Genomic DNA, 72,089 nt, shown 5'->3' on the forward strand with positions numbered 1-72,089 from the left:
TTTGAAGTGGGTAAGTTAGTATTCAGACGTATCCTTCCACATCAGGCTGAGGCCAAAGGCAAGTTTGCTCCAAACTGTCAGGGGCCATTCATCGTAACTAGAGTGTTGTCAAATGGCACTTTGTATTTAACAGATATAGAAGGCAAGTGTGTAGAAATGACCATCAATTCCGATGCGGTCAAAAGATACTATGTATGATTTTCTCTGGCTAATTTATATTTGTTTGTACTTGGCATATTTATGAAGATTTGGAATGACAAAGGCATTTTGTTCTGTTATCTAAATACTTTATCCTTTGTTACCCCTTTTGAGTCTTATTTATTTTCTTTCATACCCCTTTTTTGGAACCAGTAGCAAATATCATAAACACAAGCGTGAAAAATAAGTAAAGGAAGAAGAAAAAAATAGAAAGAAGAAAGAAAAGAGAAAGAAAAGAATGAAAAAAGAAAGAAAAGAATGGAAAGAGAAAGAAAAAGAAGAAGAAAAACAACAAAAAGAGAAAAGAAAGCAAAAAAAGAGAAAGAAAAGAAAGAGAAAAGAGAAAATCACAACAACAAAGTAATTTTTATGACATGAACTACGTTCGACCTGATTCCTTTTAAGGATACGTAGGCAGCCTCACGGTTCGGTCCCATCAAAATAAAAATCCAAAATTCCCCAAACAAGAAACTAGGGCAGAAGTTGTGGTTGTTGTCAAAAATCTGATTCCGAAAGTTGTAATTTTGAACCCATTCGAATTGTTTTGAGGCCTTGATATCCTTTATTTCTAAACCTATCCAAAAGCCCACGTTACGGTCCAAATAAAGATCTTCCGAAGAGTCTTCGAGAGGTGCCAAGTCAAGCAAGTGGAGATGATTCATATCAAAGTCAACACTCTGGTCCAAGCAAAAAATATTGAAAATGAGAGAGTCTTATTGGTGGGAACCCTCACGGGCACCATAAGGCGACGGGAGCTAAGAGAAATCAAAAATGAGAGAGTCTTATTGGTGAAAACTCTTCAGGGCACCGCAGGTCGAACAAGGTCAAGGTTTTGGTGAAGAAATCAGGTTATGGAAACTCCGGGGCAACAAAGTATGGCAACTGAAAGTTGATTGGTTAGACAGATTGGGTCGATTAATCCTAAATGCATGTCATGATCATCGGTGCCAGCTGCTCCACTCAGATGAGTCTCTTTTCTTTTCTCCCTTCAGATAGTTTTCCCGTTTTGGATTTTTGCTTATCCTTTACCCTGAAAGTCATTGCATTTCAGTTTTTGGGGGTTTATTTCTCTAAGATATTCCCAATGTCAGTTCTGTTTAAGCAAATAAGAAGGAATTTCAAAGCCTACTACTAGCTTCCAAAGTTGCACAAGGCGTAGGGCAGCCAAGGCATTGCTAGAGGTAGTATGATGTGAAATAAGACATAAGGTGCCAGTGAAAGTTCCATCGGCGGAATGATTCAGTAATTTCATGGGAGATGCAGAAGTTTAGTTAAAGGGGTCAGAGGTGAAACAACGGTTCGGGTATAGAACATTCGGGTCATCCGAGGTCACGTGGATAAAAATTAGTAAGAAATCCAAGCGGTTCAAGGCTAGTTCAGGGAGGCCAGTCAAAACAAAACAATGCGGCAGAAAGACTTTTAGCAAAGAATTCCATCAACTAACCACCACATTTTAAACTAACAAGATTTTTCTTTGATTGAAACAGGGGCAGAAAGTTTCGTTTGTTTCGGGGAAACCCTCCATAAAGAAAGGCAAGCACCAGACAGGTTTGACCTTAAACTTTCAGGACCCTCCTGGATAATGGGATTTCATTTGAAGTTTGCAGGACCTGGCTGGATATGGGATTACATTTGAAGTTTCAGGACCCTCCTATATAATGGGATCTAGTTTTAAAATTTTTAGGACCCTCCTGGATAATGGGATTTAGTTTTAAAATTTCAGGACCCGCCCGGATAATGGGATTTAGTTTTAAGTTTTCAAGGCCCTTCTGGATAATGGGATTTAATTTTAAAATTTCAGGGCCCTCCTGGATAATGGGGTTTAATCTTAAAAATTCTCAGGACCCTTTTGGACAATGGGACTTAGTTAAAATTCAAAATGTTCATGAGTAACAAGATCTAGCTAGGCTCTACCTTGAGGAAATATAAGTTTGGATTTGAAGTTTTCATGCTTAGGATAAGATTCAATTTGAAATTTTAAGGACACTCCTGAATGATGCGACTTAGTTTAATATCTCTCTTAGATGCTAAGATTTAGCATAAGTTTCACCATTAGGAAGTTGTATTTAGCTCTGAAATTTTCACCCTTAAGATGAGATTTGATTTTAAATTTCAGGACCCTCCTGGATAATGGGATTTAGTTTTAGGTGTGCAGGACCCGCCTGGATAATGGGATTTAGTTTTAGGTGTTCAGGAACTACCTGGATAATGGGATTTAGTTTTAAGTTTTCAGGACCCTCCTGGATAATAGAATTTAATTTTTTGTTGTCAGGACCCTCCTGGATAATGGGATGTAGTTTAAGACTTTCTTAGATAACAAGATGTAGCAGGAGTAACACCTTTAGAAGATATGATTTAGATTTTTAAAGCTGTCATTTAACTAGGAGTTTTCAGGACCCTCCTGGATAATGGGATTTAGCTTTCAAATTTATAGAAATATTTGGTAACATGATTCAATTAACACTCACAGATGCGCCCAGCACCAAACTGGGGCAGAAGTTTTCTTTGTTTATCTTTGTCTATTTTGTCGAAATCAGGCGCCCACCTGGAGAATAAGGGAATACATTTTTCAAGTTCAGCAATCAGGCGCCCACCTGAAGAACAAGGGATTACATTTTAAATTCAGTAATCAGGCGCCCACCTGAAGAACAAGGGAATACATTTCAAGATTTGGTAATCAGGCGCCCACCTGGAGAACAAGGGAATACATTTCAAATTCAGTAATCAGGCGCCCACATGAAGAACAAGGGAATACATTTTCAAGTTTCAGCAATCAGGCGCCCACCTGAAGAACAAGGGAATATATTTCAAGTTCAGCAATCAGGCGCCCACCTGGAGAATAAGGGAATACATTTCAAGTTTCAGCAATCAGGCGCCCACCTGGAGAACAAGGAAATATATTCAAGTTTCAGCAATCGAGCGTCCACCTGGAGAAAGGGAAACATCTCATATTACAATTCAAGGCGGCAACAAGGGGATTCCACCAGGAGAATACCAGTCAACAAGGCAACAAGAACCACAAGAGCAAGTTTGAAGATATAGACAGGATTTCGTAATGCATAGATCATAGTCTAGTCTAACTTCTTTTCATTTTATCATGGTGTAATAAGGGGGTTCAGTAAGCAGTAGCAACAGCAACAATAATAGTGAAATCACATCTTCATGGTAATCCCAGCTACCAAAACTTCCTAAACTACACTGACATGATTTCTTTTTAGCCAAGGATATGTAGGCAACTTCGGAAGCAGGGTGCGGTCAAGTTTTTCAAAAATACTTCCCATGGATTATTCAAACGGGCAAAAATCGCTCGTATCCGCTCAATTTATCTTTACACGAAAACTCTTCAGGTTTCCGGGCAAAGACGGGCAGCTGTGAGCACGTGATTTTTTCCCTATATGAATTACTCCCACAAATTCAAAACAAAATAATTTTTTCCATTGTTTGCAATTTTGTGGATTTTCGTAGCATTTTGTTATTTGCATTTGTCTGCGCATGTTCAATTTTGTTTAAATTATGAAAAATACAAAATATGTTGCATTTGCATTTAGAATTTAATTTTGCATTTTTAAATCAATTAGTAATTTAGTTGCTTTACAAAAATGGAAAAATCAAAAAAAATGGTTTATCTTGCATTGTTCAATTTTTAGATTTGAATTTAGGTATTTAATCAGTTGTAATAATTATTAGGGTAATTAATTTAATTTTCTAGGATAATTTGGTTTAGGAATTAAGTTGGGTTTTGTTTTATTTTCATTTTTTTTAAAAAAAAAAGAATTGTTGAAAAATTGGAAAGAAATGAAACAAAAGAAGAAGGGAGCTGAAGTTTTGGGCCGAAATTGTGTAATCTTACCCCAGCCCAGTTGAAATTCCCTCAAAACCAGCCCAAGAACCCGTCCCTGACCCGGTCCGTCTTCACCCTAACCCCAAACAACCCGGTTCAGTTAAATAATATTCTCAGTCGTCGAGATTGGTTTGATCCAATAGTGGGGAAGTGGGGGTGGGCTTATTATATAAGTGTCCGAATTAGCCCCCCCCCCTCTTCTCATCATCTCTCCTAAACCCACCCCTCTTCAGAGACCGCCCAAAACCCTAGCCGCCACCATTCCCACCGCCTAGAAACCTGGCGGCGCAACCTCCAATCCTTCCCAAAATCACACCCTATAACCACCTCATTCCCCTCATCTCAAATCCTCATCTAGTTCTTTTGAATTCCCCCCAAAGCCTCTCGAATCGTAAATCTAGGGTTTGAAGTTCTAGAGGTTGAAGTCGGGTTCCCTCATGCAAGGTCACCCCTCCAAGTTCCCCGTTTGTTCCAAGCCTGGTTCGTCTCGAAGTGATGTTCTTTGTCTGTTCTTGACAAAGAACAGACTATTTATACCATTTCAAGAATAAATCAGAATTACCCGTTGATTTCAAGTCTAAACTGGTAATTTCATTTTCTTTCTTCGCATTTTTTGTTCATCTTTCTGCTTCGTCTCTTCTTGGTTATTTTTTTTTTCTGTCTCCGTATTTTGAATTCAGTTTCCCCCTCTAAGGCAGTTTGTTTGATATGTGTTTGTGCATTTGGTTCTTTTTCATCTCTTCAATTCTCTTTCTTTTAGTCGATATCCTCTGGTCTTTATTGATTTTTATTCTAGGCTATGAAGTTTTCTGATAATTAGTTTAGGTAGATTGTTGTCGAATTAGTAGTTTAGTTTTAATGTCAATCTAGCATGTTGGCTTAAGGAAAAATAAGAAAGGAAAATCATCACTCGTAACTTAGATTACATGTTTTGAAATTACTCGACTGTCATTAATTGGGTTGGTTTGCAACCCCTGTTGGCTTAAATTTTGGGGTAGGTTTATTGTGCATTGCTGAATTGGGTTGGGTTTCTGTTAATTTGAAAGCCCAAAGGAAAGGAAAGTCAGTCCGGGTCATAAGCCTAGGCTTGGGGCTGAACCTTGAGTCAACTTGACCCATGTGGTATGCTGCAGTAGAAAAACAGGGCTCTAAGGGGGTAATTTGGGGAAATGGGGGTAGGGAATCTGTTGGTAACTGCCTAGGAAGCTTTCTAGAAGCTGAAAAAGAGCCTTACTTGGCAGACAAGTTAGTAATTGAGGGACTAAGTAGCAAAAAGGAAAACTAAGAAAGGTCAAAAATGCAAAACATAGCTGATATTTGCTGCCCTAGTAACTTGCCTATAAAGGCATTGTTACTTGAGCCTCAAGAGGAAGAGACTTGAAGAGAAAAATCAGAAAAATCAAAACGGCTGAAGAATTTTAGGAAAATAACACTGTTACGTTGAATTCTCTTGGTGTTTTTCTGAAGTTTTCCTATTGTTGAAGCATTTTCTGGTTAGCTGATACTAAAATGGGTTAAGGCCAAGTCTGATTTGAGGTCTTCTAGTTCATTAAGTGACTTAAATTAGTGTCTGGATTATTGTATCTCATCTGCTGGGTTCAAAACTGGTCTGCTGGCTCATTTTCTGGGTGCTGAGTGTTACTGAAGTTGCTGTTTACTGCATTCACCCCTTTTTCCTTTTGCAATCTCCAGGTACTCCTTTAAACTATGGTGGAAATGAACCCTGATTGAGATTTGTATAAATGTCTGTGGCCAAGCTGGAGTTAAACGAAAACATTAGTCCCTATTGTGATTACTGTTCGATTCTGCCGTGTTATTAACCATGTTTTAGCCTAGCTTATTGTGAATACTCCATTCCATGATATGCATTTGGTTCTAAAAACTAGATTCGGACTCTGTTTGAATATAAGTGATTCGAGAATGCTTTAGGCTTGGTAGAACATGTATTAATTAAGGATTGTGATTTGTAGTTTAATTAGCTGAAATTGTCTGGTTTTGGATTGTGTTTTTCATAACCATGGTTTAAGCGCCTGTCGATTCAGACCATTGGTCTAATAAATTTGGTTTAGGCTTGTTTCTAGTAATCGTGCTCAAATTTGCTCATGTATAGCTTGAAACATGGTTCAATGATTTCATAATCTGTCACGTGATTCTGTTTTTGTGCATGTATTGAGCTCTTTGAATTTTAAAAGGGGATTTTTAAATGAATTTGAGTCTGATTTTAGACCCGAAAACTCCTAGACTTAGATCAATTCACTGTGTTTGGGTTTTCATTTTCTTCGAAAGTTTCGAGTCAGTATGGTTTAGTCAAACACGTCAGTCTGAATCAGATGTTGCATGAGTTTATAATAGTTGAGTTTTGATTTCAAATGATGGGCAATTTGTGCCAGGGCTTATTATCATAACTGGGAATTCACTTCACTATAGAATGCATGTACTGATCTCCAAATGCGATTTATATGTGTTTAACGTGTGTCAATATATTTGGTTCAGAGCCGAAACTGTATGGGTGATGTAATATTACCTCAAGTGCGGTAGCATCGAGTTGGCTATCAGCATGGATCCTTATGCGCCAAGTTTCCCTTTCTGCATTAAACTCTTAATTTGGGCTTCATGGCAAGCCCAATCATGTCTCCGTGTTTGTCATGGCAATTAGCTATCGGGCCTCAGGTCAGGCCCAGGCTCCGAAATGGAAATAGATTAGGCCTCATCTAGTACTGGCCCTTAAATCAACGATTTGAATTTAACTGTAGTTTAGAAGCAGCTGTAATTCTCTTAATCCTTATTCAATTAGTAGATCATTGTAGTTAATTTGGCGCGTGCCACACTAGCCAGACGTACGATTTATGGCCGTCACTAGATTAATATTAATCATTCGAAATCGAGGCGTGCCATTTAGTTTAACTTCCATGGCCCTCGCAAAGCTGCAAATACATTAGTTGCTTTAGGTGCGTATTTTAATAATATTACTTTCCTAAATTCGGGTGCACATTTATGTGACCCAAATCCAAATCACAATGATGTTAAAATATGTCAAAGATCACAGGTGCATTTATGTGACGTGGTTTGAGACATGTTTTAATGACGTTGCAATTTTCTCTAAAAAATGAATAAAAGCGGATAAAAAGTTAAATTTGCATAGGTTCATAATTGTTTAAAATCAGATAATTAAGCTGAATATAACAATTGAGCGACCGTGCTAGAACTACGGAACTCGGGAATGCCTAACACCTTCTCCTGGGTTAACAAAATTCCTTTCCTGGATTTCTGTGTTCGCGGACTGTATTACAGAGTCAACCTTTCCTCGACTCAGGATTTTAAACCGGTGACTTGGGACACCTTAAACTATCCCAAGTGGCGACTCTGAATTTTTAATAAAAATAATCCTGTTTCGATTGTCACTTTAAGTTGGAAAAAACTCCCTTATACACCCTTACGGGGTATAGGAAAAAGGAGGTATGACAATGTTGACCGGTTTCTGATACCAAAACTGCTCCAATGCCCACTTCTCTGAAATTTTTAGCTCCATCAAAGAACATCCTCCAACCGTCGTATGCTTCGGTAATGTATTCTCCTACAAATGATACTTTTTCATCAGGAAAATATGTTTTCAAGGGTTCGTATTCTCCTCCCATTGGGTTTTCAGCAAGATGATTTGCCAATGCCTATCATTTGACCGCCTTTCGAGTTACATAGATGATGTCAAACTCACTCAACAGTATCTGCCACTTGGCTAACTTCCAAGTCGGCATGGGCTTCTGGAATATATATTTCAGAGGATCCACCCTGGATATAAGGTATATGGTATAGACACAGAAGTAATGCCTCAACTTCTGGGCCGTCCAGGTCAAAGCACAACAAGTGCATTCTAGCAGAGTGTACCATGCTTCGTAAGGTGTGAACTTCTTACTCAAGTAACAGATGGCTTGCTCCTTTATTCCCGTCTTGTCATGTTGTCCCAGAACACATCCGAAGGCTCCATCCAAAACAGATAGATAGAGTAGCAAAGGTCGTCTTGGTTTCGGTGGGACCAGGACTGGTGGTATGGATAGGTACTCCTTGATTTTGTCGAAAGCTTTCTGACAATCCTCGGTCCAACTTGTCTCGACATCTTTCCTCACCATCTTGCAGATAGGTTCACATATGACTGTGGACTATGCTATAAAGCGACTGATATAGTTGAGATGTCCAAGGAAGCTCATCACGTCCTTTTTGCTCCTAGGCGGTGGTAACTCCTGAATTGCCTTAACTTTAGACAGGTCCAGCTCGATCCCTCAACGACTGACAATGAATCCCAGTAACTTTCCTGCGGGAACCCCGAATGCACACTTTATGGGGTTCAGTTTCAAGTTATACCTCCTTAGCCTGTCAAAGAACTTTCTCAAGTTCTCTATTTGATCTGCGACTCTCTTGGATTTGATAATGACATTGTCCACATATACTTCTATCTCCTTGTGTATTATATCATGGAAGATGGTTGTCATGGCTCTCATGTAGGTAGCCCCAGCATTATTTAGACCAAATGGCATCATTTTGTAGCAGTATACTCCCCAAGGTGTGATAAAACTTGTTTTCTCCGCGTCTTCTTCATCCATCCAGATCTGGTGATAACCCACGAAGCAATCTACAAAGGATTGGAGTTCAGGCTTGGTGCAGTTATCGATCAAAATGTGTATGTTTGGCAGTGTAAGGTCGTACTTGGGACTTGCTCTGTTTAAATCCCAATAGTTAACACATACCCTGACTTTCCCATCCTTCTTCGGAACTAGCACAATGTTAGCTAACCAGGTTGGGTACTCGACCACCGTGAGAACTTTGGTTTTGATCTGCTTGGTAGCTTCCTCCTTGATTTTCAGGCTCATGTCGAGTTTGAATTTTTGAGTTTCTGCTTTACTGGCGGACACATGGGATTAATAGGCAACTTGTGAGCCATTATGGACGGGCTCAAAACGGTCATGTCATCATATGACCATGCGAAAATGTCCTTATAGTCTTTTAGGAAACGGATGTACTATTCCTTCTGTGTTGGTGACAAGTGAATGTGATGCAAGTCTCCTTAATAGTCTCGACGTCTCCCAAATTTACTGCTTTGGTTTCGTCCAGGTTGGACTTAGGCTTGTTCTCAAAGTTTTCAACCTCCGTGACAACTTCCTCAGGTATCTCATCTTCTGCGTTTGAATCGCTATCCTCATGTTGCGTTGCCTCATTACATGTCACAGTCACCAGTTCATTAGGAAAAGTAACAATAACGTTGTAGAAAGGAATTGTGTAGAAAATAGTAGTGAATAATAAAGAGAAAATGTATTTGATTAAAATTAAACAACATCCATACAAGTGCAGCTTGATGAATCGAGCATTTATTTGAAACAAGTAAGTCTTTAAATCAAAATTACTGAAAATCTTAAATGCCTAGAATGGCTATAGAAAGAAAATTTGCCAAGCTACCCAGGGACTCGATGGGTCCGGGACGGTGTGGCGGTTCAGTTCCTGAGAATAGCTCCCTTCTTTACTATCTGAATAGTGAGGCCTTCTTCCTCCTTCTCCTCAATTATGGCACTGCAGTCCATGTCTTCATCCTCCAAGAACAGATTCTTCAACCCAGCTAATGCTTCATCTTCTGTAGTCCCCCATATTGTATCAGCATGGTGAAAAGTTTGATCTAGATGCGACACTGGTTGCTCGAGGAGGTAATATGGTCCATTCTATGGAGGCGACCAATCATTGTATTCTTACCATGTGTACTGATGTCCGAGCCCAAAGGTAGTACCATGACCCTCCAGCCGTATCGGTTTAGTGATACCCTAGAGATTCTTCCCTAGCCCTTTGCCAGGCTCATATCCAGACCATGCTAATATGTTTTCTATTTTGCTACTTCACCGTTTGTCCTTCTCAACGGCGTTGACATGCTCAATATGATGATAGGTTTCCCCTCCTAGACTTCTTCTATGTCCAATAGCTGGGATGGTTTGATTAGTGTAAATGGGGTTACTCCCATCTCCATGAATGATCACCTCCTGACTATTCCATTCGAACTTAATGGATGATGTAGTGTGGAAGGCACGATTCCAGTGACATGGATCCATGGTCGGCCAAACAGAAGATTATATGAGGCTGGTATATCAAGCACCTGAAACTCGACGTCAAACCAAGTTTGCCCCATCTGCAAACAAAGGTTGATTTCCCCGATCGTGGCCCTTTGAGACCCGTCGAAAGCTTTAACATTCATGGTTCCTACCCGTATTTCATGAAAACTTTTGTCCAACCTTTTCAAAGTGTCTAACAGACAAATATTGATGCTTGAGCCTCCGTCAACCAAGACCTTGACAATGAATTTGTCTTCAAATTGCACTGTGATATGCAATGCTCTATTGAGATTTAACCCCTCAAGCGGTAGCTCATCTTCGTGGAAGATGATCTTATGACTTCCAGTATCTGCCCTACCATATTGGCCATTTCTTTGCCAGTGATGTTATTGGATACATAAGCCTCTCTCAACACCTTCATTAAAGCATTCTTATATGCCTTTAAATTTTGCAATAGTGACAGGATAAATATCTGAGCTGGGTTTTTTTTCAGATGGTCAATGACGGAATACTCCTTTGCTCGTACTTTCCTCCACAGGTCATCTGGCCCTATCTCAATGACAGGCTACCCGGTAGTGGCATCCTTGCTTGGTCCTCCCAAGTGTTCAGGTGTGTAGACTCTTCCAGTCCTAGTCATTCCTTGTGTAGTATCGGATTCCTCCATTTTTGCCTTTCCCTTTCGCCGAGATTCGGCAACGTAATCCCAGGGTATTGCTTTTGAGTTGAAAGGCGGTGTGGCTGACATTGTCACTATAAAATGTGTGACCACTTCTACTTCAAATGGAGTGGGGGTGGCTTCAGGTGGAGCTACCTCTAGCTCAAATGGAACCAGTGCAGCTACCTCAACCTCTATTGGTGACTGAGTCTGTACCACAATAGGAGTAAGCATGACTGCAACTTTAAAGTAATCGCCTTCTCGAATAAGCCCAATCAACCCCTCAGGGTCCCATTCTTCGTTCGTCTATATCACTTGTACCCCACCACCTCTATGATTAGGGAGGGGGTTGTTGCAGACATTGGGTTTAGCTTCTTTTACCTGTATGACCTTGTTGTCAATTAGTGTCTGGATTTTATCTTTCAATGTTCGGCACTCATCAATGGTGTTCCCCTTCATACCGGAGTGGTACGCACAAGTTTTATTCGGATTGACCCATTGGGATGGATTCTCTAATGCCACGATAGGAATAGGGGTGACATAACCAGTGGCTTTCAACCTTTCATACAGTTGGTCGATGGGTTCAGCAATGGTGGTGTGTTGTTTGGGTGGCTTGTAGTCGAAATTAGGTCTTGGTCTTGGAAAGTTTTTGGTGAGTTGGAGGTTATTGGAAATGGGATGGTTGGGAGTTATAGGTGTGATGAACAGTGGTTGGTTGGGAATATCTGGGAGATAAATGCTGATATGTAGGTGGTGATGCTTGGTATGTGGGCGGAGGTGTTTGATATGTGGGCGTAAGTGTTTGATATGTGGGTGGAGGTGTTTGATAGGTAAGTGGAGATTTTGCGCCCTGAGCCACCATTACTGCCCCAACATCTTTCTTCTTTGATATGCCACCTGATTGTAATGCCTTATTTGTGGCCTATACTACCTAAATATTCGTTACCATCCCGTTTTTGATGCCTTCCTCAATTCTTTCCCCAAGCTTGATGATATCGGAGAACTTATGATATTCAATAACCATCAACCTTTCATAATACTGCGGATCCTGCGCTCTGATAAAGAACTTGTTCATGTGTTCCTCGTCCTAAGATGGCCTGACTTTGGCCGCTTCCGACCTCCAACGAGTAGCATACTCACGGAAAGTCTCAGTGGGTTTCTTCTTAAGATTCTGGATGTAGAAAACATCATGTGCATTCTTTGTATTGAACCTGAACTGGTCTATGAAATCCGATTCCATATTCACCCAATTTGTCCATTTCTTGGGATCCTAGCTGATGTACTAGGACAAAGCATCTCCAGTAAGACTCCTCATAAAGAGTTTCATCCGGATCTTTTCATCATTTCCGACCCTGACAAGCTTGTCACAATAGGTCCTCAAATGAACCCTGGGATCACCTGTACCATCAAACACCTCGAACTTGGGAGGTTTATACCCTTCTGGCAGTTCTACATCAGGTTGTATGCATGGGTCTTCATAGTTCAACCCTTCTATTCCTTTGCCGCCTTCGACACCTTGAACTCAACTCGTCAACTTCTTGAGTTCTTCAGCCATGTTTTTAATGAGCAGGTCTTTCATGGAGGATTCCGATGTATAGGAGATTGGTTGGATAGAGTGAGGTACGGTTTCTACGTATATAGGGTTGCTTTGATGGGTGCTAGGGACTTGGGTGTAATGATGGTCATTGGTTGAGTTTTGAGGATTGGAAATGGGATGTGGTGTGTTTTGGGGAGTGTGATAAGTGGCGGTTAGTGGGTAATGAATTGGTTGATGGTGGTGTTGTGGCGGAGTTGGTATTGGTAGGGGATTGAGATTTTGGGGTGAGGTTGCATATTGATTTGGTGCGGGAGAATTTTGTGTGTTTTGGGGAGGTGTCGGGTTCTTTGTGTTCTGTTAAATGATGTCAGGGACATTCAGGATGAGTGACAAGTTTGCTAAGTTGCGAACCTGCTCAAGTTCTTCTTGCAGTTCCAGTATCTTTTGTTCAAATCTCAAGACTAGATCATTTGGTGCCAGAGTACTTCGTCCATCTGAAGTTTCTGTATTCTCAACATTCTCGTTTCGAATACCACTTAAGTCGTCCATTTTTGTTTTTCCTTTGCCTTTTGTATTTCTTGGAGGAGGAGGAGGTAGAGGTCCTCTAGATCTGATATGATACACTGATGATACCAGTATGAGTAAACCAACCTAAGGGGATGGGAATAATCAAAATAAGGAAAAATAAAAAGGTAACAAGTCACTGAGGATTCTAAAATGTTTGCAGTATTTAAACACATATTGTGGAAATGTAAATTCGTGTCCTAATTTGGAAGCCTCATTGTGCCCGAGGTAGGATTTGGAGAACTTTGGATGCCAATAAATACTTTATTTCATAATGTAAAAATAGACGAATCCAAAAATGGTACTAAGATAATAGAAAAGTAAGTCACTACTGGCACTTGGCCTTATTATATTTAGGAAAGAAATAAATCTAGCCTACTTGGTCCTAGAAGGACCTTCCCCATATTGGATCTTCCTAATTCCATCATACAGGTCCCCCAGCTTGTGCAGAAACAGCAGCAAGTAGGCTCTGGCCAGATGTCTTCCTTCAGTTCCTTCAGCGTTTTGGCAATCCTCGATCCTCTTTATGACTTTACCTTCCAGCTCCACTATTCCTCGCTCCAAATATTCCAACTTCTTGTTGGAAGTGACTGCCATTTCTTTCCATTCTTCGATCAATCTCACATTCCTCTCATGTATTTCCCGGTGCGCATTCTCAGAGTCGTGGACCCTCTTGCATAGCCTGTTATATTTGACTTGAGCTTCAGCTTCTTCGTCTATGATTTTATTCCCTCGACCGGATCCTAGCATCACCATTCCATTTAGATTGTCCTCTAACCATGCTGGGTAGAGAGGTTCACACCCCGCATGATACCTGTCTGGCTCAATTGTGTTCTTTTCCACAATGATCTTGCAATGCCACATGTGTTGAGCTTGGCACTTGTAAGGGACGTTGTCGTCTTGAAAGTCTGCATTGAAATGACTCATCTTGGAAACCCTTGGTACAACCTATTTTCTGCCTACTTGCCTCATAACTCGGATAGGGACATAAGGGTATATCACTCTCAACCTAATCAGCACCAGGTGTGGAGCGTCCCTGGATCTAATGTTGAATTTGTCTGTTGGGAACCATTCAAACATCCATTGCACTTGTTCCTCTGTCAGATTGTCGAAGAACTCTACCCATTCTTTGGCACTTTCCGGCTGAGCAAACCTGTCTAGAATGTAAGTCATCCGCTTGGGGTGATGGAAGGCAATATGGTCGTTCCAAGCCCTTCGCGGAAATTCTTGGTGATAATGACCTTTTTGAAAATGTTCTAATAATCACAACTACAACAACAAGTTACAACCCTCAAAATGCTTGGCCCCTCTTTGACAGCGCTCCAGAGCCTTGTAGATGTCGGCTATGATCATGAGGAATATAGTGTATGTCTGTCCATTGATCCCTTCCATCAAAGTCTTGGCGACCATGGACAACCAAGTGTGGATTCTTTCCCATTTCATTGGGAATACTATCAGGCCTAAGAAGCATACAATGAACACGAACACTTTGTGGTGGATATGGCCCAGAGAAGTGAGAGAGAGCTCATCATGGTAGGTACGGTAGGACTTGCTATGGCCATACCTCTCATACAGATATTCGAAGGGTATGTAAGATTCCTTCAGGCATACCAGGTCAGCATTTTTCTTCAGCCCCATCATCTTTAAAAACCCTTTACTAGTATGGTTCTCCGGCACCAATAACCCGGGACTATCCCAAGTCAATCCCGCAAGCCTTCCAATTTCTTCTAGAAGTGGTGTCATTTCTATGTCACCGAAATGGAACAAAGACCTTCCACTATCCCAGAACAAAGTAGCAGCCTCGATTAACTTATTGTTTGGCTCAATGTCTAGCAGGGAAGGCAAGTTACCCAAGTAATTTCTTATATGTTTCTTGTCACTTGGGGAAAGTTCCTCCCACCAATCTAGTAGAAATGGTGGAATATTGCTAACCATACCGAATCTGGGGACCTCGTGCTTCATTTTCTGCAAAACAAAAGGGTTAGGCCCTTTTCCCCCACCAGACTCGACTATTTATACATTCATGATTAGCATATTGGCATTTAGTTCTCCAAATTAATGCACAGAATGTGGTTGTGTCCGTTGGAATTATGGAAACCCCGGTGGACTTTTGGATAAGGCTTGTCTTAAAGGATTATTATGTGGACAACATATTAATTCGACTAGGTTTGGCCATGATGCATGCACAATTATAATCAGAGTAAGGTTACTATGGGGGTCTAGACTGGTACCCTCAAGCGGACAACTTGAGGGGGAAAGGCACAAAACCGTCGACTGCACCGTTGATCGACTAGTTTTATAGCAAATAAGCCTTTTCGAATTTAAGGGTAATAAATAGGAAGAGCACAACCACTCATCAAGCGTTGCTAGAGGATTTAATACGCACGAGTGGAATATGATGTGAAGCATGATTTATGCAGCAATAAATAGCGTGTAGTCAAGTATTTGCACGTAAAATAATAAATGCAATATTTCAATAATTGAAAGACAGTTACAGACAAAGAAAATAAGGAGACAAGTCAGTTTTAGGAATAAAGAAATCATAAATACTTGAAAATAGACATGTAAATTCAAATAAGGGGAAAGGGTACGTGGGATGGAGCATGCTTGGAATAATTCACAAAAGATAAGTTCGTTATGGAAAAAGAGCCTAAAGGTATCCCCAGTAGAGTCGTCATGTTGTCGCGCCCCCCTTTTTCCCTACGCGGAGAGAGAAGTCCAACATTCATCGGGGTAATAACTCATTTCCTTTTTGGGAATTGGGTATTGAAGAGTCGCCACCTAACGGATTATGGTGCGTTAGGGCACCTAGAGCGATTAACTCTTAGACTAGTTTGCTTTACCATAGATTTAGTGTAAGGGCTCGAAATAACCTTGAGGGGAAGGTGTTAGGCACCCCTCTTAGTCCATAACAGTATGTCCCAACCGAACTTATACTGTGTGAATTAGTCATTTTAGCAAATAAACAATTTTAACATATACTTACAAATAAAGGCATGTTTTGGACATTGTATAAGACAAGGAAAAGATTTTAACAAGTTGCATATACAGAAAAAAGTAAAGTTTAAACATCAAGAATTGGGAAAGAGGGGTCCTAGATTAGTTAGCCTACAGGATCACCCCACACAATACCTGGTAAACACTCCTCAATGAGGGGCTACACGTGACATTAGCGCGTAGTCATCATATCCTTACTACCCAATTTCCTCCCCTTGGTCATAGCCTAAAGCGTTCTAATAGCCTTGATAAATGTCCTATGTGTGCACTATCTGTCCCTTCCTTGTGGCCCTGTAGGTATTAGGATCTCTAATTTAGGTAGTTCTAGAACTTTATAAGGCTTTAAAGGATAAAGGTCTAGGCGTCAATCAAAACAGTTAGGACTGCATTTAAAGAGAACAAATTAGAGCCTCACATTAACCTCCACAAATATAACAAGTAAGTGCACGTCTTCAAACAATAGTCAAGTATTTAAGAAAATCCTAGAACATGATATCTAAGTGAGCAGAACGTGTACAACATCGAATTAGGACTGAAGTGTCAAAGACTTACTGATTTTAGACCGATGAATACGAGCAGTTTTATAGTTGCGGGACTTTAATCGCCCTATAGGCTTGTCTAGGCGTAATAGTGATATCCTATGAGCATGATATCTATATTGATTATGAATGCAGTAAAACGGCAAAAATGATTTTTTAAACGATAACTTGAGATCCTATAGACATGCTTTCTAGCGGTTTTAACTTAAGGCAGTATTTGAAAACTTATTAAGAAACGGACAGATTAGTTAACCAATTCAGAATTAACAAACATGAATTAAACTGATTTATTTAACTAAACTGGTTTTGAGTTCTATTGGCATAATTTCTATTAGAGCTGATTTCTGAACTTATAGGCATAATTTCAAAGGAGACGAATGTGAACACATGTTGTAACGAAAGTTGACCTTCAATTATTCTATAGGCATGATATCTAATTATAAAGTTGATTTTACCCCTATAGGCATGATCTCTATTATTAAAGCCATTTAGATCCTATAGGCATGGTTTCTAATATTGTGGAAGTAAAGCAAACATAGTAAATACATTTGACTACCCACCTTTTTTCACAAATCACCCCAATGTTGTATACAATAATTATTACAGACCAATGTATAAAATACATAAATAAATAGGAGTTAATCTATAGGGAGCCTGCAGTAGGCTCAAATGACTTCCCAAGCCTCCAATAGCCTCAAATGCTAAAGTTCTATAGAAAATTTTGTGTCTAGGTGTGTCAGAGTTCCCTAAGGATCTCAAAGATCCCGGGCAGTGCTCACACCTAGACCTTTTCTCAAATAATAACTGACTTAGGTGCAGTATGGAAAGGCCAGCTCTGACATGCCAGAGTTCAAAGAGATCTCAAGGATCTCAAGGCAGTAAACATGTCAGAGGGGCAGAACCTAGTATTCTAAGAGTAAAGTGAGAGTGCATAACAGTTGAAGGAGTTTAATAGAAAGGTATTAATACTGAAAAGAATTTTGGAAATCATTAGTACTGAAACAGTTTGAAGAGAGTACCAAAACAGAAGACAATCAATTGGTCATAAGAGACATCCAGATTCAGAAGAGAACACTTAACAAACAGATTTCATATGGGGATAAAAGGATTGGGGCACATAAGAGTCACATTGGGGTACATGGATAGGGTATAGAGGAAACATCTGCATACAACACTTAGGATCTTAGAGACTCAGTAGTTAAGACATAGATAATAGTTGGTATGTCTTGAATAGGATTGAACATACAGTTTGGAAATGCTAGGTGAAGAAGTAAGCAGGAAAGAGTGCAAAATATAAAACATGCATTGATCAAGACAGAATTTAGACATGCCGAGCAAATAAGTAAACAGGAATACAAGTTGAATTCATAACTGATGAACTAGTGCAGGAATGAAACACATAGGGTTTGGATTTCAAAACTTAACTAGAGACATACCAGCTGAAGGAAAGGGTGCAGAATATAAAAGCAAATAAAGTTCCAATATCTAGCCTTGGCTTTCAGCTGGCTAGATCAGTGAGTATCACAAGTAGCAGAAGAGAAAGAGAACTTTAAAGTGTAAAGAGTAGTGTTTTTTGAACTATGTCATTGTCCAAAACTAAAAATAAGAGGGGGTTTATATAATAATCAAAGCTTAATAAATAAGGTAAGAGATCAATTAAGTAGCAATCAGGGAAGTCACATATAAATCAGCAAGTCCTTCCCTTACTCAAGGGACAATCAAATCAACGATAAAGCATGCTAGGTATTTAAGGAAAAGAATCAAGTTAGGTTTGGGTATAGAGTAGGTAATTAGGGATAAATGAACAGAAGTTTGAGTTAAGGAAAAAATCAGTAAGAATCAGCAAAATACAAACAAGGCAAGGGAAAATTAATTAAGGCAAGTAATTCAATCAAATAGAGTAGAGAGGTAAGAATCAGAAGTTTAAGGGAAAGTGTTCAAATCAACCAGAAAATAAGGAATTCAGAATAATCAAAGGTTCAATAAAAGAGAAAGTCATGAAAGAGTCAGCAAGTTTAGCATATAAAATAAGGCAAGACATGAATAGTGAGGAATCGACACACAACTTTAACAAAACAAAAGTTAAACGACACTGATTCAGGTCTTGACATGAATAGTCAGGATAAAAACAAGCATCAGTGAAAGGGTTGAACTAAGAAATTCAGTAGAAGCTTATTAGGACAAGAAAATCACGAGAAATCATAAGAACCCAAAGCAAGAACACAATCAGATGTACCAGTGCTCAGAAATCAAACGAAGAACCAAAAAATTAGGGCTTTCGGTACAAGCGAGCTAAGGTTGTAGCAGACTTATAAAATCAGTCAAAACATGTGAGAAGCAGAAGATTAAACACAAAAAGTCATCAAACATTTTGTAAAAGAAATTCTGGAAACCCTAGTTTAGAGAAAAGGTGAAAATCACTTGAAAATCATATGATTCTTGTAAAGAACCTCAAGGTTGTTGTAAAAACTCACATGAAACAAGCCCAAATCATCTCGGATCTGTACAGATCTAAGAGGTTTAGAAAAAGAAATTAGGGTTTAAAAGAGAACAACACAGAGGTGAAGAAACATACTAAGAAACCCATAGATTGTAGTCAATATAGGACGATCTTACTCGGAATCATACTGGAATGGCCTGAAACAGGCGAGAAAGTGACCATAGATGCAAGCCAACTAGCCATGGTCCCTTGAGGACCCTGGAGATGGCAAGACTAACGTGAGGGAGGCCATTGGAGGCTTCGGGGTGGTGAGAGATCATCGGAGATAGCCATAGATGAGTGTTAGTGAGGTTTGATTAGGGTTAGGTTTGAGAGAGTTTGAGAGTAGATAGGGGTTACAGGGCGGCGGGTAACGTAAAATGATTGGGTTTAGGGGGTCTTTTGGGTTTATTTTAGGAAGGATCGTTTATGGCCGTTGATCTTTATGATCAACGGTCGAGATTAAAGGGTATTGGGGCCGGATCGGGTCTTCTGGGTTTGGGCTGGGTAATTTAATTGGGGATTGGGATGGTAATTGGGTTAAATTGGGGGCTGAAATTGAAATAAAATAGGCTAGATTTTAAATAGCCACTTTTAATAGTTATATAATTAATAAAAATAATAAATAATTTTCAAAAAATATTTCCGTGTACTAAAATGATTTAGAATAGTTGTTTAACATTTTAAAAATATAAAATATCACTTTATGCATCAATAATGTAATTATGCATTAGTAGGGCTATTATTGCAAAGATATGCAATTTAGCCTAAAGATGTAAATGTAACTATAAAAAATACACTAAAAATGTTTAAACACTATTTTGGCATAAATAAAGAATTTATATGACTAAATCACCACAAATGTAATTTGAAAGATAATTATTTAAAATTTTATAAATGAAAAGAGAAGAAATAAATCAATTTGAAGCTTTTAAAATTATAGAAAAAATTATAAAAATGCTTATGCATGCTTATAACTACATATGTGTTATTTTGAAAGTATATATATGTATTAAAAGATATATGAGGAAAAATTGGGTATCAACAAGTACCTTCATTCAGAACTCAACAAAGAGTAGGGTACTTCTCCGATTAAATTCTCGAATCAACTTTTCAGCTTCAAATTTTTTATTTAAAAAAAAAGGCAGTTCAATGTACAATGCATTCCTTCTTCACGCAATGTCAGGGGAAGGATCACACCCTCAAAAGTGTGATATAGACAGTGTAACCTAATGCAAGCATATATTCTTTATTTTAAGTTGAAATTAAAACAAAATTGTAGATAAACATTGATTTGCTAATGATATTTCACTATTTGCCACAAAAATAAATATGTATGTTATAAGTAGTTCAAGTTGATCTTGACCAGTAAAAAGGCATTTTCCCACGTATGTATATTTATGATTGACATGTTCGAGAAAATAGATGTCTTTCCACGGGATGGCTCAAACCGCCGTGGCCTAGTAAAGCCTACTTGCATTATTTCCATGCAAGGCAAGAATAACTTAACTGAAACAAGAACGAGTCTAAATTAAAATAAAAGATGTAATTTGACTTATTCCATGACATATATGGTTATGCTTTGCGTACTCGTTAACTAGTTTACAATTCATGCCAGCAGTAGTCTTTTGAATGACTGAGACTTCAATTGTGTGTATGGGAAAAGTTACATTTATTAATTTTTATTTTCCAATCTCAAACTGCATTAACTTAATTGCTTGTAAAAGGTAGGGTAAGTGAATTTGATTCCCCTTTAGCCCCAACCATCAAAGCATCCATCCAGGTAAAACTCCAGTAGCATTTTGTGTTGATGATTCTATGTTATCCCATGGCGCTTGATTGTACCTGAATCCGTCACTTTTAGCTCGACTTATAAATTCATAAATAAATATATAGATACACACACAACGAAATTAATCAGAATGTAGATATATACGATCACACACATTTTGATTCCACTTACGTTAGAATTGCGCTATAACTTAAAATGTTGCAAAAAAAGTGTGGTATTGCAACAAGGGCAACATTACCGTACCTGTTTGGCATTGTACTATTGCACTGTAGAGGCTGAAAGAACTCCTGAGGCTGAGCAGGTCGATGTCTAAATTGTATATTTTGTTCTCCAGTATCCCAATGAGTTTGGTAGGCTACATAGTTTTCATCCAACTGCCAGAAGCATTTCATAGAGAAACAACTGTTAACTGGTTGGAGAAAAGAATACCAAATTCCCCTATACATCATTATTACACGACGCCCCAAATAAAAAGTTCTTAGAAAAGAAGGAAAACTTTAGGTCTGAAGTTTTCTTGTAAAATCGAGGGTAATTGTACTTTTGGTAAGTCAACTTTCAATTCGTATTAGTCCTGTGTTTTACATTTAGATATGTAGGTTTACTCTATGTTGCTCGGAGTACTCTTCAAAAATGTTGTTGGTTGTGTGTCGGATCCTCCAAATTTAATGTATATTTGGAGGATCCGACACGGGCGCGGCATCACTTTTGGAGAATCCGAACAACATAGGTTTACTTGTATTCATTAGCTGCATTATTGCTAGAAAGATTAAACAACTCATTTCAAACGAAATCGAGAACAAATGAGCCAGTTAAAATAGTACAAGGATTAAATGTAACATTATCCCATAAATTAAATGAGTTGTAGGAGGAAAAAATACATGAAAGTACTACTTTGAAAAAGTAATAATTCTGACATTTTATCCCAATAGATCACATGAAATTACGTAGATGAAGGTTTACTATTAGTAGCTTTTCTGGATTTGTCCATATTTTTCTAGTTGAAACCTTATTTAAGAGAGTTGTACCTTTATCTTCAAGGATCTGTTGATTTCAAGAAGAGATTGTTCCTGTTGAAACAGCAGAAGAAGGCATACAATGTCACATGAAAAGTTGAGCAATGTTCTCTTGCTTACTTTGGGGAATATAAAATACATACCTTTTGTTGAAGATCAGAAAGTTGATCAAGGATGTTTTGCGTCTGAAACATGTTCAAGAACTTGTTAACAAAACACTCTGAAATCTTGCAAACTATTTAGCATCTTTTATTAGGGTATAAGCTCATTTTAGGAAAATTACCAATTACCCATAAGCAAATTAGTATAAAAATTAATCAACTCATAAAATATTACTAATATTAGTCAATTATCTATTTGTAGCCAAAAAAAATTTATTTTTTTGCTTTCTTTTGAGTGGTTGTTATTGGAATAGATTGGATACATCTTAAACAGTTCGAATCTCAGTTTTGGGATGATTTGATGGAGTTTTGAGGTGGTTTGAATTGAAAATTCGAAATAGAAGATGAAAATCGAAAAAAATAATATGTACCACACTATGTATCACATATATATCAAATGTATATTCATGTACACTTATGTGTGAGATATATACGTTTGATACATGTATCGTAAAAAAAAAAATTAACTTGATTTTAACTACGGATTTTGATGCCAAACTAGTTCAAATCACCTCCAATCTTGCTCAAAATTTGTATATTGCCTCATTTACATGTTTTCAACGAATTCAAACCATACCCATTGAAAAAAATTCTTTTTTGCATTTTTTTTTTAATTTTGTATATCATTAGTAATGAATCTTGACTCCAAACTAATCTGATTCACCTTCAAACTTACTCAAATTTTGTATATTGACTCATCTATGTATATTTAATGAATCGCAATAATATCTATTGAATTTTTTTTTTATTTCCTATATTTTTTAAATTTTGTATATAATTGGTAATTTTTTTTTTGTTATTTTTGGTAGCATAACTAAAATGGTTAGTTGTTGGTAAATTTTTTTTTTTTTTTTGGAACATTTCCGTAAGATTCCCATTTTAGTATAGAAGGAAGCCATATCTTTTGAGCTTAAATTAATTAAGAGTGATATTTGTTCTTATCAGTTTAATATCAAATACATAGTGCCAGCAATTTGTCACGGTCGGGCCCATGGTCAGGCCTAACCAACAAGGGCTTATCCGCTTTGACTCAGACCAGTCACCTCAAAGCTTTTGGGCTAAGATTTTACCCTGTTGGGGTTTAATCCAAAATTTGTCAACGGTTGAATTTTGAGTTTGATATGGCTAGGACTCAGTATCCTCGATAAGGTTTGTCTTACCATACTAAAGGTATCTACTCTGATACCGCACTTATTAGGGTCCAGGATCAATTGCAAAAGTATTGTTTGCTTTGCCCTGATATGGCCAAGGACTCAGTGTCTTCAAGGCTTTTGAGATTCGTGATTTTGCCCCTTTGGGTTGTAATCCAATAGATGTCTCAACAGTTGAATCCTAAACTTGTCGTTATATGGCCCATAAATTTCTCCACCCATTCTGATGTGAGATATACGTGGGGCAAGTCTCACGGAGAACCGCCTTTCAACTTGAACCATCAGTGATGCGGGGATTATTACACAGTCGAGATGATATATATACTCAAATTTTAAGGGGGAGGCCATCGCATTTGTAATGACCCGACCGATCATTTTGAGCACTTGTACTTTGCACGGTGGTTTGAGAGCATGAGTAGCTCCGTATGATGTATTATGACGAATCGTCGTTTTGGTTTTCAGGCTATTCAGAATTGATTTGGAAGAATGATTCTCAACTAAGAATCTTTAAACTAGAAGAGTTAACCAAGTTTGACTTTTTAGTATTTGACCTAGGATTGGAGTTTCAATGGTTCTGTTAGTTTCGTTGGGTGATTTTGGACATAGGTGCGCGTCCGGATTGTGATTTGAAATATCGTAGTTGAATTTGGCTTGAAATAGTGATAAGTTGGATTTTTGGAAGTTTGACCAGGAGTGGACTTTTTGATATCGAACTCAGATTATGGTTCGTGAATTAGAATAGCTTCGTTATATTATTTGGGACTTGTATGCAAAATTTGGGTTCATTCCAGGTTGGTTTGCTATGTTTCGGCACTAGTTATGGAAGTTGAAAAGTTCAAAGTTCATTAAGCTCGATTTGAGGTGCGATTCATCGTAACGATGTTGTTATGCATAATTTGAGGCCTCAAGTAGGTCCGTGTTATGTTATGGGACTTGTTGGTATATTTGGATGGGGTCTCAAGGGGCTCGGATGAGTTTCAGACGGGTTTCGGACTATTTTGGGCCATGTTGTTATTGTTGGTTTCTGCTGTTACCTGATGCTTCTGGTGTTCTTCGCGATCGTGAATGTCCGGCCGCGATCTCGAAGTGTAATTTGGTCTGCTGCGAATTTGTTCTTCGTGGACGCGATACAAGGAACGTATTCGCAAAAGGTAAGCTCATCGGGTTCTGTTTCGCGATGGGGTGTCGTATTCGCATAGAACTGAAGTTTAGGAGCTAGAGGAAATGTAGGCGTTCGCGAAGTAGCAGCCGCATTCGCGAAGGGTTGGTCATGTTTTGCATCGCGCTCGCGAGGACTATGCCGCAAATGCGTAGAGTCTTTTTATGCTGTGTGATTTTGTTCATCGCGAACGCGATGGATTTTCCGCGTTCGTGTAAGAGGATGCCTGGGCAGTATAAAGTACTCTATTTCGAGGGTTTCGGTCATTTTTACATTTTTGGAGCTATGGAGCTCGGATTGAGGCAGTTCTTGGAGGAATTTTCACCATATGAACTGGAGTAAGTGTTCTCTACTCGGTTTTGGTTATATTTCGTGAATCTATCTTCGTTTTTGGTAAGTGGATTGTGAATTTTAAAAAGAAAATTGGGGGTTCTAGCCTAAAGTTTCATAAAATATTTTTTTTTAGTTCTGAACATCGATTCAGAGTCGAATTTTAGTGAAACTAGCATAGTTAGACTCATAATTGAATGGGTTGTCGGATTTTGTGAGTTTTTTCGGGTTCCGAGGCACGGACCCCAGCTGGACTTTTTGAATGATTTTTGGGATTTTGATTAAAGATTCAACATTTATCAATGGATTTATTTTTTTTTTGGCATTATTTGATGCATATGAGTTGCTTTTGGCTAGTTTTGAGCCGTTCGGAGGTCGGTACGCGCGAGATGGCATTTTTGGAGCATCATTTGGCTTGCTCGGTATTGAAATTGGCTTGTTCGAGGTAAGTAACACTTCTAAACTTGGTGCTGAGGGTATGAAACCCCGAATTACCTGCTATGTGATTGGTGTTGAGGTGACGCACATGCTAGGTGACGGGCATGCGGGCGTGCACCGTGTGAATTGTGACTCTATTAGTTCTGTGGTATTGTGTAGTTACCTGATCTTACCTATAACCATGAAATTTCTACATACTTGAACTATTGAGCTTTGATCCATGTTAGAAACCATGTCTAGGCTACATGTTTATCCTGTTGGGACCCACTAAGGTCATTTCTGCTGTTGAGTTATCTGCTTTCATTGCATACTCAGTCATACACATTCATATGCATATCATATCTCAGTCTCTGTTGCTATTTATTGATGCATCATATCATCCTTTTAGGCTAGTTTCATGGCATTGTGAGCTCGAGACACTTGATAGATTGATGACTGAGTGAGACCGAGGGACTGCGTGTGAGTGATATTATGGGATCGGGCTGCACACCGCAATATGTATATTGATTATATTATGGGATCGGGTTGCATGCCACAACATTTTATATTGATTATATTATGGGATCAGGCCGCACGCCGCAACAGGTTATATTGATTTGTGCCATGATTAGCTTGACATAGCGTTCAGGCTGAAGGAGCTCCTCTGGAGTCCGCACACATCCCTAGTAAGCACGGTTGATTATATTGAAGGATGGATCTTCCTTGGACATGAATCTTGTCTGAAGCATTTATATTACTGGGGATGATCTTCCCAACGGGCTGGATTTGGTCCTACTCAGTACTGAGAGACTAATGATCAGTTGATGTATATATTTCGGGATGGATCACCGGATTGGCCATATATAATACTGGTCGAGCATGATGAGTAGAAAGTGTGAGACAATGAGATTGAGTACTTTGTGAGTGTGAGTACATGAGTTCATCTCTGAGGTACATGGCATTGACATGCACATATGACATACATGCATAGAGATGCATTTATTCCTCATGTTGTACGGTATCACGTCATTCATGACTTCTCACTCATATTGATGTATGAGCATAATGATATATGTTACACTGGCTATCTGGAAAGAAAAATGGAACATCTTATTGATTGTTGAAAGGATTTTTGGAAAAATTTACTGTTTTCAAACTCACTCATATTTTCAACGATTTCGGTAATGGATTTGGGTTTTCACTGATATACTTGAAAAGCAGAACTATTTTTGCGGAAACTATGAATAAGTTGAGCATTTCATCTCTAAATTACTTCTTTAATTACTTGTTTTACGTTGTTATGAATTGTTGTTGGCTATTGGTGTCGGACCCGACCTTTGTTCTAGCTCGTGACTACTTTCAACCTAAGGTTAAGTTTGTTACTTATTGAGCACATGTGGTCTGTTGTACTCATACTACACTTTTGTACCTTGTGTGCAGATGTTGGTTGCTGACGTGCTGCGATCGATGGGAGCTGGATTTGAAGATGTACCTACGTTCCGGTCGTAGTTGCCTCTTGCTCATGGTAGCCTTAGAATATAAAATTTTGTTTATGTACTTTTCGAACAAATGATGTATTTATTTCATACCAGCTTTGTAAATTCTAATCTTAGAAGCTCATGATTTGTACTACCAGTCCTTGGGAAATGTATCGGATTTAGATATCTCTTTACTTAATTGCTTTATTAAATTGTTATTGGAACTGGTTAGTTGTTAATTTGCTTACCTAGCATGTTGAGTTAGGTGTCATCACGACTGGTTGAATTTTGGATCGTGACAGCATTAGCTTGCTATCGGGTTTCTTGAGTGTTGCACTATTAATGCACGTCGCACCCCACCAAAAGAAAAGTGTAAAGAAGGAATTCATATTTAGGAAGAAGGCATATGATCTGAAGCCATGGGCGGATTTAGGGGGCGGAAGGGGTTCACCCGTACCCCCTTCGTCGAAAAATTATATTGTATGTATAAGGCAAAATCAATCTATTTTTTTATCTCTATATGTTATGTTTTGAATCCCCTTGACATAGTCCAAAAACGTAGCTAAGTGTCCAAGGGGGTTCAAAATCTTTGTAAGGTTATTGGTTCAATCCTCACTAGTTATAATCTTTTTAAAAAATCTTTTTGAACCCCTAGCGAAAATCCTATCTCCACTACTGTCTGAAGCTTCTAAAATATTCACATGGTCATCTAAAGTAGCTATGCTACTGAGAGCTGCAAATTTAGCTTGTACAGAAACTGACAAATTAAATAACCGGTAAAGGTGCATAAAACATACCCTTCTTGACCTTATTTGCCTCAAAGATGAATCCAGTTGGCGCTCAAGCTGTTCCAGTTCTTTTATGTTTAATTGTCCTAAGTCTTCTCCAAGGATATGCCTAAAGATTATGAATAATTAAATTCCATCTTATTTAGAACTAAGGACGAAGAATAGAAGAAAGAAGATCAAAAGATCATATATATGATTGTAAATGAAAAGTCAAAGTGAAAAATATTGAAGCACTCTTTAATTTCAATTATAAATTTTTCTCTCAAGTATATATGTGATCACCTTTGAGACTGTTGTAGCACTTCCACTCTTGCTTTCAGCTTCGTATATTCCTGGTAGCTATTCTGTTCCAATAATAGCATAATAGTCAAATAATACTACCGCCGTTAAATGATCTACTAAATCAGTGTGTCAAAACTTTAAAGGACAGTTCATATATCATACCCTCTCCGTTTCAATTTATGTAGACCTATTTCCTTTTTAGTCCGTTCTAAAAAGAATAACCTCTTTTTAAATTTGAAAACAATTTAGCTTAAACTTTTAATTGTACCCTTAATGAGAAGCTTTTATAACCACACAAATACTCTGGACCCCTTTCTGATAAATTTAGGATCACAAATTCTAAAAGTCTTCATTATTTGTTAGACTCTGTGTCCAGTCAAACAGGTTCACATAAATTAGAACGAAAAGAATATTATATTATAAGTATGAAGCCCCAAAATGAAAAGTGAATTACTAAAATATCTACAATAGATGAAAGCCATTTTATCCTTTCTTTGAATGCTACTTTTATATATTACTTTTGTATCAAAAAGTAAATTTATCTTCCAATAAATAACAATGTATACTATAATCTACATTGAATCAGACGATTGAGAAGATAGCATGAAAGATAGCTACAACAAATGATAAATGTGTACGTTGCATCCTTTTAACTCCTAAATAAAATTGTATTACTGGACAACCTTTTATTTCGTGATTAGAATTACTTCATCTTATTTTTTCACTTGTCATCATCTCTTCCCCTACATACAGAACTCATCTACAAATGCCAAATAAGGTGCATCATTTTCTTTCATGTTACTTTTTACAAGGTTTTGTTTATGCCATACCTTTTTTTTATTCGTTCCTTCCAACTATTTCTTTATATAGAGTGGTTGGATTATGTTTTTAAATTTTAATATAACTGTCAAATCTAAACAATGTTTTATGATACCAAAAGGCTAAAAAATGAACTATGTTTTTGGGACGAATTAGGAAGAAAATCAAAGTATTTCTCCTGTATTGATGTGTTTTAGCACAAAATGTAAAGTGTTTCTTTGACATCCAAAGAGGTAAAAGATTAAATGTTTTAACTTTTCTTTTTAAATAATTTCGCCGTCTGGTGGCGAATTAAATGGTTAACTTGACAAATAGGAAGAAATTAATTTTATATTTTGAGTTTATAAGTTCTGAATTCAAAAAAAGGGAACTTACTGGATTTTGAATAAATTATTTATGCATATTAAGTAGATTTTTATATACGAATATATAATTAGGTACAATATGATTTGTACCTAATAAATTAAAACAAGTAAGAAAAGAAAATCACTTGTATCTAATTAAATCTTGATTATTCATCTTTGTAGGCTCAAATATCTAATCATCTTGACCTTGATAAATAAGTCAGTATACGATGATCTACATTGTTCATCCAAAAAATTCATATTTTATTCTCTCATGTACAATCAAATTTCTCTATAACAACCATACTCGATAACAAGACTTCCTTATAAAGGTTCATTTGGAACTAAATTTTCATGTTATATGCTCTAACATATATTTTTATAACAGCACTTTACTATAACGGTTAAAAATATTTAGATAATTATTTTAATAATATTACTATTATTTTACAAAAATTATGTACTATATAACTTGGCATACACATGCAACGCACTTGTCGAGGAATTATAAGTTTTTATATTATAAGCGTGAAGCTCATTAGTGTGAGATTTATTTACTAAAATATCCTTTAGAAGTTAAACGATCAATTTATCCTCTATCTAAAAGTTAATTACCTTCCATTAAATTGTTAATTAGCTTATTAATTGGGATCCTATTAAATGGTAAATTATGGCTAACGTATCAATTAGAAAGGAATTTTAATCACCACCTGAGTGTTTTCATCTCCTACCATTAAGCTAAGCAGTATAGTGGTGTTCATTAAACTTTTCGTCTTCTTTGCAGTCAAACTTTATTCATCTGCACCAATGATTCATCTGTTACCAAATTAATGTGCTAAGTAATTATCTTAACTCTGCTGAAGAATATTATCAGTTTGCTAGATAAGTTCTGATAACCGATGAGCTTATATAAATGGATTTATAAATTAGTAATATCATAATTAACCATCACCATTAGAAGAAACGACTGAGGAAAGCTGCAGATTTACCAGGTAAGTTTATTTTCTTTTGTTGCCTCCTAAAAGTATTCATGAAACTGTATAATCTTGTTTATGCAAATTTTATGAAGCAACGCTTCAACAGTTATTAATCTTGTTTAGTACTTGCGTGTTAATTGAAAATGTGTTTGCGTTTTCCTTCTACGAACTGTTTCAAGGAACTGGTTTGCATTTTTGTGGTTAAAAGTTATATTCATAGAAACAGTGATAAATTTTAGTTGCACCTGTAAATATTCAAATTTTTGAAGGTTGAATCAAACAAAGGATATCTAAGACTTACAATTATATGGTTTATATACACCAATTGAATTTTTTTTTTATGTGAGTGACTTTCACGTATCTTTGGGGTTGAGATCCAGTCCAGTACAATTTGGTCAAGTATTGTTCAATGGCTACCTAAGATCGCACCACATCATCTAAGTAAAATCTGATAGCTCCTATTTATTTGTATTATATAAATTAGAAAAGATAGTTCTGATTTAGTTCTGATTGATGAGTCACGAGCCGGTGTTAACGAGAGATTGGAAGTTTGGAGACAGACTCTTGAGTCTAAGGGTTTCAAGCTAAGCAGAACGAAGACGGAATAACTTGAGTGTAAGTTCAGCGCTGGGCCGGGGGAAGTGGACGTGGATGTTAGGCTTGAGTCACAGGTTCTCTCAAGTAGAGGCAGCTTCAAGTACCTTGGTTCGGTTATCCACGGGGGAGGGGACATCGACGAGGATACCACATACCGTGTTGGAGTAGGATGGATGAAGTGGAGGTTAGCATCTGGAGTCTTGTGTGACAAGAGAGTGCCAACGATACTCAAAGGTAAGTTCTATAAAGCGGTGGTTAAACCGGCCATGATGTATGGGGCAGAGTGTTGGCCTATTAAGAACTCACATATCCAAAAGATGAAAGTAGCAGAAATGAGGATGTTGAGGTGGATGTGCGGGCACACTAAGATGGATAAGATTAGGAATGATGATATTCGGGAGAAGGTGCACGTGGCTCCCATTGATGACAAGATGCGGGAAGCCAGGCTCAGATGGTTCGGGCATGTACAGAGGAGAACCCCAGATGCTCCAGTAAGGAGGTGTGAGCGGCTGGTTGTGGAAGGCATGAGAAGAGGTAGAGGGCGACCTAAGAAGTATTGGGGAGAGGTGATCAGGCATGATATGGCTAGGATTCAGATTTCCGAGGACATGACACTTAATATGAAGTTGTGGAGGTCGAGTATTACGGTTGTAGGCTAGGAGGTAGTTGAGTCTTGCGTTACTTTGTATCTTTGTGAGCCTAGTCCGGCGGGGTTTTGTCTAAGATGGCTTGGGCCAATGTCGTGTCTTACTATTTTCTATTTTCGACGTAGGATCCATTTACTAGCCATCGTTTTTGCTTTGCATTTTTCTTCTGCATTTTATGTTCCTTTTTCCCTATAATCTCCGTGGTGAATCCAATATTCTCTCCTTTTGTCTTTTTACTTGAACCGAAGGTCTTTCTGAAACAGCCTCTCTACCCCTTCGGGGTAGGGGTAAGGTTTGCGTACACACTACTCTCTCCGGACCCCACTTGTGGGATTTTACTGGGTTGTTGTTGTATATAAATTAGAAAAAATATTCCACCATTGTCCTATTCTCTTTCCTACCTCTCTCCTCTCTCTTCACAGATTTAATAAAAACTTGTTCCTCGACGGAATTATATTTCCATGTCATTCCTAGCTATCAGTTTCATTCTTCTTCAGTGATTCATTTTTCATACGAACACTGAATGATTAGAAACGAGTTAGCATTTGAAAGATTGTAGTTAATTGGAGAGATAATAACCAATGGCCTTCCTACGAACATTGAAGTCTTGAGTGTGTTGACATCACCACATTCCATTGATGAACAAAAGAGATTGAAGAAAATCCTAAGGTTTCTAAAGTAGAGAGAGAAGAGAGAGGTCGGTCAGTCACTAGAACATTCAACTGACTTATGTAATTATTGTTCTACTAATTACTCTATATTCAATTACACACATGTATATCAAATGTACAACTATAAAAATAGAGCTACAGCTAGAGCTACAAAATTGTTGGGCTTGGTGGACTGATGGATTGATGCACTAATAGGTCTGTATTAATAGGCGGTGCAGCTTCAGCTTCTATTGTTGGGCCTAATCTGCATTATCAGTGTTAACACCCTACCTCCCCCCCCCCCTTCAAGGTGGAGGGTGAGAACACACCAGGCTTATAAAGAATACCATAGTGAGGCTGGCCAGACAATGCTTCACGATGTCAGCTAGCTGTGCAGAACTAGGAATAAAACTGAAGGAAACAAGCCAGAATTCAAACATTCACGCACATAGTGACAATCAATTTTTATGTATTTGGTGCGTTCATAGAAGTTAAGGTTCTTGGTTATCTGTAAGGCAGTCTGACTGTCACAGTAAATAGGAACAGGGCTGCAAATGTGCAAGCCATGATCACCCAAAAGTCGAACCAACCAAGAAACTTCAGCAACAGCCTTTCTCAAGGCCCTATACTCAGTTTCAGCTGAAGACAAGGAGAAAGTAGGTTGTTTCTTGCTTTTCCATGATACAGGGTTTCCATCAAGAGTGATAAATCTATAAATAAATTTTCCAGATATAGCACAGACTGCCTAGTAAGAATCAGAATATCCAAGAAGAGAGAAATCAAAACTACTAGAAAGAATAATACCCTAGGTGGATCATTCAGAAGATACCTTAGAATATGTAAAGCAGCATGCATGTGGGGCATTTAAGGCTTCTGAAGAAATTGACTTAAGTGTTGCTAGAGAGAAGGAAATATCTGGTTTAGTATGTTGTAAGAAGTTGAGCTTGCCTACCAATCTTCTGTAGGTGTTAGGATCAGTGAGTGGCTCTCCCATGTCCAATACCAACTTGGAGGAAACATCAAAAGGAGTCAGAACAGGTGTGAAACGATTGTAGTTAAACTCAGAAAGGAGATCAGAAGTATCCCTGTGTTGAGTCATAAGATAACCTTGAGGGTGCGGGGAAACTTCCAAACCCAAAAAATCGTGAAATGTTCCTAGATCTTTGATCTTGAACTGGGAATCCAAAAGAGGATTTCAAAGAATTCAACTCAGAGACATCATCCCCAGCTAAGAGGATATCATCTGCATATACACATAGGACCACCAGAAAACTAGAAGATGACTTGGTGAAGAGAGAATAATCATTGAGGCTGGAAATGTAGCCCCTAGAGAGCAAGGCTTCAGACAGTTTTGAAAACCACTGTCTAGAAGCCTGCCTGAGGCCATAGAGGGTCTTCTTGAGCCTGCAAACCAGTGGTGAAGAGGTGGAGGAAGAAAGATATCAAGGCCAAGGGGAATCTTCATGTAGATCTCCTTACTTAGGTCACTATGGAGGAAGACATTGTTCACATCAAGCTGAAAAACAGTCCAACCTCTCTTGACAACCAAGGTCAACAAATATTTAATAGTAGTCAGCTTGACCACACAGGAAAAGGTCTCAGTGAAGTCAATACCCTCTCTTTGAGCATCACCCCTAATAATCAACCTTGTTTTATACCTTTTAACAGATCCATCATCCATTTGTTTGATCTTATAGACCCACTTACAAGGAATGTTTGTCTTATTAGGTAGTAGAGGAATAATGTCCCAGGTCTGGTTTGCTTCAAGAGACCTAAATTCTTGTAGCATAGCCTCCTGCCAAGTAGGGTTTGATGTTGCATGCTGGTACAACTGGGGCTCATGCATATGATAATCACTAAGAGAAACCCTAGAAAGATCAGTAGGAGGAGCAGGAAGTAGGGCAGAGTTGCAAACATAGTCAATTAGGTAGGTAGGCTTGGCAACAGTTCTAAGGGACTTCCTACGGATAGGAGAACTAGGGGAAGAAGGAGAAGGAATGTTAAGAGTAGGAAGGGCTAAGAGAAGGCAGATTGGATGGGACAGGACTAAGATAAGAAGGAGAAGATGCTAAAGGAGACATATGAGGATTGGGAATTGGTAGAGGAATATCTTTAGGAATAGGAGGGGTAGTAGGAACATGAGATGGGGAGTCCATAAATGGTTTCACAAAAGAATGAAAGGAAGAAGAAGGAGGGGACGAGTTATAAGAAAAAACATGCTCATAAAATACCACATCTCTAAAGAAGAAAACAGAAAAATTAGAAAGATTCAGTAGTTTGTAACCTTCTTACCATAGGGTAACCCAGAAATAGACAAGAGATGGCTCTTGACTGGAATTTGTCCCTGCCAACCTTAGGAGTTGTGGTAAAGCAAAGACAGCCAAAAGATTTTAAGTGTTCATAGGTATGTGGATTGCCATATAAATTTTCATAAGGAGAGAGGTTGAGTAAGAGACGTGAAGGCATTCTGTTAATAAGGTAAGTAGCAGTGAGGACATATTCACCCTAAAATTTAAGAGGAATCTTAGATTGAAACAAAAGGGTCGTGGCAACTTCCAAAATGTGTTTGTGTTTTCTCTCCACAACACTTTCTGTTATGGAGCGTGAGGAATAGTGGTTTGGTGAAGAATACCCTCACCTCTAAATAAAGTAGTAGCTTCAGCACTACTACCTATTTTAAAAGCATTATCTGACCTAAAAGTATGAACAAAGAATTTGAAATGCACCTTAATCATGGATGTAAAAGCTTTAAGGACAGAGAAGGCATTACTCTTACAAGAGAGAAGATGTGTCCAGGTCACTCTAGTAGTCTAGTATAATCATCAACTAGAGTGAGAAAATACCTGAATCCATTATAGGTCTTAGTGTTATAGGGTCCCCAAATGTCATTGTGAGCTAGTTGAAAAGGAGCAGTAAAATGCATATAACTATCATGAATGATAACCTTTCTTGTCTAGCCATTGGGCAAAGAAAAATTGTTTAGAAGAAACTTTATCAGATAAATAAGAAATAGAGTTTATTTTATGAAAAAGCATATGACCTAATCTTTGATGCCAAAACAAGTCCATTTTATTAATGATGGATGTCTGATTACAAGTAGAGTCAATAGCAATAGAAGGTAATTTATTGAAGCAAAAAGTAAATGAACTTTTTATTACTAGGAATTGAACTAGATTGAACCATAGAAGTACTAAATGAAGATGGAAATAGTTTAGTATCTAGATGTAGATAGTATAATCTCCTAGCAACCTTACCAATTACCAGTGGCCTCTTCATAAAAGGGCCCTGTAAAATATAATTAGTTTTAGTAAGTACTGCTATGCAATCCAACTATGTAATAAGTTGATGAATCGAAATTAAATTGAAGTGGAAGAAGGAACAAGAAGAACATTGACTAATATCATGTCTAAGGTGTGTAAGTTTTACTTTATAACCAGCTGATATAACTTTTACTTTATAACCATTAGGTAAAGTAACAAGGAATGATTTAGGTAAATGTGTAAGGTTTTGAAGTAAATGTTTATGTGAAGTCATGTGGTTAGTGGCTCATGAATCCAAAATTCAAGGTCAAACACCTAGATGTGAAGATGCACATGCATGAGAAATAAGGGAATCAGCAACATAAGCACTACAGAAACCTGCAAATTGAGCAAATGCAGAGTCTTCTGTGGAGGAAACAATAGGAGACATCCCAGTAGAGAGCTGAACTTGTTGAAACAGATTTAGAAGATGTTGATATTGCTCCTTGGTGAAACCATAAGCTAATTTATCATAGGAAGCAACATAAGAGGAAGGAAGAGGGGCATATGGAATCTTAGTCTGGACACAAGAAGTTGATTTCTTGTTCATAGCGAATTTAAAATCAGCATGGAATCCATGCAGCCTATAGCATTTGTCCACAGTATATCCAATCTTCTTGCAATACTTGCAAGACACATGATTTACATTCCTTTTGGAGTCAAAGTTGATTCTCTGAGTGAGGTTACTGTTGTTATTGTTGAAAGGAGTAGGAGAAGTGTTGCAAGATACCTCATAAGCTGTAATTTGATTATGCCGATGTAGCAGCCGAGTTGGCGATGACGTAGTTGCTGACATGTTTTTAAATTGCAGAAGACAAGGAAATCCAAGGCGAAATCTTGCTTATATGATGGGATTTCATCAACAATTTTTTTCCAGAGTCATGACATTAGAATCAGCAAAAGAAATCTGGGACTTTCTGAAAGAAAAATACCAAGGAGATGAGAGAATCAAATGCATGAAAGTGATGAATCTCATCAGAGAATTTGAGATGCAAAGAATGAAGGAATCTGGAACTATTAAAGAATTTTCAGATAGACTTCTTATTATTGTGAATAAGGAAGAATGTTGGGTACTAAACTTCCTGATAGTAGGATTGTCGAGAAAATTCTTGTAACACTACCTGAGAAGTTTGAACCAACTATTGCTTCCTTAGAAAATATTAAGGATCTGTCAAACATCACTTTGGTAGAATTGTCAAATGCATTTCAGGCACATGAGCAAAGAAGGTTAATGAGACAAGAATGGTCAATAGAAGGTGCACTACAGGCCAAGTTACAAAACAATGCTGGAAGCAAATACAAAAAACTGAAAGGGAAAAAGAATCATGCTAGATACAATCAGGCTTCTACTAATAATGGTAGTAGCAGTGACTCTGACAACAATAAAGGAGAAAGATTTCCTCCATGTCAGCATTGTAGAAGGAAGAATCTTCCTCACTTCAAATGTTGGAGAAAACCGGATATGAGATGTAGGAGATGTCAGAAACTTGGGCATGCTGAGATCATCTATAAGGAAAAAGGATCTCAACAACAGGGAGAAGCTCAAGTTGCAAATCAACATGAGGAAGAACAACTCTTTGTCGCATCATGTTTTGCATCTAGTATTTGAAGTGACAGCTGGCTTGTGATAGTTGTTGTACAAACCACATGACCAGTGATGAGAAGCTTTTTAGAAAGTTTGATAGATCAGTTACAGCACGAGTCAGAATTGGAAATGGAGAATACCTCCCAGCAAAAGGAATGGGGATCATAGTTATTCAGAGTTATAAAGGTACAAAACTTATTTTCTGAAGTTTTGTTTGTTCCAAAAATTGATTGGAATTTATTAAGTCTTGGACAATTGCTAGAAAATGGATTCAAATTATTTTTTTGAAGATAAGGCCTGTCTGATAATTGATCCAAGTGGTCAGTAATTATTTAGAATTAAAATGCAGGGAAAAGTTTTTATCTGAATCCGATGGAAGAGGAACAACTAGCTTTTTCAAGTCAGCCCATCGTTGCAGAAACTTGGCATAAAAGGTTGGGTCACTTCCACCATAAGGTTATTTTGTATATATGGAAAAAGGAGCTGGCAAAAGGCTTACCTCCACTTGAAGAGGAACTCCCAAGTTGTGAGGCATGTCAGTTTGGTAAGCAAATAAGATTGTCATTCACAAAATCAACTTGGAGAGCAACTCAAAAATTGCAGCTGGTTTATATAGATCATGGAGGTCCCTAAAGAACTCCATCATTGAAGGGAAACAGGTATTACATTATTTTTATTGATGATCTAACAAGGATGTGTTGGATAAACTTCTTAAGATTCAAATCAGAAGTCGCTGAAGTTTTTTGTAGATTCAAAGCCGTGGTAGAAAATCAAAGTGGCTGCAAAATACAAGTGTTTAGATCAAATAATGGGATCAAATCCACTTCAGATCATTTCAAAAGCTTTAGTGAAGTTGCTGGAATAGAGCATCAACTTACTGCTTGGTAAGAAAATAAGGTTGTCATTCACAAAATCAACTTGGAGAGAAACTCAAAAATTGCAGCTGGTTCATACAAATCTTGGAGGTCCCCAAAGAACTCCATCATGGAAGGGAAGCAGGTATTACATTATTTTTATTGATGATCTAACAAGGATGTGCAGTGATTAAAAAAGCATTCGCTTCCTCGCTTTAAGCGAGAAGCAAAGCGAGTCATGAAGGGCAGCGCTTGAGGTAATAAAAGCGACTCTGGTACGAAAAAAGCGAATGCTTCTCTGTAAAAACGAGAAGCGGTAAAGCGAGAAGAAGCGTCCGCTTCTATGTTTAAAATTAACTCAAGCTCTATTTTATTAAAAAATGAGGTTTTCTAAACCATAAACACTGTCTGGACTTCTTTAACAGCAGCGAGACTAGGGTTTTTCTTCAACAACAGCAGTGATTTCTTCTTCTCTTCTTCATCAACTTCTGATTTCTGAAATAATCTCAAAGCAACAACTAGGGTTGTTCTTCTTCTTCTTCAGTACAGTATGTTCTACTTCTGCACTTTTGATTTTCAGTCTTCTTCTTTTTTTTTCTTTTTTCTTTTTCTTTTTCTTTCTAAACATCCAAAAAGCGGCGAAATGTTGGCGAATTTTTTTCAAAAAATTTTTGCCCAATTTTTTCAGTTTCTGCCGAATTTCTACTACTTTGTCCCTAGTTGATGAAGAAGAAGAAGTTGAAGAAGATGAAGAGCAATATAATAATGATAGTGGAATATAAGAATTTGACAATCTTGTAGAAGAATATGATGCTCATTTTGTGCTTTAATTATGCTACTCTTTAGTTTTTTAATTGAAGTATTGAATATTTACTTACAATTACATATGTTGTCTATGCAGTATTTATTTTATTTTTTTTAAATTCCGCTTCACTTAAAAAAGCGAGCGTTTTGCTTCTCGCTTCTCATTTCTCGTGAAATGGGGGTTGTCGCTTTTCCTCGCTTCATGCTCTTCACAACACTGAGGATCTGTTGGATATACTTCTTAAGATTCAAATCAGAAGTCGCTGAAGTTTTTTTGGAGATTCAAAGTCGTGGTAGAAAATCAAAGTGGTTGCAAAATACAAGTGCTTATATCAAATAATGGGATCGAGTACACTTTAGATCAGTTCAAAAGCTTTTGTGAAGTTGCTGGAATAGAGCATCAACTTACTACTCCATATATTCCACAGCAAAACGGAGTAAGTGAAAGGAAGAATAGGACTATCATAGAGATGAAAAGGTGTATGCTGTATGAGAAAGAGCTTCCCCGAAAGTTATGGGCAAACGCAGCCAATACTGCTGTATTTTTGTTAAATATGCTACCCACAAACTCAGTGAATAGTCAAAAACTTTTGAAGCTTGGCATGGGTATAAACCTTCACTAAGGAACATTAAAATTTTTGGTTGCTTATGTTTTTCTTACATACCTCAGGTGAAAAGGGATAAACTTGACAAGAAGGCGGAACCTGGAGTTTTCATTGGTTATAGTTTGCAGTCAAAAGCTTACAGAATTTTCCATCCACAAACTGAAAAAAAATTGATAAGCAGAGATGTGGAATTTGTTGAGAAAAAGCAATGGAATTGGGATGAAGATAAACAAGAAATGGAAGCTAATGAGTTGCAAAATCTTGAGGAGCGCATCGACCATCTTCCAGTTAGAGGAACCAGATCACTTTCAGATATCTATCAAAGATGTAATGTAGCAGTCTTTGAAACTGTCGAATATGTAGAAGCTAAAAGAGACAAGAAATGGATAGCTGCAATGCAGGAAGAGCTGACCATGATTGAGAAAAATGACACGTGGGTGCTGTTGAAAGACCTTGAGACAAAAAGATCATTGGAGTTAAATTTATTGCACTAAGCTAAATGCAGATGGCTCAGTGAACAGGCACAAAGACTGGCTTGTGGTGAAGGGCTATGCTTAGATTTTTGGTGTAGATTTTTCTGAAACATTTTCACATGTGGCAAGACTTGACAAAATCAAACTTCTTTTGGCAATTGCGGCACAAAAGGGGTGGAAAATCTACCAAATGAATGTTAAATCAGCCTTTTCGAATGGTTTCTTGCAGGAAGAAAACTATGTTGAACAACCAGAAGGGTTTGTTGTGAAAAGGCAAGAAGACAAAGACTATTTGCTAAAAAGGGCTCTCTATGGCTTAAAGCAAGCTCCAAGGGATTGGTACAGTAAAATTGATGATCATCTTTCTAACTTAGGTTTACAAAAAAGCCTAAGCGAATCAACTCTTTATATAAAGCACAGTAACTCTGACGTTGTTATCATTTCTCTGTATGTTGATGATCTTTTAGTAACAGAAAGTAATGTTGTGCTCATAGAAGAGTTTAAAAGAGAGATGATGAAATTTTTTAAAATCGCAGATCTTGGAGAGATGGCTTTCTTTCTTGGAATGGAGATTAAACAAGTCCAAGATTAAATATCCATTTGTCAGAAAAAATATGCAAAAGAAATTCTAAAGAAATTTAGAATGGAAGACTGCAAAAGTATGAGCACACCTATGAATCAAAAGGAGAAGCTAATGAAGGATGATGGTGCTAAAAAAGTACAAGAAGGAAGTTACACAAGCTTAATTGGATGTCTAAGGTATCTTACAGCAACAAGGCCAGACATACTGTATGTTGTAAGTGTAGTATCCAGATTCTTTAATTCTCCAAGTGAATTGCATATGAATCTACAAAAAGAGTGCTCGGGTATGTCAAAGGAACAATAGATTATGGACTCAGATTTAGCAAGTGTCAGAATTTCAAACTTTAGGGATTTTCTGATAGTGATTGCGCTGGTTCTGTTGAAGATATGAAAAGTACTTCAGGGTACTATTTTAGTTTTGGCTCATGCTATTTTTTTTGGTGTTCTAAGAAGCAAGAGATTGTTGCTCAATCAACTACAGAGGCAAAATTCGTTGTTGCTACAACTGTTATCAATCAAGCTTTGTAGATAAAGAAAATATTATGCGAGCTTGGTTTGGAGATTAAAGAAAGCATTGAGGTATTTGTAGACAACCTAGCTGCTATAACTATTTCTCACAATCCAGTATTTCACGAAAAGACCAAGCATTTCAATGTGAAACTATATTTTCTGAGAGAAGTGCAAAAGGATGGTCTGGTGAATCTGGTGCATTACAAAACGGAAGAACAACTGGCTGATATTTTTACAGTATCTCTTCCAGTAGGCAAATTTGAGCTCTTGAGAATGAAACTTAGGATTTACAGCTCTTGAGGCAAGGAGGAGTGTTGCAAGATGCCTCATAAGCTGTTATTTGATTATGCTGATGTAGCAGCTAAGTTGGCGATGATGTAGCTGCTGACATGTTTTAGAATTGCAGAAGATACTTAGATATTTTCTGTTCCTAGGCTTAAGATTTTTCAGTTGTGAATTTTCTAGTCTTTAGGCATGTAGTTGTTTGTTGATTAGTTCCCGATTATTAGGAAGTTTCTGCTTCAGTATTTACTGCAATTCTGTTAGGATCTATTTGTATTTAAACAGCTCTCCATTCAGCTTAATAACATATCTCTCCTTTTCTTCTTTATGCCATTTGATGCTTTCTCTGCTAAACACTAACAAGAAGCCAGAAAAGATGCAGAATTGCCAGAAAAAATAGGAGCACGTGGTGCTTCTCTCTGGCTCTTATCCTATTGTAGGATAGAAGAGACTTTACTTATGGGTGGTAAGGGACTCATCATCATGATGGTGCTTTTGACAGTGAAATAAGATTCATTTAACCCATTAAGGAACTAAAACATATGTTGATCTTCTATGAACTTGAGAAGAGCTCCACATGAACAAACAGGTCCCGCATAGGAAGAATTTAACTCATCCCAAAGTGTTCTAAGTTTAGTGAAGTAATTAGCTATGTATGAAGAACCTAGACAATTGTACTTATCTTCCTCTGAATATGTAGATATTTTGACCCATTAGACTACCCAAATCTCTCATTAATGTCTTTCTCGACCGCTTTGGCTGTCTTAAAATACATTACACTAGTGGCAATTTCTCTAGATACAAAATTTATGATCCAAGACTTGACCATATCATTACATCTTTCCCAATATGGGTAATAAGTTGAGTTTGGACTAGGTTGAGATATTCTCCTATCTAGGATCCCTAGTTTGTTATTGACGGACAAAGAAGTAAACATGCTACTTCTCCAAAGAACAAAGCGAGAGCCATTAAAAGGTATCGAAACCAATTGGCTACTAGGGCTGTCCGAAGGGTGTACATACAAGGGATGAGAGGGATCTAGGGAAAAAAGTACAAAACCTCTAGAGTTAGAGGTCGTGGTATTATCCACATTATCGCGAATGCTACCCATAGCAGCAGGCTCAGTCAAACCACACAATCACACATATACAATCACCGAAATGGAGTCAACTTGAGGAGAATAACAATGTCTACATATACGGCATGCAAACCACAGAATATGTCTTAAACATGATGAGAATCAGGTTGTAAATTTGTAGATAGGAAGAATATTACCGGCCTTTTGAAATAGAGAAGTAAATTCTGAGTAGGCAAAACCCTAGGACGAAACTCGCATGAAGTAAAAAATGTCGATAACCTTTGGATTTCAGCAAAATATGACCACGAGAGTCGATTTCAGCACAAAATCAAAGAAATCCCCAATTTTCCTTCAAGAAAATCACGCTCCAATGGAAATCCCAAATCACCGAACCAAACAGAAGAGACGAAAACTCCGATCAAGGGTAACATCGGAGTGAAGCTTATGTCGAGATGAAACTGATTCCCTGCTCTGATACTATGTTAATATCACCAAATTCATTGATGAACAAAAGAGATTAAAGAAAACCCTAAGGTTTCTAAATTAGAGAGAGAAGGTCAGTCGGTCTTTAAAACATTCAACTGACTTGTGTAATATTATTCTACTACTTAGTCTACAAACAATTACACACATGTATATGAAATATACAACTAAAAAATAGAGCTACAAAATTGTTGATCTTGGTGGACTGATGGACTGATGCACTAATAGGTCTGTGTTAATGAGTCGTGCAGCTTCAACTTTTGTTGTTGGGCTTGATCTGTAGTATCGTGAACAAATTGCTTGGTAATGGAGAAGCAATTTCTAAAGGAAGAAAATGTTGGCGACAATTCTGAAATCTTTGAATTGAAGGAAATAGAGGAGAGAGTAGGAAAGTGTAAAGGACAATGGTGGAATATCTTTTCTATTTTATAAATAATAATACAAATAAATAAGAGTCATCTGAGTTTACTTAGATGATGTGGCGCGATCTTACGTAGCCATTGAACTACTAGACTGGATCATAACGTGTATCTTTGTAATAAATAAACTACTACTTCTTTGGAGATGCACACCATGAAATTGACAATGATCTATTATATCCATCTAAATAAAGGTATACGGTGATCCAATTTCTACACAGCTTCTACAAAATATTACCTTTATTTGATAACAACCTATTAATATGTATGCAGTTATGGAACGGCTGAGGTTACAATTTCTTATAAATATGACACGAACTTTAAAATGTGAAGCATTTGTAACTATAGTCGATGTTGCTCATATTCAAATTTAAATTTGGTGTTGTTAGAAACATGAAATGTCACAAATAAGAAAATTATTAAGTTGAATATTTGATTGCTATGTATTTAGTTTAAGCTTGCACTTTTTCCATTCTAATTTCGTGTAACTCATATACACTATTCTAATATGATGTATATCATTTTAAGAAGTTTGTACTTATACTATGAAACACACGATGCAACGCGCGTGTTAGAAAACTAGTAAAAAGAAACGAAGGGAGTATATAATTAGTTACTGTTTAATTTTACCTAGTTCATCCAAAGAATCTAACTCGATGAAACTTGAAAGAGAAGGTAAAGATAAATTGTTCCTTTTTTTTTTTTAACTAAATAGTAAATTACTAAGTCAGTTACAAATCTAAGGGAGATGAATGAACCTGAGAATCGGTTGAAGATTGGCCAGCTTCAAGGTTGGAGTAACTGCATCTGTGGTATCTCTCCAGTGTCTTGGATATACTAGAAAAAAGGCAAGTTGTAGAACAGTGACAGTGCTAAGATAATAATTAAGTAAATAAAAATGGTGATCTCTCACTTCTAAATGATATCAGACAAGGCAAAGATTTTGGGTTCAAGTCTCACAACGACTAATAATCAAAAAAGAACTTTCATGTGCTCTGGTCATGAAAAAGAATCAAGCCCGGCACATGAGAAGGTATATTAAGATGACAATTAAGTACATAAAAATTTACTATCTCTAATAGCTTAAGCTTTTAGATGAAATGGTCATATTTTTGCCAAATTTGGGAACATCGTCTAGAAGCCTAAAAGAATACTTTATTTACTCATAGATAGGAGTGGCAAACGGGCGGGTCGAGTCAGATATGGTTCGGATTGAAAACGGGTAATGAAAAAACAGATCAATTATCCGACCCGACCCATATTTAATACGGATAAAAAACGGGTTAACCGGTGGATAATATGGGTAACCGTACTATCCATGAATTCTTGCATATGATCACTTTTGGGAGAATTCTTAGTCTCCCTAACTTGAGGAACCCCTAATTTGAGGCTTTACAAATGTAAAAGTTAGACCCATTGGTCATCCATTGGTTACTAATATAACCATTTTCTAAATGGATAATATGGTTCTTATCCATATTCGACACATTTTTAAAAAGTTCATTATCTAACCTATTTTTTAGTAGATAATATGGGTGGTTAACTGTTTTTTTTAACTATTTTGCCACCCCTACTCATACTCATAGACAAGAGGTCAACAAGTGTATTCTTACCATAATATTAAAAGTAAAGCCCAAACCATAGTACTTCAACCAAGAAAAAAACTAATTAATCAAAGACAAAGATATATGAGGTCTAATCGGTCTTCAACGCAACCATCATGTAGAGCATAATGCATGCTTGATTTTATCTCTCACTAATTGTCTTTTTATAGTGGCTTGCTTATAAGTTATAATTACTTCAGTTTGGGACTTACTTCTCCTACTTTGAATTCCTCGAACTGATTGTAAATTAGCTGTGGCAAAATGAGATAAATGGATATGCTAAATATTCTAACAGTTGGAATCACAGCGTCCCTTTTGATACCTCTGTGGAATTCCTCATTTATATGAAAAAATATAATTTCTCATACTATGTTTCGTTCTCACCATGTTATGTCAGTCTTATAGAATGATTGTGAAACCAATAATACTATATGGGAGTAAATATTGAGTATTTGTGATCCAAAGTATCCACATTATGAGTGTACTAGAAATAAAATCTAGCAGCAATTTAAGCTTTTAGATGAGATGATCACATACTTCAACATGATACCAGAGCAAACATATGTTAATGAGATGGTCACACACTTCAATAGTATACTATCATGATGATTTAAGGTGCTAAAAAGATACAAGATAAACGTAAAAGCACATGAAAAAGTCTTAAAAACCTACACTATGTTGAAATCAATACAGACATAGCAAATACTTTGCAGAATACAATGGAAAAAATGATTCGTTGGCAATATTAACAAGTTGATTTTAAGGCTTAGTTATTGTTGCTTCACTTACATTAGATCTACTGTTTGCCGTATGTGTTGAGTTTGATTAGAGACTTATATGAGAATGTCGAGATAGATGTATAATATACTCATACACTAGCTAGTATATCAATATAACCCCTTGTATGTCTGTCAATGTATGCCAAATTGATATATAAATTCCTAAGTGAACTAAAAGCAATTGTGGATAAAACTGGACCTAATTATATATAATAGTGCATCGAACTTATATCTTAATTTTAAGAGTTGGTGTCGCGTATATAGATCAATATGTTTCCATGATGTTGTTTTCCTAAAAAGAAAAGACAACTAATGATATGCAAGGAAGGATTAATTGAAATAATAAAGTACAGTCAGAAAGAAGTATTAGTGCATCTTTAAATGCCACCAATTTATCAATTAAGAGCATTTGTGTGATTGTGTCAAAATTAGATGAAAGCACCATATATAGGCAAGTCCCGTTAAGAAAGAGACGATTAAAATATTATCTTAGTAAGATAGAAATACTGGAAATCAATTACGTGATGAGGTCGTTCCGCCCTTGTCGCTGAATATAGGGAATATGTTCTCATAAAATCTTGCTTCAACCTGACCTATCTAGCGAGCAATCCCAGTTCAAGACAGAGAACAAGGCAGGAAGCCAGTGTACTTTTACTTTGCTTCTTCTCCACCAAGCACGGTAATCTAAGCATAACTATAGGTTCCGTGGCTACTTAAGGAACTCCGATTCGATATGCTCATAAAAATTAATTCATTCTAAGACATTATGCTAATTTCATAGGCATGAAAAAGTTAGTTGTTAGTATTTGTTATGTAAGTTGCTATACTAATTAAGGTAAAAATGAGAATTTCTTCCGGAAAAGCAAAAGTGCTAGTATAAAGATATGATTATGATTTTAAAGCTTCAGACTGAAAGGAAAATCTCAAGTCTGCAAATGTTATAAGCATTATTGGGTACCATTTTCACAGGCAAAATACAGAAGAAATACTCAAAACCACATCAATTCTTTTCCAAGCTCCAGCAGCTTTAGATCCATATTATAAGGCTTTTTCTTTTGTACTTGTTGAAGAAAAAGTGGAGATAATTAAACGAAGGGAAAATTGTCGAACATCAAATCACAACCAAAGAGCTTTATTTACTTCTTCTGGATTCTTGAGATACCAGTTACATTTGTAATTTACAAAAGAAGAAGTTAGATCTGCAGATCAAATGGCAAATTGGCTTGCACCCTTATAAGTCAGCAGCCACGAGTCCTACTACTCTAGGTTAAAATAAATATATACGTATATATATTCTTACTCAGATCTCACACCTATACCCAACCAATAAAACTCAAGAAAAAAAGTTAAAGGAAGGAATGAAAGGTTAGACACAGGGTACAATGGACACATAGAGTTGTATCTCTTTCAAACTTGTTAAATCCCTACCCTATTAAAACAAGATTAGAAATCACTGAAAACCTTACTCAAATCATTTTTTTTACAAATATGTGCAATTTAAGATATATGATGAGCTTAAATGGAGCGACACGAACAAACAGTAAACATTCAACTGTATAAAACGTACCTTGAGCTGCTGCAGAATTCATAGAGCTTGCCGCGGTTAGAGAAGATTATAAGAGCAACTTCAGCATCACACAGAACTGAAAGTTCATAGGCCTTTTTGAGAAGTCCATTTCTTCTCTTAGCAAAAGTAACTTGCCTGTTTATCTTGTTTTCTATTCTCTTCAGTTCTACCCTTCCCCTTCCCATTATACTAATTTCCCTTTTTTTCTCTTTCTCAATAAATATAAATATAAATATAATATACTCCCAACTAGATTCTTTCAAATCTAATATAATATTTTAATAGGAAAGCATTCAATGTATGAACTCTAATAAGAACTTAGTATCTTTTTGCAGTTAAAAAGCCTATCTAGAGTTCCCCTCTTCTGCTTCTGTTTCTTCTTTACTTTCTTTCGTTTTGTTGTGAGGGGGATGGGATAGCTTTGTGGGTCAGGTCTTAGGTTTCCTGATATATAAATACGACGTTGTATCTGTATTTCTATACTTTGATAAATATCAACTTAGATATTACTATGAAAAATGCATATATGGTGATACTGCAAAGTGCTTTTGTTATATTTTTTTCTGGTTTTGCAGGTTTGGTTTCTAGAACTAAATAGTATGCTATTATTCCTAGGACGAAAAAAGACGAGACATTATTTTCGTTAGTTCTTTTTTTTTTTTCTTTTGGAGGGGTCCCTTTTGTTTTATGTTTTATATTATTTCCGTGTCACAATTTACTAATGTCAAATTCAGATTTGTCTAAATTTCAGTCGCAAGTTTCCTCTGTTTCAATTTGATATTTTGATGTTCCTTCACCTTTGCCAAAACATTGTATTTTAATTAATTTTCATGATTGGGAATTAAGGCTTCTTTAGCTTATAAACAACAATTAAAATTTCTTTCCATATTACAAATATGAAAGGGAACACCACAAGCAATGACTTTAAAATGATTTTCTTTGTGCTTTTTTTTTTTTTTTTTTTTTTTTGCTACACTTAACCCTCAACTTTAATTTTATGACATGCAATACGTGGAGAAGTTCCTTTCTTTCATTCTTTGTACCACAAATATCCACGCTTTCCACGTCCCCATTTTTCCATTGCAAGGCCAAGAAGAAAAAGATTTAATTTATGTACTTTACAATGTAAAGCTTTTTTAATACAATATTGTAATTTAAGTTATTATGGCAAATTAATTATCATTATTATTAGCTTACTAGTTACTCCATAATATTAATTATAGAAAGAGGTCGTTTTTATTAAGGAACATTTTATCCTTAAAATTGAACTTTTCAACAGGAAATACAAATTAATTGGACCTCAAAATGAGCATGCGGAAAGAAAAATTGTTATGGTTTCCAATATGGAAACGGGCCAAATATACTCATGTACTATCTGAAAAGGTTTAAATGTACCATTCGTTATTTTGAGTTCATATATACCCTTGTTGTTATATTATTGGTTCAAATATACCCATTTTCTGTTATGTTTGTCCAAATTGAATATTCAATCCTACGTAGCACTGACATTTGATGAGGTGGATGTCATATGGCTTGCCATCTCAGTGCCCCTAACCATTTTACCCCTCCCTTCTATTTTTTTTACCATTAAAATTTTCTTCCCCTCCACCACTATTGCCATTCACTACTAGAAATTTGATAAATACCGACCAAAAAAACCGACCAACTTTGGTCGGTTATGGCCAATTACCGACCAAATACGCTTGGACGGTATTTTGATGGTCGTTTTAATATACCAACCAAAGTTGATCGGAAATTACCGATCAACGTTGGTCAGTCAATTAAATTCAAAAAAAATTGCAAAAAAAAAAAAACCGACCAAAATTTGGTTGGTATTTTAATTATATAATCAAAAGATTCACCATCTGGGAATCGAACCGGGGTGTGTACTGTGGCAAGATACTATTCTATCACTAGACCATTGGTGCATTTTGTTTTAAGATTGTCTTATTTTTTATTTATATTTTTTAATTGTATTTTCGCACGAAAATAACTGACCAAAGTTGGTCAGTTTTATTAAAAAATAAAATTACTGACCAAAGTTAGTCGGTTTTTTAAAATGACCGGCCGAATTTACCGACCAAAGTTGGTCGATTTTTTTAATATTAATTTTTATTTATTTTAATTGCAAAAACCGACCAAAGTTGGTCGGTTTCTTGAAAAATAAATTGCGCGGGACTCAAAAATAGTTTTCCGCATTTTTTTGCGCCAAAGTCGTAAAAAAAATTAAAAATTAAAATATTTTGAAAAACCGACCAACTTTGGTCTGTTTTTGGCCGGTTTTTTGACCGACCAAAGTTGATCGGTTTTTCTTGGTCGTTTTTCGCCGAATTTCTAGTAGTAATCATTACCGCTACCATAAAAATATTGTATGTCAAATTTTAGTCTTTTATATATTGATTAGAGGCGTTGAGGTGGCATGTCATGTGACATTCACCTCATTAAATATCAGTACCACATAAGATTGAATTCCAACTTAGACAAACTTAATTAATAGAAGAATGATATATTTGAACTAATAGTATTACGATAAGAATATGTTTGGACCTAAAGCATAACGAAAAATATATATAAATTTTTTCTCACAGTATAGATGTATATTTGGCCCTCAGCCGTTTTCAAATGTGGGTTGTACAACCTTAATGTAGTCTGCCACTTAGAATTGGATTGCTGGCTATCAATTCGAACCCAAACTTTAAATTTAAATTTAACAAGTTGACGTGTAGAGCACTCGGCAGGCAGTCTTCCCACTCTAGGACAAAGATATTCAATAAGATTTTTCGAAATTATAAAAGATGAAAATGTCTGAACTACTAATGGATCTTTTTAGAGTTTTCATGACATGTGAAACCTCTCCACTTTGCCAAATAGGTTTCAATCAATCATGTCCCATTTCCATTTTAATGGAAACTGTGAGACATATTATTAAAGGCGTGTAACCATTTGTATCCCACAGTGGGGAGTTGTTTTAAAGACCTTTATATAGAGACACACTATAACACCCTAGATTGGAAATATATATAATTTCTGCAGCCTTATATGGGAGGGAAAAAAGGGGTGGAGATAGAGTATAGCTTACGAGTTCGGCGAATTTAGTAGCTTTAATCAAATTATGTGTTTATTTTAAAAATTCAAATCGTAACTTAAATCTGAACTCGTAAACTTCAAATCGTACTACCGGAAATTGTATATGGTAGTCAAGTTACTGATATTTTGGCCCTAAAGAAATGCATAACATCCTTAAACTTTTCCTATTTTTCCTTAACAAAACTTAGCATACCTCACCTTCTTGATGCAACTTTTAGGGACATATCACATGGTATAAGCTAAGATACAACGAAAGAAAAAGTTTAAAAGTAATGTTACATGTGTAATTTGATAGTAGATTCCTGAGAATGTCACGTTACTCCAAACAGAACAATATCTTACTTCAAATGGAATATTTAAAATCAAGATTTGTGATTACCAGAAAAACAAAACAATAAAGATTGATTTATAGGATATTATGTAATTAAGCACAGATCGACAAAACTGAAGGCTAAGTGGTTATATGCATTACTTATTTCAACACATGCATCAAGAAGTTAATTGATTGGTCTGTTGTTTAGTAATTTCACTTCTCAAGGAAATGGTCAAAAATAAATATAGTATATAAAGTAAACTATGTGACTAGGGTAGCCAAACTTGTTATTTCACAGAAAGGGATAAGAAAACAAACAGACGTAGGTGAGCCGTCCATTTTTTCTTTTTTCTTTTTTCTTTTTTCTTTTTTTTCTTTTTTAAATGAAGTACATATGGTCCATTCTTTGGAGTTGGGAGGGAATATGTGGCTGCTGACAAAATACGAATAGAGCCTAGTAAAATATAAACCGATTTCCACATGCAAAAATGGTGACATTTATTAAGTAATATTGGATTCTTCTATTCTCTTATCTCCAATAGTTTTCTCCATCTTCTTATAAGTCGAGAATCTGAATGCAGATCTAGAAACTAAAAAAGGACAAGTAAGAATATATCCAAAATTATTCCCCCTAATGTTCGATTTTGTTATATATTCTCTGTGACAAAATGAATGTGCCACTATATTTTGTATGTATCAACATAATCCTCCAGAAAAATCATATGTTCAACTATTATATAAAGTTTTATTTTTATAAAGTTAATTTTCATTTTATGTGCGTATTTAAATGTTGGATCTCCATGATTTTTTGCGTGTTTATTTTATTTTTATGAAAACCCTGGCTCAATCCACCTGATTTCCCACTTAGGAGTCGTTTGGTATGATAGATAAGTAAAAATAATCTTAAGATAAAAATTCAGTACTGTTTTATCTTTCGTTTTGTTAATAATCCTAGGATATTTTATCCCATGATTTAAAATAGTACTGAGATAACTTATACCGGCCAGAGGGTGAAATAGTAATCTCAAGATAAGTTATTGCAGGATAAAGTAGTAAAATTAACAATCGCAGGATTAGTACAACATACCAAATAGGAGTAGTCGATAAGAAATAATACCAGGATAACTAATTCCAGCATAACTACTCCCGCTATAACTAATTCCAACATAAATTATCTTCAAATCAAACGACCCCTTAATGTATGTCTCTGTGTGTTTCTTAATTGAAGCATTTATTTCCTTCGTTAATTCTAAAAACAAAGTAGGGAAAAGATCCTAATAAATAGTGATCCTCACCCTTAGGGTTGTGCATAATATGGTAATACTAAATTACAGTATTGAAATAAAAAAATTGATATTTGGTATTCGGTATATCATAATTAGTATGGTATTTAGTTTATCTTTTTAAAATATTTGGTATTAGGTAAGGTATCTGATATTTAAAAAACTAATAACGAATAACTGATATCGTACCGAAATATATTCGATTGTAAAAAAAGAAATTTCAAGTGTTCTTAAGGAAATCATGAGTTTTGGTATTAAATTCATTGTTTAAGATGTTATTTTGGCGATTTGATCGCATGAGCAAGTTTGTATGATGTTTTTAGACTTGCGTGCATGTTTGGTTTGGAGCACCGAGGGCTCGGGTGAGTTTCGGATAGGCTACGGAGTGTTTAGAACTTAGAAAATATAGCTGGAGCATCTGTTGTGTGTAGCAGGCCTCTGATCTCGCAATTGCGAGATCAGGCATCGCAAATGCAATGTGGGCAGTTATCGCAAATGCGAAGAAGCCAGGGCCAACTTAGTTCTTGCAAATGCGAGATTTACTTTGCAAATGCGAAGAATGTCCAGGAAGGCTAGTAGTCGCAAATGCGACATAATGGTCGCAAATGCGAAGGTAGTAGAAATTGCGAAGGTTCGCATTTGCAATGTCCTTCTCGCAATTGTGACATCTGCAGTTGTTAAGTTAGGACTAAGATGGGATTTTTCACCCATTTTTTAATTCTCTCGTACCCTAAACCTCCATAGGCGATTTTTCAAAGACCCAAACTTTTCCAAATCATAGGTAAGTGATTTCTAACTCATTTCTTTCAATCTATTTCATCTTTTTGTAAGATCCCGTCACAAAATCTAGTTATTTTCATGGGAAAATTGGGTGTTTTGGGTAGGATTTAGGAATTTCGAAATTTGGGGATTTGGACCTCAATTTGAGATCAGATTCCAAAATCAATTATATATCCGAGCTTGGGGGTGAATGTGTAATCGGGTTTTGATCCGAATTTCGAGTTTTGTCCAAGTGGGCCTCGGGTTAATTTTTGACTTTTTGGGGAAAATGTTGGGAAACCTATAATTATGCATTGGAATTGAGTTCTTTAGCATTTATTGATGTTATTAAGTTAATTATGACTAGATACGAGGGAATTGGTGGTGGAATCAAGAGGTAAAGCGGTGATTGAGCTTTGAAATGCCCGTTGGCTTGAGGTAAGTGTTTGGTTTAACTTTGACTTAAGGGATTAGGGATCCCCGACTTATTTGCTATGTGAAATTCCATGTGTGTGGTGTATAGGTGTGGTGACGAGTACCTATGCGCCACCAAATTATCATTTTAACATGTTCCCTTTCCCGTTTCCTATTATATTATTTCCTTTCTTAATTGCTACTTGCTTATAAATGTTTCCATGTCTAATTGCTTTATGTTAACTATTGATTTCTCTATTGAAGTATTAATTGTTTCATAGTTTCTTTTTTATTTCCTTGTTGGGTTATATTGGTTTATTGGTACATCATGGTACACTTTGGTTGGTCTCGCTGTGTAGTTTTAACTGGTGAATCTTCATAATTGTAGTGATATTCCATTGTGTTAGATTGAGGTATAAGTGTTGTGGAGGATTTGAGTTAACTTGTGAAACACTTGTCTTTATTTTGTGATTGGTGCTGGTATATATATTGGGATCGGGTTGCACGCCGCAACAAGAAGAATAAGGGAGAATGTGATTGTCTGGTGGGATCGGGTTGCACGCCTCAACAATGAGTAATAAGGGTGGAAAGGTGCAATCGGGTTGCACTCCGCAATAGGAGGAATAAGGGTGATATATATATTGAGGAGTAATAAGGATGGACTGGTGAGATCGGGTTGCACGCCGTAACAAGGAGTAATAAGGGTGAATATTTATACTGTTATTGATTATATAGTGGGATCGGGATGTACGTTGCATCAGTTGTTATTTATGTATTCATTTCTGTTGAGGCTAATTATTGTGGTTTGAAACTCCCTTAAGGATTTGTTATAGCTGAGTATTGGTAGGAGACTATGTTCCGTATTTATTTAATGACAATTACTGTTATTATTTCATGCTAGTGGCTGATCGAGAGGTTGGTTGCTGTTACTGCATTCCGGAGACCCAAGGTAGTCCTACAGGCATCCGCAGGCCCTGTCGTCCCCTTCTATCTTACTTCATTTCTGTTTTATTTTCTTCGAGACAAATGTAATCTTTTCTTCCAGACCAGTATTTGTTGTAATCTGTAGAAAGTTCGTGAGTTATACCAGCTTCTGGGTGGTATTGACTATGTTTTCATTAAATGGGATATTAGTAAATATTTAAATTATATACTTCTGCTTTAATTTTCTGTTAATTTAGTTCTGTTAGACTGTAATTATAAAAGGATAAAGGAAAAAGGTATTATATTTTGTAACGTTGGCTTGCCTAGCGAGTACAATGTTGGGCGCCAACACGGTCCCGAAGGTGGAAAATTCGAGTCGTCACAATGACTTTATGCATTAGTCAATATTCAAGCTGAACAAATCAAAGTTACTGGGGTAGTTGGCGAGGTGACCTCTTTTCAAACTTGAATTGGCCAAGTAATCACCTTTATGTTTTAATTATTATAGGATTGATCTTCATGTTTAATTAGTGGTTAAGTGGGATTATAAAGTAAAGGGGATAAGTCGAGTCTTTATCACCAAAGTTTCATTTATTACACTTTAGCCTCAACCCATATAAATGTAATATTACCATATTTTGGAGAGAGAAAAAAAATTCATCCCTTCCCCCACCCACTCTCCCCCCAATAATCTGCCGCCCCAATCCCCATTTCCCCATAACTGATTTCTCCACTGCAGCTTGTTTTTCTTGCATTCAACACATAGAGGTCGTATCCCTTCTTCCCCATTCCTCTCAAAACTTCATTCTTTTGATTTATCATTTACGTTGAAGAAATCGACAAATTAGGGGGTTTCAGATTTGTCAAATTTGGGGAAACAATAGGTGGCACATTGGATTTATAGTTCATTCAAGGTGGTATATTGTGTACCTCCTTCATCTGGTAAGTGTTTTCAAATTATCTTCGTCGTCATTGTTAATTTGTGTTTTTGCAAAAGATTTCTGCATAGTGCTCGACCACTAATGTACAATACACTACTGTTAGAATAGACCACTGGTTCACAATAGACTAATGAGAGATTATATATTAGTATGCGGTCTATATTCTGGTGAATGGGTTGAGAGTCCAACTAGTTGGAATTGGAATTCCTATACAAAGGTTACAGTACCTATACATATACCTAGCAATTGTACATTTGACGAATCTGTTGATGTCATCATTAAACGCGAAAAACTAACATGTTCCTCGAGGAATTTGAATATTACATATATGCTTAGCTCTGTACTGAAGAGGGACAAGATTCCTCCTTCCTTCATTAAGAATGACAATGATTTGTAATCTTACCTCCTTGATGTTACAATTGATGGTATGAGGCTTTGTTTGAAGATATTTGTGGTTTAAAATGAGTTTGAAGAAGAGGCTAAGGTTCCTGTTGAAAGGTCTCATCTAGGTTCAAATGCCACAACACCACTACCACCACCACCACCACCACCAACCCAACCACCAATTTTAGAAGTCGAGATGAAATAAAGGTGAAAGATGGCTTCGGTGATTTATTGATAACTTGTATGATTTTGGTGACAATTCAATAAATTTGTATGGTCCGGAATATGCAGATGGAGCGGAAGAGCTCCCAGATATTGTCAATCGGGCAGCTGGAGATGAAGGCTTGGTGGACTCATTAGCTACACATCACAACCACCCTGATGGTACAGGTTTTTTCCTTGAGAAATGTTTTGACAACAAATTGGATCTAATGAAACACTTGGAGATGGCTTTTGTGAAAATGCATTTTATGTTTCGTATGAGAAAGAGTAGCAGTAAATTAACTTCAGTGGCATGCAGAGATGTGAGTTGCCCGTGGAAGTTACGCACTTTAAAGTATGAGAGTTCTGATAGGTTTTATATTACCAAGTACCATGTCGAGCACACATACGGGGTACAACACATATCAAGCCATCATCCTAATGCGTCGTCGAAGACTTTGGGTGCATATTACCAGACACAGTATGTTAATGTCAAAGGCCCATCCTACTTATTGGAGGAGCTGGAAGGTAGGTGAAATAACTAAGGCTATGATCTGGGGTACTCTAGAAGAGGGTTGTGCTTTCTTGGAAGTGTATTGTCATGCTATGTTGTCCTATAATGGAGGAAGTATTGTTGATTTAAAGGTTGATCATAAACTGCATTTTTGATATTTTTTTTCTTAATGTTGTTGATAGGACATTTCTGAGTAATATACGCTAAAGGAGTGAAACCCATACGAAAATTATCAATTTAACTTAAAAATCCCGAAATTGATCAAACCGGACCCCCCGGCCCACGTCTCGGATTCCGATAAATTCACAAAACTAGAATCCTTATACTCTCACGAGTTCATAGATACCAAATACCTCAAAATCTGACCACAAACGACCCCTCAAATCCCTAAATCAAAGTCTCCAATTCCAAGCCCTAAATTCCCAATTTTTAACCGCTAATTTCCATAAATTCCATAGAAACAAGTTTTAGTTCCAAAACCTTACCATAGTAAAAAATCACCATAGAAACAAGTTTTAGTTCCAAAACCTTACCTCCACGAAATTCCCATGAATCCCCTCTTCAAATTGTTCCCACAAGCTCCAACACGAATGAGAAATTGATAAAATAAGCCAAAATTTGCGAAGGCATCTATTTATATGTTCTGCCCAGCGATATCGTACCTGTGGGACCGCTTCTGTGATCCATCCAACCGCTTCTGCGGTTTTCATTTAAATTTCCCTAACCGCACCTGCGACTCAATATCCGCACCTGCGGTCACGCAGGTGAGTTCCTTCCTCCGTATCTGCGACAATTGCCCTTTTCACTTGTGGCCACATCTGCGACTCGTTCTTGCTTCTGCGATCATCGCACCTACGGTGCCCTAACCACATGTGCGGCTATGACAGAACCAACAGCTTCAACTGCATCCTCAAATTTCCAAACTTTCCGTTAACCATCCGAGATCATCCCGAGGCCCCCGGGACCTCAATCAAAAGTACGAACAAGTTATATAACACTATTCAAACTTGTACCAATCCTCGGAACACTTAAAACAATGCTGAAACACCAAATCACCCTCGGATTCAGGCCTACGGATTTCAAAACTTCCGTATTTTGCAAACGATCAAAATTTCTATCAAACCTCCTCTGATTGACCTGAAATATTGCACACACGTTGCATATGACATAATGGACCTACTCCAATTTCCAGAATTCTATTCCGACCCCGATATCAAAATTTCCACTACCAACCGGAAAATGCCAAAATTCCAATTTTGCCAATTCAAGCCTAAATCTACCAAGGACCTCCAACTTACATTCCGAACACGCTCCTAAGTTCCAAATCACCTCACGAAGCTATCCGAATAATAAAAACCAAATTCTAAGATAGTTTTCTCACAAGTCAAATTCCGATTGACTTTTCCTACTAAATGGCCAACTTTAGAGACTAAGTGTCTCATTCCTCTACAAAACATTCCAAACCCAAACCAACCAACCCGATACCACATAGTACAACTGAACAGCACATAAAGAAGCATAAATAGGGTAATGGAGTGGTAACTCATGAAACGACCGACCGGATCATTACATCCTCCCCCTCTTAAACAAATGTTCATTTTCGAATGAGTCAAGAAACATACCTAAAGCCTCAAATAAGTGAGGATATCTGCTCCGCATCTCTCGCTCGGTCTCCCATGTAGCATCCTCCATGGGCCGACCTCTCCACTACACTTTTACTGAAGTTATATCCTTTGATCTCAACGTTTGAACTTGACGCTCCAAAATAGCCACTGGCTCCACATCATAAGTCAAATCATCATCTAACTAAACCGTGCTAAAATCCAAAACATGAGACGGATCACCAATATACTTTCGGAGCATAGAAATATGAAATACCGGATGCACACTCGATAAGTTGGGTGACAAAGCAAGCTCATAAGCCACCTCCCCAATCCTCCAAAGCACCTCAAAAGGCCCAATGAACCGAGGACTCAATTTACCCTTCTTCCCAAATCTCATAACACCCTTCATAGGTGAAACGTTCAGTAGAACCTTCTCCCCAACCATGTAAGACACATCACAGACCTTTCTGTAAGCATAACTCTTTTGTCTGGACTGCGTTGTACGAAGCCGCTCCTGAATCACCTCACCTTGTCCAAAGCATCTTGTACTAAGTCTGTACCCAAAAGCCTAGCCTCACCCAACTCAAACCAACCAACTAGAGATCTACATCGTCTCCCATATAAAGCCTCAAATGGAGCCATCTGAATACTCGACTAATAATTGATGTTATAGGCAAACTCTGTGAATGGTAGAAACTGATCCCATGACCCTCCAAAATCAATGACACAAGCGCGTAACATGTCCTCCAATATCTGAATAGTGCGCTCGGGCTGCCAGTCCGTCTGAAGGTGAAAAGCTGTGCTCAACTCAACCTGAGTACCCAACTCTTGCTGCACGACTCTCCAAAACTACGAAGTAAACTGAGTACCTCTATCTGAAATGATGGAAACTGGGACACCATGCAAGTGAACAATCTCTCGGATATAAATCTCTGCTAACCGCTATAAAGAATAGGTAGTACTCACAGGAATGAAGTGTGCGGGCTTGGTCAGCCGATCCACAATCACCCAAATAGCATCGAACTTCTTCAAAGTCCGTAAGAGTCCAACTACAAAGTCCACGGTGATACGCTCCCACTTCCACTCTGGAATATCTATCTGCTGAAGCATGCCACCCGCTCTCTAGTGCGCATATTACACCTGCTGACAATTGAGATATCGAGCTACAAATCCCACAATATCCTTCTTCATTCTTCTCCACCAATAATACTGCCTCAAATCCTAGTACATCTTTGCGGCACCCGGATGGATGGAATACCGTGAGCTATGGGCCTCCTCTAGAATCAACTCTCGAAGCACATCTATATTAGGCACACATATCCGGCCATGCATCCTCAATACCCCATCATCACCAATAGTCACATCTCTGGCATCGTCATGCTGAACTTTGTCCTTAAGGACAAGCAAATGAGGATCATCATACTGGTGCTCTCTGATGCGATCAAACAAGGAAGACCGAGAAATCACACAAGCTAAGACCCAACTAGGCTCCGAAATATCCAACCTCACGAACCGATTGGCCAAGGTCTGAACATCAACTACAAGAGGTCTCTCCCCAACAGGAATATACACCAAACTCCCCATACTCATTGCCTTCCTACTCAAGGCATCGTCCACCACATTGGCCTTTTCCGGATGGTACAAGATAGTGATATCATAATCCTTTAGCAGCTCCAACCATCCCTGCTGCCTCAAATTGAGATCCTTCTGCTTGAACAAGTGCTAGAGACTACGATGATTAGTAAACACCTCACAAGATACACCATAGAGATAATGCCTCCAAATCTTCAATGCGTGAACAATGGAAGCCAACTCCAAATCGTGAACAGGGTAGTTCTTATCATGGGGCTTTAACTGACGAGAAGCATGCGCAATCACTCTACCCTCCTGCATTAAAACACACCTAATACCAACTCTCAAAGCATCATAATACACTGTATAAGAACCTGAAGTTGATGGAAATACTAACACTGGAGCTGTGGTCAAGGTAGTCTTGAGCTTCTGAAAACTCGCCTCACTCTCATCTGACCACATGAAATGAGCACCCTTTTGAGTCAATTTGGTTAAGGGTGATGCTACACATGAAAATCCCTTAATGAACCGATGGTAATTGTTTGCCAAACCAAGAAAGTTGCGAATCTCTGTGGTTGAGGACGGTTTGGGCCAACTCTAAATCGCTTCTATCTTCTTCGGATCAACCTGAATACCCTCACTGGACACCACGTGTCCCAATAAAGCCACTGAACTAAGCCAAAACTCACACTTGGAGAACTTTGCATACAATTTCTCCTCCCTTAACCTCTGCAACACAACTCTCAAATGCTCCGCCTGCTCCTTCAAACTACGCGAGTAAACTAAAATATCATCAATGAACACAATGGTAAAAGAGTCGAGATAAGGTTGAAACGCGTTGTTCATCAAATGCATGAATGTTGCTGGGGCATTAGTCAGCCCAAAAGACATCACAAGGAACTCATAGTGACCATATAGGGTCCTGAAAGTTGTCTTAAGAATGTCCGAGTCCCTGATCTTCAACTGGTGATACCTTGAACGGAGATCAATCTTAGAGAACACTGTCGCTCCCTGAAGCTGGTCGAATAAATCATCGATATGAGGAAAAGGATACTTGTTCCTTATTGTGACCTTGTCCAACTGACTATAATTAATGCACATTCTTATAGTGACATCCTTCTTCTTCATAAATAGGATTGGCGCACTCCACGGCGACACTAGGACGAATAAACCCCTTATCAAGGAGTTCCTGAAGTTGCTCTTTCAACTCCTTCAACTCCACCGGTGCCATATGATACGGTGGAATAGAAATGGGCTGAGTGCCCGGCACCAAATCAATACCAAAATCAATATCCTTGTTCGGTAGCATACCCGACAATTCTATAGGAAACACACCCAAAACGTCCCTCACTACCAGAACTGAATCAATGGTAGTAGTCTATACACTAACATCCCTCACGAAGGCCGGATAAGAAAGACAACCTTTCCCAACCCTCTGTTGGGCCTTCAAGAACGAAATCACCCTACTGGGTACATAATCTGTCGAACCTCGCCACTTAATTCGTGGCAACCCCAGCATAGCCAATGTCACTGTCTTAGCATGACAATCCAAAATAGCACGACACGGTGATAACCAATCCATGCCCAATATCACGTCAAAATAAACCATACTAACCAACAAGAGATCCGCTCGGGTATCCAAACCCCCAATAGTCACTACACATGACCGATATACACGGTCCACCACAATAGTATCATCCACCAGAGTAGATACATGAATAGATGAAATAAGAGACTCGCGGAGCGTATCCAAATAATGGGCAAAATATGATGACACATATGAAAAAGTGGAACCTGGATCAAATAATACAGAGGCATCTCTATGGAAAACTAAGATAATACTTGTAATCATAGCATCTGAAACAACAACATCTGGTCTATCTGAGAGAGCATGGAAACGGGCCTAACAGGCTTACACCTTTCATAAGCCTCCCACCAAGTGAAGGCAGCCCCAGAAAACTGAAAAGTAGTAAATGAGACCCAACTAGTCTCCAGAATACCAGCTGTACGTAACATCCTCCAACACTTATCCAGAAACCCTAGGCATCTTCGTCTTCTTCACTATTAAAATTCGAAGGCTGAAGTCTACCAAACCTCTCCAATCAACGTTGCTCGTCATCAGGCATAGCTGGAACCACATTATCCTGAGTAGGTGCAACCGGCCGGGCTAGTAGTGTCTTAGGTGTTTGCAGTCCCTGAACAACCTGCCCAGGTGTACGGGCGGCGGGAGTCTGAGTGCCTCCCCCAGCTTGTGAAGTAGCTGTTGTAGTAGAAAGCGCGAGTTTCTGAGCAAAATTGGTGCACACGGTCAAAATCTGATCTAAGGTATCCTAGGGACCCGGAATAACAATAGGCATAGTCGGTGTCTGAGATGGTGTTGCTAGAGCATCCCCGCTGGAGCCTGATCATGAATTGGGGCGGTGGGTGGATCTGCAGGTGCTGCCCTAGCTGCTATGCATGCTACACCCCTACCCCTACCATGGCCTTGACCGTGTCCTCGGCCTCTAGTGGCCCCAACTAGTGGTACTGGTGGTCGTCTGTCCTGCCTAGCAGCACGTGTCCTCACCATCTGTGAGAGAATAGAATAATAGAAGTTTAGTTACCAGAGTCAATAGATTCGCATGATAAGAATTCAAGACTGTGAAGTTTTTCCTAAAGGCTCTGCAGCCTCCCGAGGATAAGTACAGATGTCTCCGTACCGATCTGCAAGACTCTCCTAAACCTGCTTATGACCTGTGAGACTTATGTAACTTAGGATCTGATACAAATATGTCATGACCAAAAACTGAACCGGTCGTGATGGAACCTATCGTGATACTAGGCTAGCCAACTATTACCCATTTACTCCATATTTGACAGGTTGAAACTACCCATTTGATCCATTTAAAATTACCCATTTGACTGGCCACTTGATCAATCATATTTTTTTGGCCCGCTCAAATTAACCCAAAACAAAATTGATCACAGTTCAACCCTAAATTTTACTTCCGAAAAACATTACTCAAACAATTGAAGAAAAATGAGTCAAGGGTCGAGAGCATCCTTTGGGTCAAGAAAAAATTGTCATTGCGGCATAGCTGCCAATCAATTTATAGCTACAACTCCGATAAATGCTGATTGGCATTTCTCTAAATATTCCAAAACTAATGTAAGTTGAATTCCACGGATTCGACTCTTTTTAATTTTACAAATAAATTATTTTTTCTATTTGATTCGATAGGGTAAAAGATGCCAATTTTGAGAATGGGACGATGATTTGCTAGATACAAGGATTGCTGACCTTACAGTAGTTTGAAGAGTGAAAAGGGCACTCTTAGGCATGAAAAGATTATTATGCAAATTAAGGTGGTTGAACTTGAAAATATATTAGCAATGGATGCTCATGAGGAAGATGATGATGATGATGATGGAGGAATTGAACTGGAGGGAGGGCATATTCCGATAAATTGTACATTTGGGGGGGATGGTTAAGATGAATGAAATGAGGCACAATAAGTGAGTAATACTCTTGTGTGTCGTTGTCGGATTTGTGGCAGCTTGGATGATGAAGTGAAAAGAAGAACATTCTTTTGTTGGAAGTATTTTGGATCATGTAATATTGTACTGATGTAATGTTAAATTTGTTGAAATTATTAAATGCGACCTTGAATCTATTACACAACCAAGTATCTAGTTTATTGATGGACCTAGTGTCTATTACGCAACCTCTGGGTTATGCCTGATGTAATGTTATATTTGATCAAGTTATTAGTACGAGACACATTGTCTATTGCCCAACCAAGTAGCTGCCTGTTGTAATACAATAAGGAAGTGCTAAGGAAACAAAAATTACAGCATCAATAGTTAATAAGCAGCAAGGTAGGTTCATTACACAGAGGTAGATACAAATATCATAAAGTGCGACAAGTTCACCCAAAATGAATTTGTCCCATAACCAACACAACTTGAAATTTCAATTATAAAACTAAGAAGAGTCCATCTTTCCCCTGAAGATATCAACTGCAAATTTTTCCCTGAATAACTCTATGCTCTTGTCATTAAGATGATCCAGCAGCGTATCAGTTAGCAGGAAGTCATTAACCTTCATTGCATATGCTCCACTTCTTTCATTACTATAATCAAAAAGACAATTAATTATTAATGAAACCAGAAGAATGAGTAAAACATAATAGATGAGACATTTAATTTAACTTTGTTGAATGGCTGACACATCCATTATACGCTCGCAGTACCATTTCTTTATAAGCATATCTTGGCCTAAGTCTACCAACTGGCCAGTTTCACCAAAATCCTAGGCATCACGATTGAGAGGGGTTGTATCAGTTCTTCTAGTTTACCATCATCATACAAACTAGCATTGCTATCGTAAATTCAAATTAAACCCTCTGCCAAGTGGAAAACAACACGCATAAAATACTTGTTATCAATTTGCCACACACAGTACAATAGCTTAGCCTTGCACCACTCTACATCCCCAAGTTTTGGCATACTTCATTGAGGATGTAGCATCAGGGGTGCAAGACATAAGTTTTGACAAGCATCAACTGTCTTACAAAAGTCCAAATCATTTCTCTCTTTACTAACAGCCTCCTTGATTTTATCCCATGCAGTGTACATGTTATTGCATAATGCAGCACCCATAACAACATGACTATGGGCATAAAGTCGTGGACGTTTTATGTTTCGTACACGCATTAGTGCCAAAGTTCCTCCACATGTAAATATTATTAAAAAATATACGCTTAATATGGAGCTACTAAAAAAGAAAATACACATAGTGAGTGATTAATGGACTTATAAAAATTAAAATGGATGGTTAGCACCGTACAACTACTTGGAACACCTCTAGTCATAGCTGCCAGTCAACAAGTTTTTGGGAAACTTCTCCTTCTTGCCAAACCATTCACAGAATAGTTTCTTATCTTCCTCCGAAACTGGTTTGAGTACATCTACCTTTGGTTTCTTTTTCTTGCTCTATTTCAGCTTCCTCATCTTGCTTGCAGAAATTGGAGCATTCCTTAATCTGCTTTGCAATGTTGTAACTCTGTACCAAGATGACTCAACTATATTAGAATGACTCTCATTCTGATTTTCCATCTCCCCAAGGATCTTCAACACCTTATCTAATTTCTCATTCACAACCTTCAACTCTTCGCGCACGTCTGTATCACTTGGCTGAGCATTGCACATCCTGCATAGTCCTCCACTACCAATATCAAAAAAACCACCAAGTAGTAGTGAAACAGGAATACTCACACCCAAAGGGTCATCATCAGCAATGTCATCTCCATCATTAGTCTCTAAGCTCGTTGCACCAGGTGTTTTTTTAATGGCAGTCACCCATTCCAAATCAACCGCCAGCTGGTCGATTATAAGATCTGCTACCTCATCGTCGTATGGTACCAAATTCTTCATGTAGTCCATATCCATCTCACGTAGGGTAGGAATAAGGTAAAGGTACACCTCCAGAAATATAGCATAGATAGAAGTTATTAGACAAGCAATACAAAACAAAAGACATGAAGTCTATGATAATCTTCTACTTTGGTGGATTCTAATCTACTGATGGAGTGTTATTGAACTCCTTATCTTACCACACCAGGGTTATCAACTCTCTGCTTAAAGGGATCTCAATCAAGGTTAGACGTCACTTTCTTGGCAGCAGCATCGGTACACCCTTTGATTTCTTGGTACTACGACCAAATAGTAGAATTGTTTCATACACCCATGCCTACATTTTTTCATGAACCAAAAAATATTAATTTCTGTTTGCGGTAAATAAAATAATAGTGCTCAACTGCAAATAAATTTGAGAAGGTTATTTTAAAACTTACCATGAATGCCCAAGGGAGGCCATACATTGCATAACTAGCCGATTTGAACTTTTTACCAGAGATATTATTTTACTTCCTCTTACTCGCATATGATTTATACATTGGTAACATGTTTTTCTTCAAGTAGTCAATTGTAAGCTTAAAACATTCCTTGCCCCATGATATTTCATGAAAAATTCTAGATTGTTAGCCATACAAATTCATTTATTATCGACGCGTGTTATCCCTTGCAAGCAAGATTGAATGGACAAACCACACCAATGAAATCCTAAAACTCTAGATTGTGTCAAACCTCTTGGACTACAACTATTTTTGTGATGACCGATATGTCATCTAGAGTTTTAAACCTAAATTCCATATTTCAAAGCCACCAATAACTTCTTTAAGCCTTCCTCAATTTGCGTGCATAGTCCGGGTATTTTTTTCGGGGGACTTTTATGTTAAAATTGATAAAATATGAAATTTTACCTTAAAAATCCATTTGAGTTGAATTCGGTCAACGTTTTGAGAAAATAAATCGGGATTTGTCTTTTGATAGTCCCGATGGGTCCGTATCGTAATTTGGGACTTGGGTGTATGCTCAGAATCGAATTTAGAGGTCCCTAGCTCGAGTTATCACTTCTTGTCAAAATTTGAAAGTTTAAAGGCCTAATGAATCTAAAAGTTTGACCAATGTTTGACTTTATTGTTACCGGGTTCGTATTTTTGTTTCTGAACTTGGTATAAGTCTGTTACTATATTTATGACTTATCTGTCAAATTTGGTGTGAAACGGAATTAGTTTGACGTGATTCGGACGTCCGATTGTTAAAATAGCAATTCTAAAGTTTTCTTGAAAATTTTATTTGATTTGGGGTACGATTCACAATTCTAGGTGCTATTTTGGTGATTTGATCGTGCGAGCAAGTTTGTATGATGTTTTTGGAATTGTGTGCATATTTGGTTTGGATCTGCGAGGTCTTATATGAGTTTCGGATAGGCTACGGAGTGGTTTGGACTATGAAAACAATGCTGGTGCTCATCAGTTTCTGGTGCAGGCAATTGCAAGCTCCAGCCTCGCATTTGTGATATGGTAGCCTCCCTGTCAGGTTCGCATTTGCGACCAATTTCTTCACAATAGCAAAGTGGGGCTAGGGGGGATAGTGTTTGCATTTGCAATCAAATGATCACAATAGCGAGGAGTTCATGTTCGCAATTGCGAACAAACCATCGTAATTGCGATGACAACAGGAATATGAGACCTTCGCAATTGTGAAGGATTTCTCACATTTACGGGTTCGCAATTGCGACATCTACACCTGAACAGAATCTGAGTTAGACGGGATTTTTCTCATTCTTCTAAATTTTCAAACTTAGAAAACCCAAGAGGCAATTTTTCCAAGAACCCTTCTTCCCCAATTTATCAGTAAGTGATTCTAACCTATTTTCTTTTAATATTTCATTACATTTCATAAGATTTCAACCTAAAATATAGGATTTTTATGGTGAAAATTGGGGGTTTGGGTAGAATTAGGGATTTTTATGAAATTGGAATTTAGACCTAAAATTGAGGTCGAATTTCGAAACAAATTACATAACCGGGCTGGGGTGAATGGGTAATCAGGTTTTGGTCCGAATTTTGGGTTTGGACCAAGCGAGCCTGGGAGTTGACTTTTTCAATAATGACCTAAATTTAACCTTTTTCATTTGTAGGTAGTTCCTAAGGCTATTTTGAATTGTTTGGTTGATAATTTTCTAGATTTGGTATGTTTAGAGGCTTGTTTGAAAGGCAAAGTCGTGGTTGAGCTTTGAGTTGATCTTTGGCGCGAGGTAAGTGTCGTGGTTAACTTTGACTTAAGGGATTAGGACTTGTTTGCCTATTTGCAACTTGTTTAAATGTTGGGTACAATGTATATATGAGATGACGAGTACTTATTCGTTGTTGTTGGGTTAAAGCATGCGGGTGGGACTTGTTTCTTTTGAGTTATTGATTTCGTTGATCATGATATTCATGCTTAGACTAGTTAATTACTAAATTGATCATTCTTTCCGCATTTATGGGCTATCTGTGATAATTGAGTATTATTTCTGTAATTGAGGTTGGTATTGTGGAACCATTATTAACGTAAGGTTTGTCCTTGTTGATTCTATCTCCCTATTGTTATATGTTCATTGATGCACGGTAAGGGATAGTGTTAATGCACAAAGGGTGATGCCATGCCGTATTTGAGGATTAATGCACGAAGGGTGATACCATGTCGTATTTGAGAGTTAAAGTACGAAGGGTGATGTCGTGTTGTATTTATTGATTCATGATGAAATTGAGTATAAAAACATGAGGGGTGATGTCGTGTCGTATTTATCATTTTATGATGAGGTTGAGAGTAAAAGCGTGAAGAGTGATGCCATGTTATCATTACTATTTCATAGAGAGATTGAGAGTGAAAGCATGAAGGTTGATGTCGAGCAATTTTTACTTATTATGTATATCTGCTTCATTTGCTAAAAGTTTACTAACCATTCTTATTACCATTCTCTGTTGTATTTACCGTATTGTGTACCCTCTTTTGCATGTCCCCTCCCAATAGTACATGTTTAGCCTTATTTGTTGTTATGTTGTATGTATATTGTTATCTACGCAGGTTTATTTACGTGGGTGTCCAATCATAGCCTTATCACTACCTCGTCGAGGTTAAGCTCAACACTTACAGAGTATATTGGGTCGGTTGTACTCATACTACACTCTGCACTTCTTATGAAGATTTTGGTACTGGTCCTAGTTATTCGTAAGGCATCTCAGCTTGAATCAGCATTTGGACACTCGAGGTAGATCTACTGGCATCCGTAGACCTTGAAGTCCCCTTCCACTTTCCCCCTATTTACTGTTCTTTTCATTCAAGACACTTGTACTTATTACATATCCTATTTGCAGAAACTCTAGAAACATATGTACTTGTGACTCCAGATCCGGGTTGTACTTAGATATTATTGGTTTTTATATCATTCCACATTCCGTATTGGTTCCATTTCGGTTTAATTGGTTTACTTATTTGAATTGATTGAAATTGGCTTAAAGATCCTTTAACGTTAGATCTCCTAGCAAGTGAAATATTAGGTGTCATCACGGTCTCGAAGGTGGGAATTTCAGGTCGTGACAAGTTGGTATCATAGCACTAGGTTGCCTAGGTCTCACAAGTCAAGAGCAAGTGTAGTAGAGTCTGGAGGATTGGTACGAAGACGTTTGTACTTATCTCCCAGAGGCTATGAAGTTTAGGAACAAATTTCACTTCTATTCTTCTTTATTATGCGATTTTACTCTCTCATTGATAACTGAACTCTTATACTCTTGCAGATAGATAGAACACGTACTGCATCTTCAGCTGGACACCAGCCGGAGCCCCTAGTGGCAGATCCTACGAGGGACAGAGGTTGAGGCCGAGGTCGCGCCAGAGGCCAAGGCAGAGGCAGAGCTCAACCTAGAGCTCGAGCAGTAGGACCAGCAGTAGAGACTCAAGTGGATTTTGATGAGGAGGTTCCAGCTCAGACTGTACCTATTGGACTAGCTCAAGTCCCTGAGGAGTTCATCGCCACCCTAGTGCTTCAGGACGCTCTAGTCCGTTTGGTGGGGCTTATGGAGAGTATGGACCAGGACAATACATTTCTTATTTAACCATCCATCTCTCAGGCTAGGGGAGTAGCACAGACTCCCGCTACTCACACTCCGGAGCAGATGGCTCCCTAGTATCAGACTCTAGCAGCCTCGCCAGTTGGGGTAGTTCAGTCGGTTGTTGCGACATAGGCCGGTGATGGACCCGCCATGTCTGTTGAGGGCTTATAGAGATTGGACGAGTTTACAAAGCTCTTACGAGTTCACTTCAGTGGTCCACCTTCTGAGGACCCAAAGGATTATCTTGATTGCCGCCATGAGATGTTACGAAATATGGGTATAGTTGAGACTAATGAGGTCGATTTTGCTGTGTTTAAGATGACGGGCTCTGCCAAGAGGTGGTGGAAGGATTTTGTATCGACCAGACTAGTTGGGTCGCCTGCTCTTACTTGGAACCAGTTCTCTCAACTATTTCTTGAGAATTCCTTCCTATCACACTGAGAGAGGTTTACTGTAGGCAGTTTGAGGGTCTCCAGCAAAGCAGTATGACTGTTACTTAGTACGAGACTCATTTTGTGGATCTAGCCTGTCATGCTATTCTTTTGCTTCCTACTGAGAGATATATAGAGAGATAGAGTGGGGAGGTTTATTGAGGGACTCACTCACCCAATCAATCTACAGATAGCCAGGAAGACTGGGGGTAAGATTTCCTTTCAAACGGCTACTAATGTCACCAAGCGTATCAAGATGGTTCTTGAACAGGAGAGAGAGAGAGCAGGGGTCTGATAAGAGGCCTCGTCATTCTGATAGGTTCAATGGTGCCTCATCTGGAGGCAGGGGTACGTTTGGTAGAGGTCATCCTCCCAGGCCATTTTATTTGGTGCTCCAGGCATCCCACAGTGCTTCAGGTGGTTGCGGCCCTCATATGTCCCATACTGATTAGCTAGCTTACAACGTACCACCAGCTCCTATTAGTGCACCTTCGCTCCAGAATTTTTAGGGTGGTTACTCAAGTCGATAGGGTCATTTTCAGGTTCAGCAGTCACAACAACCGAGGTCCTGTTATACTAGTGGTGATCCAAAGGATATTGCTAAATTTTGCCCTCCGGCACTGAGCAACTCACAGCATCAGGGTTCTCGTGCCATGGTCCCGATACCGTGTGCTTCAATGCCTGCTCAACCAGCTAGAGGTAAGGGTCAGGCAGATCGAGGTGGAGGTCAAGCCATTAGAGGTAGAGGTCAACCTGCTAGAGGTGGAGGCCAACAGACTAGGGCCTCTCCTAGAGATGTAGTTTAGGGTGGTGAGGCCCAGTCCCGATTTTATACTTTCCCAGCCAGGCCTGAGGATGCGTTAACTAATGTTGTTACCACATGTATTGTTCCAATTTGCCATAGAGATGCTTCAGTTCTATTTGATCAGGGCTCTACTTATTCCTACATGTCATCCAATTTTTCTTCATATCTCATTGTGCCTCATGATTCTTTGAGTGATCCTATGTATGTGTCCACACCTGTGGGAGATTCTATTGTTATTAATCGTGTATATCATTCCTGTTTGGTTATTATTGGGAGTCTTAATACTAGCGTAGATCTCTTACTTCTCGATATGGTAGATTTGATGTCATCTTGGGTATGGATTTGTTGTCACCTTATCATGCTATATTGGATTTTTACGCCAAGACGATGACCATAGCCTTGCTGGGGTTGCCTCTTGAGAGGAGAGGGAATCTGGCCATTCTTCCAGCAGGGTTATATCTTATGTGAAGGCTCAGCATATGGTCGAGAAGGGTTATCTAGCTTATTTGGTTATATCCGTGATTCTAGTGCGGAGGTTCCTTTAATGGATTCAGTACCAGTTGTTCTTGAGTTTCCAGAGGTGTTTCCTACAGATCTATCAGGGATGCCACCCGACAAAGATATTGACTTCTGTATTGACTTGGCCCCGGGCACACAACCCATTTCTATTCCGCCATACCGTATGGCCCTTCCAGATTTGAAAGAATTGAAGGAGCAGTTACAAGATTTTCTTGATAAGGGATCATTAGACCTAGCATTTTGTCCTGGAGTTCACCTATGTTGTTTGTGAAGAATGACGGATTTATGCGGATGTGCATAGATTACCGACAGTTAAATAAAGTCACCATAAAGAACAAGTATCCATTTTGAGGATTGATGACTTATTTGATCAGCTTCAGGGTGCCAAGGTATTTTTGAAGATTGATTTGAGGTATGCTACCATCAATTTAGGATTAGGGTATCCAATGTCCCTAAGATGGCTTTTCGGACTCGATATGGGCATTATGAGTTTCTAGTGATGTCATTTGGGCTGACAAATGTCCCAACATCATTTATGGATTTGATGAATCGGGTGTTCAAACCCTATTTGGATTACTTTTTGTTTGTATTTATTGATGATATCTTGATCTACTGCCGTAGCCAAGAGGATCATGAGCAGTATCTACGGATTATACTTCAGACTGTGAGAGATAGCCTGTTATATGCCAAGTTTTTAAAGTGCGAGTTTTGGTTGGACTTAATCGCTTTCTTGGGGCACGACATATTGGCAGAGCGCATTAAGGTGGATCCTAAGAAGATTGAGGCAGTTCAGAATTGGGGTAGACCTACTTCAGCTACGGAGATCCAGAGTTTCTTGGATTTGGCAGGATATCACCATTGATTCATGGATGGGTTTTCATTCATAGCAGCCTCACAGACTAGGTTGACCTAGAAGAGTGCCCCGTTCAGATGGTCAGATGAGTGTGAGGCGAGTTTTCAGAAGCTCAAGACTGTTTTGACTACGGCACCAGTGTTGGTATTACCCACAAGTTTAGGATCTTACATAGTGTATTGTGATGCATTTCGTATTGGGCTTGGTGTAGTATTGATGCAAGATGGCAAGGTAATTGCATATGCATTGTGGCAGTTGAATGTTCATGAGAACAATTACCTTGTTCATGACTTAAAGCTAGCATCCATTATTCATGCGCTAAAGATTTGGATGCACTATCTTTACGGCGTGTCGTGCGAGGTACTCATGGATCATTGGAGCTTGCAGTATTTGCTCAAATAGAATGATCTCAATTTGAGGCAGAGGAGGTGGTTGGAGCTATTGAAATAATATGATATCACCATCTTGTGTCATCTCGGGAAGGCCAATGTGGGGCCGATACCTTGAGTAGAAAGGCGGTGAGTATGAGAAGCCTTGCGTACATTCCAGTCGGTGAGAGACAGCTTGCATCAGATATTCAGGCTTTGCCCAATCATTTTGTGAGATTGGATGTTTCAGATCCCAGCTGCGTTCTAGCTTGCACAATACATGTTTAGCATTATTTGTTGTTATGTTGTACGTATATTGTTATCTGCACAGGTTTATTTACGTGGGTGTCCTGTCATAGCCTTGTCACTACCTCATCGAGGTTAGGCTCGACACTTACACGGTACGTTGGGTCGGTTGTACTCATACAAGACTCTACACGTTTTTTGCAGATTTTGGTACTGGTCCCAGCTGTCCATGAAGTATCTCAGCTTGGATTAGCGTTTGGAGACTCGAAGTAGATCTGCTAGCATATGTAGACCTTGAAGTCCCCTTCCACTTTTCCCCTATTTACTGTTCTTTTCATTCGAGACAGTTGTACTTATTTCATACCCTATTTGCAGAAACTCTAGAAGCTCGTGTACTTGTGGCTCCAAACTCGGGTTGTACTTAGATATTTTTGGTTTTTTTGTCATTCTGCATTCCGTATTGGTTCCATTTCAGTTTAACTAGGCTACTTATTTGAATTGATTGAAATTGGATTAAAGATCTCTAATGTTAACTTGCCTAGCAAGTGAACTATTAGGCGCCATCACGGTCTCGAAGGTGGCAATTTCTATTCGTGACAGTTTCAAAAGTAGCTCTACATCCACCCCTTTCCTGCTAGACTGGCAAACTTTGTCGCAGATGATTGGTCATCATCCAACACTTTCTCCATACCTTCTTTACTTGGTTTGGAAACAGAGTTCAATCCAATCATCATAGCAAATTCCTTTAATCCAAAGTGAATAGGATTGTCTCTAACTAAAAACCGCAACTCGCACATCTTCGCGCAATAAATTTGACGAATCGGGAGGGAATGGATAAGCTCCATTGCACTGTGTCCAGTGCTCTAAAAGTTTTACAAACTGACCAAAACAACCACTAATAAACTTTTCCATCAATTTGATTATTCTAGGTTTAACTTTGAACTCATGGAATATATTGATCCTAGACCTT

General features: G+C 37.8%; 1 protein-coding gene across 1 annotated transcript; it reads right to left on the minus strand.

Annotated features, from left to right (window-relative positions):
- Positions 1-20,398: 20,398 nt before the first annotated feature.
- Positions 20,399-46,850, minus strand: LOC104236246 (MADS-box protein 04g005320-like). Its single transcript, XM_009790133.2, has 8 exons — positions 46,423-46,850; positions 43,231-43,309; positions 27,465-27,526; positions 27,192-27,291; positions 21,842-21,883; positions 21,711-21,752; positions 20,929-21,059; positions 20,399-20,738 (listed from the first exon to the last, which is right to left on the minus strand). The coding sequence occupies exons 1-8, from the start codon at positions 46,605-46,607 to the stop codon at positions 20,660-20,662; spliced, it is 720 nt and encodes a 239-aa protein (XP_009788435.1). The 5' UTR covers positions 46,608-46,850; the 3' UTR covers positions 20,399-20,659.
- Positions 46,851-72,089: the final 25,239 nt, after the last annotated feature.

This window comes from Nicotiana sylvestris, chromosome 4, assembly GCF_000393655.2.
Source record: "Nicotiana sylvestris chromosome 4, ASM39365v2, whole genome shotgun sequence".
NCBI classification, from domain to species: domain Eukaryota; kingdom Viridiplantae; phylum Streptophyta; class Magnoliopsida; order Solanales; family Solanaceae; genus Nicotiana; species Nicotiana sylvestris.

Coding starts and splice junctions, on each gene's coding strand:
- LOC104236246 (XM_009790133.2), bottom strand. CDS start 46,607: ATGGGAAGGGGAAGGGTAGAACTGAAGAGAATAGAAAACAAGATAAAC. Junction 27,527..43,230: donor AATCTTCAACCGATTCTCAG/GTTCATTCATCT, acceptor TTATTGGAACAG/AATAGCTACCAGGAATATAC. Junction 21,060..21,710: donor ACAGATCCTTGAAGATAAAG/GTACAACTCTCT, acceptor TGCTTCTGGCAG/TTGGATGAAAACTATGTAGC.